The 72,089-nt window shown below is 36.2% G+C and overlaps 4 protein-coding genes across 8 annotated transcripts in view; 2 read left to right on the top strand and 2 right to left on the bottom strand.

Annotated features, from left to right (window-relative positions):
• LOC109055565 (costars family protein ABRACL-like) overlaps positions 1-2,823 on the top strand; it is a 2,978-nt gene extending 155 nt beyond the window's left edge. The window contains exons 2-3 of the mRNA XM_019072758.2: positions 775-843; positions 1,739-2,823. Of these exons, the coding sequence (XP_018928303.2) occupies positions 775-843; positions 1,739-1,923 (254 nt within the window). The 3' untranslated portion in view covers positions 1,924-2,823. The remainder of the gene's footprint in view (positions 1-774; positions 844-1,738) is intronic.
• A 439-nt stretch (positions 2,824-3,262) lies between these two features.
• On the top strand, positions 3,263-7,931 carry LOC109080245 (headcase protein homolog). Of its 3 annotated transcripts, none has more exons than XM_042747389.1 (5): positions 3,263-3,689; positions 5,108-5,137; positions 5,223-6,353; positions 7,227-7,381; positions 7,471-7,931. In XM_042747389.1, the coding sequence occupies exons 1-5, from the start codon at positions 3,533-3,535 to the stop codon at positions 7,633-7,635; spliced, it is 1,638 nt and encodes a 545-aa protein (XP_042603323.1). In that variant the 5' UTR covers positions 3,263-3,532; the 3' UTR covers positions 7,636-7,931. The 3 variants fall into 3 exon arrangements, with proteins under 3 accessions (XP_042603323.1, XP_042603324.1, XP_042603325.1); XM_042747391.1 differs by having other exon boundaries at positions 3,569-3,689; positions 5,103-5,137; XM_042747390.1 differs by lacking the exon at positions 5,108-5,137 and having other exon boundaries at positions 3,270-3,689.
• Positions 7,932-12,258: 4,327 nt separating this feature from the next.
• Positions 12,259-29,690, bottom strand: LOC109055561 (beta-taxilin-like). 3 transcript variants are annotated; one of them, XM_042747388.1, is made up of 10 exons: positions 29,494-29,690; positions 27,240-27,525; positions 25,320-25,411; positions 24,623-24,793; positions 19,307-19,501; positions 16,727-16,846; positions 15,981-16,055; positions 14,755-14,847; positions 14,347-14,442; positions 12,259-14,270 (listed from the first exon to the last, which is right to left on the bottom strand). In XM_042747388.1, exons 2-10 carry the CDS (start codon positions 27,520-27,522, stop codon positions 12,759-12,761), a joined length of 2,637 nt encoding a protein of 878 aa, XP_042603322.1. In that variant the 5' UTR covers positions 27,523-27,525; positions 29,494-29,690; the 3' UTR covers positions 12,259-12,758. The 3 variants fall into 3 exon arrangements, with proteins under 3 accessions (XP_042603322.1, XP_042603320.1, XP_042603321.1); XM_042747386.1 differs by lacking the exon at positions 15,981-16,055 and adding an exon at positions 16,115-16,189 and having other exon boundaries at positions 29,494-29,650; XM_042747387.1 differs by having other exon boundaries at positions 27,240-27,522; positions 29,494-29,644.
• An 8,606-nt stretch (positions 29,691-38,296) lies between these two features.
• Positions 38,297-40,619, bottom strand: LOC109055586 (cbp/p300-interacting transactivator 2-like). The gene is made up of 2 exons (XM_019072779.2): positions 40,424-40,619; positions 38,297-40,224 (listed from the first exon to the last, which is right to left on the bottom strand). Exon 2 carries the CDS (start codon positions 40,218-40,220, stop codon positions 39,552-39,554), a length of 669 nt encoding a protein of 222 aa, XP_018928324.1. The 5' UTR covers positions 40,221-40,224; positions 40,424-40,619; the 3' UTR covers positions 38,297-39,551.
• Positions 40,620-72,089: the final 31,470 nt, after the last annotated feature.

Below are 72,089 nucleotides of genomic sequence, written 5' to 3' on the forward strand. Positions count from 1 at the left end.
ATTTTACCGCTTTGGATTTATTTATTTTTTTATTTTTTGATTATGTTAATGAATTATTTATCCGAATACATGTTTTCCCAGTGTAGTTCTGGATTAATAATGAGTGCAAGCCTCTTTGATGCGGCGTGAATAGATTTACGCACAAAAAGTGTTTGTTATTTGTTTATATATGTGTGCTTTAGGGAATTAAATCTGTGTGCTGATAGAATTCAAATTATATGCGATTCACAATTCGCTTTAATACAATATTTCACACATTTCTTTCACTTTTAGTGTTCCGATTCCTACTTCCGCATTGCTTGATCAAATGATAATCCTCGTGCTCCGTGAAAGCCGTGCTGCCGTTTGTTAATTACTCCTCATAATGTTCAACCTACGGTATGGTTTTAACCATGCGAGCCACACGTATTATTTTCTTAATCAAAATTCAAGATGATTAGTGATTATAGTCTTTAAATGGTCAGCATCTGCAATAAACCGGTAGGGTGCGGCGTTGCAATTCTCAATTCGCCCAGAGAGGGCGCTAAATAAATCATACAAAGTGAAGAATGAGTGTCTAAATCAGTTAAGCGATTTATTCAGCATGTTTATTGTTGTAATCCACGTAAGAATGCTCAGTAAGCTTTAAACGAACTATTATTAGTTATTCCAGTTGCATACTCAAACTTGAATCAGCATTGCTTGACCCAAAGGTGGCTATAGTCTCAGTATATCTTTAAGTATTTCAAAGACAAAGTAAGCCTTTACCGTATTAACATACATGTATACTTTCAGTGACAAAAATGAATGTGGAACATGAAGTTACACTGCTCGTTGATGAGATTCGTCGACTGGGCAGTACAAGTAAGTTGTGCTATTTGTGATCAACATCATTGTTAGGGATAAAGTCTGCATGAGGCCACCGGTGAAAATGATTATTTTTTTGCCTATTTTCCCCATTACAAATGATAAATTAAAATTGTCACAAATTTGCTTATTGGTTTGGAGGCCTAGATATAATGCATAAACTTAATATTTATTCTACACCATAACAGTTCTCCAAAACATTTCTAAGAAATTAGATTTTGTATTTCAAACTTCCATATCTAAAAAACATACACTTGGTGGCTAAAAGTAATTACGATTTTTAATGTTTTTGAAATAATTATTTTATGCTCACCAAGGCTGCATTTAATTGATCAAACATGCAGTAAAACATTAATATTGTGAACTTTTACCATTTAAAATAACTGTTTTCCATTTTAATATATATAAAAAAAAGTCATTTACAGCCATTACTTCAGTCTTATATACTTTAATATATTGTATATTATATAACCTGTTGAAATCTACATTAATTTACATGCATGTACTAAGAAGGCTTTAAACATCATAATTTACTAACAATGCAGGTCTTCATGCTTCTTTAGATCAGGAGTTCTGGATAAATAAGAGCAGTACTGTTCATTCTGAAATTCCGAGTCCTTATATCAGATGTTTGTTTTTTCCGTGATGATTTTAGGTGCACGTTTAGTTTCTATTTGTTGACATACTGTACTATACTCTCAATACTCTACGGTGTTTACTCAAACCAGGCTAATGATTCCTCATACTACTCGCTTTTGAGATTTGCTAATTCTGATTCTATATTGTTTTGGTGCTTTATTAAGTACATAGCCTACTGTAAATGTTAATTGGATATTCAGGGTTGTTATTAAATGATTTAGAGCGAACCTTGACCATTCTCACTGTCTCACAGATGCAGATGGGAAGATCAGTGTCAAATTTGGAGTCTTGTTTAATGATGACCAATGCGCCAACCTCTTTGAAGCTCTGGTCGGAACGCTGAAAGCGGCCAAGCGAAAGAAGATCATCACATTCGAAGGGGAGCTCTTACTGCAAGGAGTTCACGACAACGTTGATGTCATATTACTGCAGGACTGAATCTAACAGTCTTTTCCTAACCCAAGTAAAAAATACAAATGTGTTTTTGACATGTCATTGCTACATTTTGATATGGAAATATACTTGAGAATGTAACATTTTATATACTGGATTGGAATATTTTTATACAGCAACTTTTTCTCTCTCAGGGGAGTGATCTGCACACAGTTTTTTTTTAAAGTAGCAATCTTCCCTGTTCAATCAGCTCAACAGCTAAGAGTTATAGTGTGCATGATCATGTTACTGGTATTCTGGGTTTTGATCAATTCATCATATAGTGTTTGAAATGAATATCCACACAGGTTAATATCAGTTTTACAGATTATACCTCTGATGTCCTACTCTGACTGTATACTGCATAATTGCTGTCTTTTACTGTAATCATGAGGTTGTTTGTTTGTAGTACCATTACTGTGAAATTGTTCATTTCAGGCATGGTCATTCAGGTTATATGTGCCATAACATCTCAAAGGCTGGTAAACATAAATAGTAAGTAACATTTATCTGCTGTATGATTTTCTAAATTAAAATGTTAAAAAAAAAACAACCAAGTTCAACAAATCATCTGAACCGTTCCAGTGTGATGTTGTTTTATAAAAGCAAAAACATCCCCATATTATACTTGTGCTATTCTCGTTATGTCTGTACAAATGTTATAAGGCTCCCAATGGTGCAGTTTGTGCCATTTCAAGCTCAGGAAGACCTTAGCATGATCAGCAATATGAAATAAAGACTTCAACAAATAAAATAGAGGGGGGTATGTTTATAACTTTGTACTGGGTCATTACATGGATTATTTTTAGTGTGTATTTGGGTTTCTATGTTGCTGTCTTTCTTGTGATGCTTCATCTGCTTCTCAAATGGCTGGAGACAGTGCAATAAACTGTTATATAAATAAAAGAACTCCAGTTAAGACACTTTTTTTATCTTTCAAATTTATGAATGTTTTTGTCTTTGAATGAGCCCAGTTAAAATGTACAGATTTTGACTTTTTGAAAGGCATTTGTACGTTAAATGGTTCTTAGTTTGGAGAACTGAAAAAACTTATTTAATATAATTTACAAAAATGTTCCAGATGGTACAGCTTCTCTAAAGCACATAAAAGGTTCTTTGAGGACCGTAAAATGGGTCTCCAATGAAATAAGGCTGAAAAAACATTTTAGGTTATCGATTTAAAAAAAAAAATCTCATTTCGAATAGTCTTATCTCGTTAACAGTATGATTATTTCTTGTAAAGCCTTATGTGGCAAAGGACGTATGACTTAAATAATTTTAGCAGTGGGTCGATTATTTGCTCGGGACTCCCTCTTAGGTCTGTGCTATTAATAACTCTGAGCTCCGGGTCTGGATCAGAGATGGAGGCGGGGCCAGAGGAACATTCTCTCTTCAGAGCAGGAATCAAAACAAGAGAGGGACACGCCTTCTTCATGGTGTACCTCTGCTGTCAAGACTGCCTGCACAAATCTGGAGGATGATGATCGAACTGTAACATCTGCATCCCCCGTGCATTCCGATTCGCAGTGGATTCGTCAAGCACCCTCGACATGATATCCGCACAAATGCTCGGTGGCGGTCGCTGACAGGCTGCATTCATACTGAGCGCACCATCATGCCCAACCAAAAAAGCAACAAGGGGAAGAGAAATAAACGCACGAACAGTAGCGGGGACGAGCAAGAAAATGGAGCCTCTGCGCCTGCGGTTACAGGAGGAACTGCCTCGGTGTTGACTGGAGCGACAGCGGGTCCGCCGAGCGACAATAGAAGCGGTAAGAAGAACGTCACTTCAGTGAATGTTCTACCGAACGCTACGTTTCTCTGAACGTGCGCGCGTGAGCGTTACCTTCCTTTTAATGTTCTCTCACTTGCGGCAACTTGTTTTGTGCGCGTCATCACCATCAGAATTGTTACGACATTGGCTGGAGATTTCCGTGTTTTCACTTATCGTCCTGCACAAGGTGGTTGCGTAGGCCTTGTTCAAGGGTAGATGCACTTGGCATGAATTGTATGTGATTTGGAGATCAGTGTTGTTTAATGACAGGTCGTATCACCCTAATGATGTGCAGTTAGAGTGTTTAATAATGCATAAAATGGCTTTGGCTCTATCTTTGAGTGGCAGCTATGAATAATGGAATATTTACAGCAAGAGGCTGTTGAATATTAGGGCACAGGTAATATTTAGTACTACAGAATGGTTATTACCATTTATTGACAGATAACCCCATTAAGTTTTAGACAAAAATAGTTCAGAAAACTTTACGCAGGTCAGAAGTAAAAAATCTGGACTGGAACTATTTGTATGAGTGGAGCGGATCGACAGGGCTGTTGCTAAACGCGTTAGAAAGTGCTTTAATCATCTGACTCCACTCCATGTTTTCACTTTAACGCGCTCAGTGAGAGAAACCCAGTCAGAGCGATTACTGAGCCAGATAAAAAAAAAGAACATTTTTTGTTGCTGCAACTGAAATTATACAACTTTGCTTAAGTGCACGAGAGAAAACACATTGACGCAGTTTTGTCACTCTATACAGTACTTACATAGTCTGGATGGAAAGGTAGTGAACAATAAGAATTCACAGAAAAGCAGCGCTGTCCTATCAAATTTGAGGAATGGGGCTCTCTGTTGTATAATTGTCTTTCCCTGTCTCTCATGAGACACACATTCAGACTTCATTCACAGGAGTGTTGCGTAATATTTGTTCCTTTTGTGTGGGATTCGCACCCACAGAGTTATCATAAATAGAAGTGATGTACTGACATTGAACATTCTGCCAGTGAAGCTGCTTGAAGTCTATAAATAGATGTTCCTTTATGAATTTGGTGAAGGTTTGCTTTATTCAAATTTTTCTCATGTTATTTTTCGGGTTTACGTTTTAATTCATTCATTCATTTTTACAGTAGAATACAAGACATTGAACCCCATGCAAAATAACATTAAATTATTTAATTACTCTTTTTTTGTGTGTGTGTCTAAGGCATTTACATTACATATATTTTACCTTAAAGAAACAGTTCACACAGAAATTTAAATCCTCACCCTCATGTTGTTCCAAGCTCTTTTTTTTTTCTTTCCTGAGATACAAATGAAGATGTTAGGCAAAATGACAGCCTTAGTCACCATTCACTTTCATTGCATCTTCTTTTCACCTATGTTCTAACATTTCTTTTTCTGTTCCACTGAGGAAAGAAAGTCAGTCAGGTTTGAAACGACATGAGGGTGAGTAAATGATGAAAGAAATGTCATGTGAGCTATTCCCTTGCATTAAGCCTAAATTAATATAACATGCCATTGTGTTTGGCAGAGGCTCCATGTGCCACCCCATTAGTGTGCAGTCTGGGCCGTCCCATTGACCTTGAGAAGGACGACTACCAGCGTGTGGTGTGCAACAGTGAACTCTGCCCCTACGGCAATTGGATGCACCTGCAGTGCTTCTATGAGTGGGAGAGCAGCATCCTGGTGCAGTTCAACTGCATCGGCCGGGCCCGCAGCTGGAACGAGAAGCAGTGCCGACAAAACATGTGGACCAAAAAGGGCTACGATCTGGCCTTCCGCTTCTGCTCCTGCCGCTGCGGCCAGGGACACCTGAAAAAAGACACAGACTGGTACCAGGTGAAACGCATGCAGGATGAGCGCAAGAAAAAGGTGCCGGAGAAAGGGAGCGGGAAGCCCAGCAGTTTTGCCTCTGGAGGGGGCGCTTGCGGCGGAGGTGGTGCTTGTGGCGGAGTTGGTCCGGAAGCTGCCGATGAGCCCAAGAAAGGGAAATCATCTGCAAGCCATAAGCTAGCACACCGCGGCTCCAGTCAGGAACTGTCTCGTAGACAATCGGCAGATTGGCAGAACTGTCAGGAGAGATGTCACGCTGGTCTTCTCAATGCTGCCAGTGGGATTTCCCACGGGCCCCGCTCCCCTTGCGAATCCCCCGCTCAGTCCCCTCCATCGGGCTTCTCCTCCTACTCCCCCCAGTCCCTTAGTGGCCCGCGGAGTTCGAGGCACCTGGGCGAGTTTCTTAAAAACGCGGTTCATATGGAAGCCCACAGGAAGCATTTGCTGTCCGGAGGTGGTGCGGCACGTGGTGGGGCTCAATATGAGCAGGGAGCCCCCAACATGTGCCTCCCTCGGCTTTCTCCCGGAGACAACCCTGTGCAGTTCTTGAGGAGGCTGGATCTTTCTGAGCTGCTCATGCACGTTCCACGCCACAAGCTCAACACCTATCATGTGCGAATGGAGGACGATGCCCAGGCCGGGCAGGGAGAGGATCTCAGGAAGTTCATCCTCTCTGCACTCAGTGCGAGTCACCGCAATGTGGTGAACTGTGCCCTCTGCCATCACACCATGCCCATCTTTGAGCAGTTCCCTTTAGTGGATGGAACGCTGTTCCTGAGCCCTTCACGCCATGATGAGATTGAGTATGATGTACCTTGCCATTTACAAGGTGAGCAAATCCACTATTCACACTCAAAAGGGGCTGATTTTCATTTACTTTTCATATTAAAAAAAATAAAATATTAGTGTGGAATGTGTTATTGTGCATCAGTGGTCCATATACTTCTAGAGTTTATTCTACATGTAACAAAAATGTTACAGAGTTAAAAATTTAATTCTAGTTAAACTTAATTACATTTTCATTAATTTCAACAAGTTTCAGTTAATGCAAACTTCCTAAATTATTTCAAGTATGAACATTATTGTGTTATTTTAAGCTTGCTCAGTTACTTTAATAACATCAATGCTTAAGACAAATCACTTACATTTATTCATTTGGCAGACTTGCATTTTTGTGCATATTCGTGCATTTTTGTGCATTTTGTCAAAATCAGTATCAGTTATTGCCAGTTTTTTCATAGAGTCTCTTTTGCCCTGGTTAGAAAATAGTTTTTTTTTGACTTTTTTGGAAGATTGCAGGCTCACTGTTAATGGTTGATATAGCAAGAACAGCAAAAACTTTTCCATTCCCAGCTTTCCATTTTTATTAAATAACACAAGCTGAGACAGTTCATAAACTGTGCATGATGATAATTTTTACCACAGCAAAAACAATTCAAGCACCATTAAGTAGCATTTGAGAATGAAATGTGACTGTCATTGAAGACTAAATCAAGGTTTTGAGCAAAGAACCAAAAACATCAATTACTTTGAGTTGATTGGGAATAGAGCGAATCCTTTTCTTCTTCTTATAAAGAAGCAAAACAGCTGTGACAGATAATAATGCTTTGATCATGGCGTATCATTAAAACCCTATTAGAATATATTTTCATTAATTAGAGTCTAATTGCAGTTGAAAAGGCTTTTCTGTTATGTTCTAAAGGGAGACTGATGCACCTTTATGCCATCTGTGTGGACTGCCTGGAAGGGGTGCACAAAATCGTGTGTATAAAGTGCAAGTCCAGGTGGGATGGAAGCTGGCACCAGCTGGGCACAATGTACACATACGACATACTGGCTGCATCACCATGCTGCCAGGTAATCAGTTTGTTTCTGCTCATAAATTATATACTTTATATACTTTATAAGTTCTGTTTTAAATGCACTACCACTCTCTGTCTGCCCAGGCCCGGCTGAACTGCAAGCATTGTGGGAAACCTGTCATAGACGTACGTGTGGGCATGCAGTATTTCTCTGAGTACAGCAATGTACAGCAGTGTCCTCACTGTGGCAATCTGGACTATCACTTTGTAAAGCCATTCTCCTCATTCAAAGTTCTCGAAGCTTATTGACAAAAGTTGCATTTGCATGCTAGTATTTTCCCCTGTTTTTTCTATTGATAGAATTACTTATTTTGGGCTCTTGTCGACACTTTGTGTGGAATCAAAGCATATGATGCTGATCGACGGAGAGCGTGTCTTTTATTAAGAGAAAGAGGGTGTGCTTTTGCATATATTCTAACGCCATCCTTGAAATGTTTGAGCTTGCATTTAAAAAACAAAGCAACAATACTGTGACAAGTGAATGTATCTCTGTATGCCAAATTTGCTCTTTTGTACAAGAAAACAATAAAATGCATAAAAGGATACTTCCTTTCTCAGAATAATTATTAATTATTCCACAGCTTGATCAGTTATCTTTTTGATCTCAATCTCATCCACTCAGGGCCTGACTACATAATTCCTGTTTTCCATATCAAATAGCAATGCTCAATGAACATCATTATTGCAGATGAAGCAGCTTCTTTGATAAAATAATGAGAAGGCGCTCTCATGTGGACAACCTTTGGTTTGTGAATCTTGGAAGACGAGGACATTTATTGAGTGAGAGAAATAAATCAATTTTTAAATCAAATTTAAATGTTCTAGAAGAATTTGTGGAAACTCTTGTGGAACAACAAACTCTTTTGGAAACAGTAACTAAGGCATGCTTGTTACTGTCTAATAATAAAGCATCACTAAAATTCATTCATACAACAAGCATCTATAATATGTCAGTTGACGTCTACCAGATCTGCTGGACAGTTTGCCATGTTTTTTTTTGCTAAAAATAGAAATTGTAAAGCCTTATAAATATATGTCAAAGATCTCTCTGCCATACAAAAGCCAAACACAGTAGCTATACAGCTATGTTCAGTAACTCAAGATTAAATTATCTAATGCGTATTCCGTTGTCAACACAAAGCTTTGTGAACACTATTTTCAATGTGTATTTTTTAATGTCTTTATATTTATGCTTCAGTCAAAAGGTCAAGTTAAATACAGACCCGCTGGCTTCCTCATTCCCACTCATGACCATAACTGCTGCTCCTAATATAAATTCACGTTCTGTTAGAAGCTAGGACTGCCTGCAGGTATAACTCAGTATTCTTTGACTTGCTCTGAATCTTAAATTTTTAACAAAGTGTAGTTTGTTCCTACAGAACAAATTTATTTGGGTGTGCTTGTGTATTTGTATGTGTTTAATAGGACAAAGGTGGCTTCTTTGTGTACTTTGGAGGGATGCTGTACAACCAAAATATATCCAAATGACATATCTATTCGAACCTGCAGTGCTTGGCAGAATGTGTAACCCAGAGTGGAAAATTACGTGAAGGCATTTATATATATAAATGGAGGTCAATACATATTCACTTGCAGGTATAGACACTGAATCATTTTGAACAGTGTAAGCATAAAAGCTGCTTGCCTTTTTAGGCTGTTGCCATGGAAACTGCTACTTGAGTAAAAATCATGGTGTGCAATAGGAATTATTGTATGCCAGTGACAGTTAACATAATTCATCATCAATCTAACTTATTTTGAAAATCCTTTTATTAGAAGACGCCCAAAATGTAATTTGAGGTTCTTGCTAAAGAAATAATCACTATTATTATTGATCATACTTTGTTTTAAACTTGAAGCACATCAACATGACTTTTAGGAGTGTGTGATATTTATCGAATAATTGTTGTTTTAACGATTTGCAAGCTAGATTTTATAGACCTTAAAGCCTCAGGGACACAAGCGCGCAGATATCTTTAGAATTCTGTCTCTGAACTTACGTTTTTATGGTAGCTAGCTCTATAGCATCATGGTCGCTGTTAAAGAGTAGCTAATTAGCTGGTGAAGTGGATTGTAGTATTCAAAGCAGATGTATGTCAGTAGACTGGGAAGATTTTAAAACGAGCGGTTCATTCAGAAATTCGTACGACCTTACGTTACCTTCACACAAAAACAATGCGGAAGACAGAAGAGAGTGCAGCGCTGAAAAGGTGCAAGGCTACATAAGATATACACAATAATTCAACAAACTTTTAGTTAATATTGAGTGAGTTACATTTTAGAAACAGAATTGTCCATATTGAAAGTCTTTTTTCTCTTTCACCAACGAAAATAGTTCCAAAAAAAGATGGAGCAGAACAAATTTGTGGCCTCAGAGCAACACTGATATTTCGTTCCTGAATGAATTTGTTTGTGAACGAATAGAGTGAGCTTATGGTTCAGTCATCCATTCATAAAGACACTCATATTCACTTGTACTGAGAATGAGGCAAAAGTGGGCATCTCTGACTTTTGCTTACTTTGACTTTGGCCGTTTTTCAAATGGAAGGCTGAATCCTCCGAAGGTCGCATTTGCAGGCTGCATATGTCATAAAGCCTGGTTTATTTCAGTTAACTGAGCATTACATTCGCGAGTCATAAGCATATTACAACAATTTACGCTTAACTAAGAATAATGGTCAAATTTATAACTGTTAATATTCTAAGATAAGATCTTTATGACATATGCAGCCTAGAAATGCGACCTCTGGAGAATGCAGCCTTCCGTTTGAGAAACGGCCCTAGTTCTAAATCGTGCAATGAAAATGATCCCCCTTACCTGACCCCACCCCTAAACATACCCATCACTAAGACATGAGCCAATCAGGTAACATGTTTGAAAACGCCCTTCTGTTTTGCCTGAGCGGCAACCTCCCGCTCTCTCTGGTGAGGCCAACAAGGAAGTGACTAAAACTGTAATTCATCGACTGGCCGCTTGAGGCTGGCTGCAAAAGGGAGTCAGTCCCATAGACTCCCCATGTTAAAATGCCCAAATTTACAGCAGAAAAAAATTTTTTTTACAGCATGGTTCAAAAAATTATTTTGGTCTGTATAGCTAATTTTGCCTTTCATGACAACTGTGAATTTTTTTATAACTTATCCGTCTAAATTATATTAAGCCTTAAAGTTCTGCATAATTAAGGGCGTGGCCACTTGAGTGACAGGAGGATTTCCGCTGTTGACACACTGCTGTTGAGCTAGGTGGGCATGGTTTCAGCAACCAACTCCCGCCTTTTTGCCCATTTTCGATTACCAGGGAGAGCCGCGTGGTGACGCGCTGCCAAGATGGCGACGGCCCACTCTGCACACTTTGAGCTTCAAAAACGCTCTTCAGGAGTCTACGGGTGACGTCACGGACACTACGTCCATGTTTTTATACAGTCTATGGTTTTGCCCTCACCCACCGATCTGGTAACTCCCATTACTTTCTGGCAGAGGAAAGTATATGTGGCCTATATCAGCGCTTCCCAAACCTGTCCTGGAGGCCCCCCTGCCCTGCACCTTTTGTATGTCTCTCTTATCTAACACACCTGATTCCACTCATCAGCTCGTTAGTAGAGACTGTGCAAACTAAACTGGGTGTGTCTGATTAGGGAGACATACAAAATGTGCAGGCCAGGGGGTCCTCCAGGAGAGGTTTGGGAAGCACTGGCCTATACAGGTGCTGGTCATATAATTAGAATATCATCCAAAAGTTGATTTATTTCACTAATTCCATTCAAAAAGTGAAACTTGTATATTATATTCATTCATTACACACAGACTGATATATTTCAAATGTTTATTTCTTTTAATTTTGATGATTATAACTGACAACTAAGGAAAATCCCAAATTCAGTATCTCAGAAAATTATAATATTGTGAAAAGGTTCAATATTGAAGACACCTGGTGCCAGTTGGATGTTCACAGAGCTCTGTGTCCAAGTACATTAATAGAGAAGCGAAGGGAAGGAAAAGATGTGGTAGAAAAAAGTGTACAAGCAATAGGGATAATCGCACCCTGGAGAGGATTGTGAAACCAAACCCATTCAAAAATGTGGGGGAGATTCACAAAGAGTGGTCTGCAGCTGGAGTCAGTGCTTCAAGAACCACTACGCACAGACGTATGCAAGACATGGGTTTCAGCTGTCGCATTCCTTGTGTCAAGCCACTCTTGAACAACAGACAGCGCCAGAAGCGTCTCGACTGGATTGCTGCTGAGTAGTCCAAAGTTATGCCACACCGCATTGCTGCAGTAATTCAGGCAAAAGGAGCCCCAACTAAGTACTGAGTGCTGTACATGCTCATACTTTTCATGTTCATACTTTTCAGTTGGCCAAGATTTCTAAAAATCCTTTCTTTGCATTGGTCTTAAGTAATATTCAGATTTTCTGAGATACTGAATTTGGGATTTTCCTTAGTTGTCAGTTATAATCATCAAAATTAAAAGAAATAAACATTTGAAATATATCAGTCTGTGTGTAATGAATGAATATAATATACAAGTTTCACTTTTTGAATAGAATTAGTGAAATAAATCAACTTTTTGATGATATTCTAATTATATGACCAGCACCTGTATATACCTTTGGTCAATATTGCACACCACTAGTGCATTTATCAACTGCAAATGGTCTAAAAACCACTGAGAGCAACCAATGTCCTGGCAGCTATTTTCAGAAAATATGAAAAACTACTATTTAGCTGTAATATGCTTTAATTTAATTTTAATTAAACATAATATTGTATGTCTACACTACACCAACATGTTCTCAACTTTAAAAATGGTTTACTGGAATAAAAGGTTTCGTATTAGTCATATAGTTAAATTTCTTTGTGAAAGAGAACATCTTATAGGATTGTCAAAAGCAGACGTTTATTTGGAGGTACTGAGAAAGTGTTACAAGTGGAAAAAAGTCCTTATTACAGTACATTCAGGAGGCTAGAAATTCATACTTATAGTAAACTTTCATAAAGGAACGTGTCCTACAACCAGTCTGTCATCGTCTGTATTAACTTATAAGGCCAATTCACACTGCACAGACAGACGCAGACCAACGCCGACTGAGAACAGTAAGCCTACGTCACTTCTCAGACATACCAAGACTCGATAAATGCTGATTCAACATTCAGTTGGCAAAAAACAAGCACAGACCAACACCAACAGATGCTGACAGGAGTAACACACTGATCAGACAAAACCTGACAAATGTATCTGTTGCTGTTTATTGGTAATCTGCCAGTGCAGTGTGAATAGGCCTTTTAACTCATCAACAACAAGACTTGTCTGAGGACACAAACAAACTGATCTAGAAATGGTAAAAAGAAAAACTCCTTTGGTAATGCATTTCGGCTTAGCTTTTATTCGGGCCCTTTGCAGAACCTTTCTTCTTGGCTGAAGCTTGTTTTTTAGGCTGGGCTTTGCCGGCCTTCGCTTTTGCCTCTTGGGATTTTGGGGCTTTAGATTTTGTCGCCGGTGCTTTGGCTTCCTCAGAGGCAGCTGTGGCTTTCTCAGCATGCTCTTCTTTGAGTGGTTCTTGTCTGGGCGGCTCTGGTTCAGGTAGCTCAGGTTTAACAGCTTTATCTTTGCTATCTTCTTTCATAACAGGCTTTGGCTGCTCTTCTTTGAGGGATTCTTGTCTGGGCGGCTCTGGTTCAGGTAGCTCAGGTTTAACAGCTTCATCTTTGCTATCTTCTTTCAAGACAGGGTTCAGCTGCTCTTCTTTGAGTGGTTCTTGTCTGGGCGGCTCTGGTTGAGGTAGCTCAGGTTTAACAGCTTCATCTTTGCTATCTTTTTTCAAGACAGGCTTCAGCTGCTCTTCTTTGAGTGGTTCTTGTCTGGGCGGCTCTGGTTCAGGTAGCTCAGGTTTAACAGCTTCATCTTTGCTATCTTCTTTCAAGACAGGCTTCAGCTGCTCTTCTTTGAGTGGTTCTTGTCTGGGCGGCTCTGGTTGAGGTAGCTCAGGTTTAACAGCTTCATCTTTGCTATCTTCTTTCAATACAGGCTTCAGCTGCTCTTCTTTGAGTGGTTCTTGTCTGGGCGGCTCTGGTTCAGGTAGCTCAGGTTTAACAGCTTCATCTTTGCTATCTTCTTTCGAGACAGAGTTCGGCAGCTCTTCTTTGAGGGGTTCTTGTCTGGGCGGCTCTGGTTCAGGTAGCTCAGGTTTAACAGCTTCATCTTTGCTGTCTTCTGTCATGACAGGCTTTGGCTGAGTGGATTTCAGTTCGATCGTCCCTTCTGCTTTTGTTGCCTCTTCCTGGCTTGGTTCCTCTTTGGCGGACTCTTGTTTTCCTGTCTGTTGTTCAGTGATCTCTGGTTGTAGAGGCTCTTGAGGAAGTTTGGATTCCGTCTCAGGTTTGGCGGGTTCGGGATTTGTGGGTACTGATGGCTTCTCTTCGTTTACTCTAGCAACCTCTGGTTTGTTTTCTTCTGTGGTAGAGGGTTCCTCTTGTGTTGATTCTGGTTTATCCGCTGGTTTGGTGGACTCAAGTTTGGGAGCTACAGGAATGGCTGGAATCTTTTCTGCCGTCTTCTCTTCCTCACTATCAGATTCTCCAGCATCATCTGTTATGGAACTTACCAAGGAAGCTGCAAACTCCTGCAGACGGATCTGCTCCTCTCGCAGTCTCTTCATCTCTGTGGTCAACATGGGGTTGGGAGCTGACGTAGGAAGTTGGACGAGCTCTTGAAGCTCATCTATTTGGGGCAAGTCCACTACAGGTACAAGAGTCTCCTTTTCTGAAGACCGTATTTCTTTAATTTTGTCATATAAACTTTTTCTTTCATCCTGCAGTGCTCGGCACAGAGTCTCCAGACGGTCGATTTTCAAAGTGAAGAGTTCAAACTCTTTGGCCTTCTCTGATCTCTGTTGGAGTGGAGTTAATCAGTTAGTAAGTGAAACGCTAAAGGTCCAATACTGACAAAATGTGTGTGTAAATTACCTCCTCAATCATTTCTACAAGAGCTTTATTGCAGCTTTCAAACCGTGTCTTCCATATACTTGACTCCTTTTCCAGCTTTTTCATCTTCTTTGTCATCTGTTCAAATAAAAACATGATCAGCATATGGCGTATATGCTTTAAAACAGACAAAAGCATTTTAAGTTGTTCACTGTAAACAAAAAAATTAAAAAAACATTTTGTCTAATTTTATTGTTGAAATATTAAAAAATCCTTGAAGCACGACACATTTACTGGAAACAACACTGTATAAGACATCAAGACGTATTTTCAGAGAAATTTATCTTGTAGATATTTTCACTGGAAAACAACTAAGAAGTTGTTTTTCACATTTATTTTTCCTATTAACTTTTGGATCTAGACTGTAAGAGTGTGCATAATACAACAAACCTTCTCCATCTCCTGTTTGAAAGTGATGTAGATTTCATTGCTTTTTGCTAGTGTGTTCTGGAACTCATCAAACTTCTGGGAGTACAACACAAGCTGTAAGAAGAGTATTAGAATTTGCATCATTCAGAAAATCATTATAAATGTCACCTTTTAAATATCGATAAACTGTGCTGCAAGAAAAACATGCATGATGATGATGATGATGATGATGACATTTGTCAGCTTAACCTTCCTTTTCAATTATTATATATTGATCTTATTTTGAAAAAAAAAATTTCTAAATGTTTTTTTCTTTCTTTCTTATTTATATTTATAAAGAATTAATTAATACATTAATGACTGAATGGATGAATAAATATTTAAATATTTATTTATTTTTATTTATTCATACATCCATTTGTTTACTCATTCATTCATTCTTCTGTTATGTAAACATGGACCTGATGTAAAAATGAAAGAGTTAATCACTGATTTTGCAGCTGCACTTTACTCAATCCATCTGCAGTTAGTCAAAGCAAATGTTCCATTCAAAAACACAGAGCTTTAAATAAGTGAACACTTTCTGCAATGACTCAGTATGTAATGTGCAAGGCATCACTTATAATTTATAATAGCAGCAGTGAAACTCATCCAGGTCGTATTTGCTGTTCAGCACTTGTGAACTATAATAAATCACTGAAATGATATATTTCTGTCTGTGGTGTCTCAACAGAGCCATGAGAGAGAGGAAGCCTTCATACAGCCATCAACATAATTAACTCAAAGAGCTTCATTATCTTTGTTGATTCAAAGACAGTGAGATGTTGTCACGTTCATTTCCTTAAAGAATTGATCAGTATCTAGATTATTTATCTGCTCTAAGACAGAAAGATTTTTGATGCTTTCATTTCCTTTTTTTGTAACTGGAAAACCTCAATCCTTATTTATTGTAATTTTTGATTTGATTTGAATGATTTGACAGGTTTGAAACAACATGAGGGTAAGTAAATGAAGACAGAATTTATGCAAAATTGCTTCTCATAAAAATCCATCTTTCATTTATCTATCCATCTCAGCTGAAATGTATTCAGACATTGCACCTAATGGATATGAATTATCACCATAAATTGCCTTTTAAAGATCAATTGGTTTATGTGGTTTGTCACACAACTCAGCGAGAGAAAACGCCACAACTAGAGAGGAGAGAGTGTTGGATTGTGGGTAATGCCACAGCGGTAGATATTCACCTGGGCCTGCATGACAGTGTGCTGCTCTTTCAGCTCTTTAGCCTGTAGTTTCCACTCTGCAGCCTGAGTGAGTAACTGGTTAAACACAAGACACACACACAAACAGGTGAGAGAGACCGAGAACTCGGCATTACCTGTTTCTTCATCTGTAACTCTTGCTCCCTCATTGCGTAGCAGTTCTTTGTTTTTTCAATAGCCTCTTTAAGCAACTAACAAATAAATAGTGAGATGTTAACGTGCCAATTCTTGAGATCCACTGAAACATTTTTATAAACAGGGTCCAACATGAACATTTTGCCACTCTTGAGAAAATTTAAGTTATTCATATAGTAATATAGGCTATATATTAAGGGGATCACTCCACTGTGGCGACCCCTGATAAAGGGAATAACCTAAGAGAGAGAGAGTGAGAGACTGATCCCAGATAAACTTTCATTGAAAAAAAAAATCCACTATGAAGACTTGCAAGTCACAACAGATGTTGTATTTAAATGACACATTCATCGCTTCACTTATCAGGAAATGTCAGATTACCATTAATATCAACTTCATAAATTATGTTGCAGTTCTTTATAAAATGACCTTTTACAAGCCAATTATTACTTGCATTTTGCACTTGATGATTGTTCATTTTAGACCCTGCTTGTAAATAAATTCATTGGATGCACATGCAAATGAATTTGCCTGCCCTTCATTTTACTTGAGGCAGATCTGAAGAGCCAGAATAGGAGATCTGTGTGTCTTACATATTCCTTCTCTCTTTTGTGCTTCTCTTCAGCTTGACTGAGGAGCATGTTGGCTTCTTCCAGCTTGGCATCAGACAGTTTCTGCTGTAGATCTCTGTGTTTGAATATCTTCTCTAAACTCTGCATAAAAATACAGGGAAGAATATTTATTCAGGCATGAATTTATTTTATTTTTACAAAGTCGTTTGGACCGTGCTCTTTTGTCATTTAGTATTTTATTTTGGTGCGTCAATCTATTATGTGACTACTTAGTATATAAAACCATAATCTGCACTCACAAAAATTTATTATTTTACATTGAACACCTGTAGGACAAAAAAATAAGACTTTTTTGTATTTTGTGAGTGCAGATCATGGTTTTATATTTTATTATATTTTTCCATTGTCCAAAACTTGTTCTATTTGGGGTTGCAGGGATGCTGTATTTTATTTTTGTAGTTTGTTTTTTTTCAGCTCTAGTCATTTCTAGTTACAACATTTAACACAGTACAACATTTTAACATTGAGATTTTGTGTTTGTCTCTCTTCTGATACAACACACAGTGTGATTATTCACAAGCAGAACATGTTCCAGGATCAACATCCTTTGTTGTTCTTGGAACAGCTTTTGTATCAATCATCCTTTTACACCTAAATTCAGAGGGCAGTGACTGGTCAATAGGGATGTTGTTCCAGGGACATGTTCTTCTTGTGTAAATCACATTAAGCATGATGCATCTGTCTCTTATGATGCGTGTCTCTACTGCAGCCAGCAGAGGGCAGTAGATACACACGACACAATTCAGTTTCGAGTCAGTTCATTTCTTGGGTTCTGTTTTAGTCCACCACACAGCTCTGTGTGAGCAGTCTCTGTGGTACCCATCAGCGTGACAGATTGATCTTAACTTCTCCTAACATCTGGCTTTTCATTCCACCGGTCATCCTCCTGTGATTAGATAGAGAATACTAGAGTGTTCTACAAGGTGTAATATTCACTGTCAAACCAGGCGTGAATCACTGAGTCAAAGTCAAAAAATGCAAGTATCTGCTGTGCATATAGCAGGTTTAGAAAGTGTGAGGGTGTAGTTTCCTCTGCCTCGTGTTGTGAAATTACAGCTCTGGCAGACTTCAGCTCAAAAACATGTTTTTATGCATAGTGACTGTAAAAAATGCTCATGTAAACTACCAGTCAGAAGTTTGGAATAATTATTTAATGTCTTTGAAATTCTCTTGTGCTCACCATGGATGCATTTATTTGATCAAAATACTACAAATATTGCAGTTCTACAGTAAAGTATGTAAAATCTAATTTATTTTTGATAGCAAAGCAAAAGTTCCAGCAACCATTACTCTAGTATTCAGTGTCAAATGATCCTCCAGAATTGATTCTATGCTGATAATAATTCTATCCTTATACCTTTAATAACTGATAATAATTGAGCAGCAAATCAGCATATTACAATGATATCTTTTGTTTGATTTCTTCACTCATGATGCTATTCTCAATCATAATCTTTACATTCTTGTTTATAACAGTCATTGTTGACTAAACATTAAACTATTACAAATATTATTAATATTAAAACATTAAAACTATAGAAATATTTCAATTAGTGTTTTCGTTAACTGAAAAAAGCTGAAATAAAGTCAAATATAAATATTCAATGAAAAACCTAAACAAAATATACAAAAATGATGGAAAAACAAAGCAAAAATAAAAATATATTAAATGTAGAGAGAAATATTTAAAATAATAATAATAATAATAAAAAATACAAAAGCACATAATAAAATTACTTGAACCAAATTAGTATCTCAGAATGATTTCTGAATGATCATGTGACACTGAAGACTGGGATAATGTGAATGGAGTAATCCTGAAAATTCAGCTTTGCCATCACAGGAATACATGACATTTGATTTTCTTTTTTTTTCTTTTTTTTTTTTTTTATATATATATTTAAATAGAAACCACTTGTTATAAATTGTGTAATAATATTTCACAAAATACTGTTTTTACTGTATTTTTAATCAAATAAATTCACCCTTTGTGAGCATAAGAGACTTACATGACATTTAAAAAGATTAATTATTCAGAACTTTTAACTGCTGTAGTTGCAGAGTTTAAAATAAGTTTGGAATCCCAAAAATGGCTCATTAAATTGTTCTGCTGGACCAGAACAAAAAATCCAATCAGATGCATTATCAATCATTTATGGTGCACACTTACTTGTACCAAAATCTAATCTCGACTGTGCCTTGGGGTGCAGCTTTAAACGGATTTATGACTGATTCGCTTTGACAGATGTGTTAGATATTGTGGTGCTTGAAATCCTCAATTAATTTTGCTGGCTTTCGCTGCACAGGTCTTCGGTCTGCTTCACACCACAAGCACATATTTATTTTAGGGCCCATATTAACAGGTTACAGTCTTCACACTGCCCACATAAACAGCACAAAATAGAGGTCTGTTGCAGCAGAAGCACTGTGAACGGTGGGCCTGCTGGAGCTCTGCTTATGTGTGGATTTAATGCATTTCAAATCTAGATGTTAGATACATCATGTGGATTTAATGTAATGTGTGTGGATTTCCCTCAGCACCTCTTCTCTCCGCTCATACTGCTCTACGATGGTCTTGAGTTTGCTGGCCAGCTCACTGTTCTCTTGGCACAGCTTGTTGTTGCGGTTACTGTGCTGCTCGATCTGATTCTGAATGTCCACTAGCGTGCTCTGGAAATGAGCGGAGATCTCCTTCCGCTTCATTTCATCCTCCCGCAGCCTCTGCAGACTCTCCTCCTGCAGGGGGAAAGAGAGTAGGAGACGTGTGGGAAATCTGGGAATATGCAGCCTTAAGTGATGAAAGCAATCTAGATCTAGCATTACGTGAGATGGAGCTGTGTTAAGATGGGAAAAGTCAAATAATGTATTGTGTTTGAAAGCATTTTGTGGTAGGAATGACAGTTAAGGAAATTATATTTTAAACATTTGTGGAATAAACTGGCCAACTCTTACTAAAGCTTATTTCATAGTTTGCATTTTATATAGCCTAAATGCAAACAATTAAACAATATTTTGTATTTGACATCTTGATTTTTCACAAATGATATTCACCTTGATAATTTTATTTTGTTTTTTGCTTAATTCATAACATATTTATTAATAATAATAGTGATAATATATTCATAATATTTCATATTTTATTTCAGTCATGCTCCTCACTTAAAGGGATACTCCACCCCAAAATGAACATTTTGTCATTAATCACTTACCCCCATGTTGTTCCAAACCTGTAAAATCTTCGTTTGTCTTCGTAACACAATTTAAGATATTTTGGATGAAAATCGGGAGGCCTGTGACTGTCCCATAGACTGCCAAGTAAAAGCGAAGTGAAGCGACGGGAACACTTTTTGTAAGTGAAGAAAACAAAAATATTGTGGCGTGGATGATACAGAAGAGCATACGCAGCATACGGTGATATGGAGAGACACAGAGTAGACTGCTGACAAAGGAATTGTTGAATAAAGTCTTTATTTTAGTTTTCTTCGCTTACAAAAAGAGTTCCCGTCACTTCATATAACCCAGATTGCACATCTGATGGCAGATGGAGTATTCTGACGACGACTTTCATACCTTTTATGGACATTGACACTGTTATTTATTTGGCAGTCTATGGGACAGTCTTAAGCCTCCAGGTTTTCATCCACAATATCATAAATTGTGTTCTGAAGATGAACGAAGCTTTTACGGGTTTGGAACGGCATGGGTACCCCATGTGATTAATGACAAAATTTTTATTTTGGGGTGGAGTATCCCTTTAAAGTGTTGTCTTGCTGATATCAGTGTTGTCATTGTTAACTAACACAAAAACTATTTTGAAAAATGTTAATTAAAATAAATCTGAAACAAAATAAAATATAAATATTAGATGAAACCCTAAACTTAAAAACACTCAAAAATGAGAAATGTTGCATTTTCAACTAACTTAACTAATCTGAGGTACTAAAATAAATAAATCTGATATAGAATGCATTGAAGATAAAAAGAGAATCAGTAAAAACCAATAAAACTGACAAAAGCACATTAATTACTAAATCTGAACTTAACTACTTAAACTAAAATTAAAACAAACAAATTCAAAATATTAATAAAACACTACAATAGCATAAAAATAATACTAAAATAACACTGGTTGACAAGTACACTTTTTTGGATTAAACTTTGTGGCAAAATTAAATAGTAAAACTAATAGACATGTTGCAAATTAATATAAATGTACATTTTCATTATTTATTGTGTAAAGTATTGATAAATTCATAAGGTGTACGGTTTAAATAGGTTTTAATTAATATAAAACATTAAAATGTTTTATTTTTAATAAAAGTAATATATATAAGTTATAATTAAGGGACAACCTTTTGGAATGAGCTTTTATTTTATAGATATAGTAGAGAGTGACAAGAAATATAAAGAATAGAAGGAATGGACATATTTTATAGGCCTGACTTGAACCTGAGTGGCCCACATGAGCACCATAGTGCAACATGTCCAAACCAGGTGCACTAACCCCTACGTTAACTGCATTATTTCTACCTTACAAGGTCTGAATAGTGAAGGCTAGTTTATGATCCTATTACTCAAATGTTGTTAATGACGTATTAAGCTCTATGAGATCTATATTTGTAGCACTAATAAACAATATTATCCTTTTTTAGTATCTGGGATCGGATGTGAGAATGCTAAACAGTCCTGCCATCCAATGTGTGCGCTTTGTAAACAGGAGCTCCTGTTTCACAGGCGCCAGATTCCTGACTCAGCTAATTGTAAGCAACCCAGGGCTGAGTCTGTTTGCTTGCCTGTGTTTACACATGGCATGAGTCTCAAGCTCCCACCCGGGAAAGGTGAAGCTGTATCACCACTACGCAAGCTCATCATGAAGGCGAATCACTCATATAAGCGCAAAGGAAATGGCCCCAGATTAAATCTAATTTACCGTCCTCATAGCTGAGCCTCACACCTACACACAGGGCTTAAATGTTCTGCTCTGACCTGCTCATTAATAGCTTCCATAATACTTGAATAAAATTAATTGGGGAGTGAACAAGGTCAAAGCCAGCCTCTAGGGAAGGATAGCATCAACTTCCAAAGACATGCAGAGTTCATATTAGAGCAAGAGTTTAATATCTTCAATGCCCAGAGGAGAAAAAACAACACAAACGTGATTAGAAAGCTCCTCGAAGACAGAAGAAAAAGTGTGTGTTTGCATGCTGGGACAGAAACCGCTACCTACAAAGTCCTCCAGCACCTGTTCAGCGAATAGTACAAATGAACCGAAATCAGTCGCTGCGAAAATGGCTCCAGGTGCTTTGCCCAAGATTCATAACATCTTTCATATTATGTACACATTCACCGAATGGAAGTGAAATTATCTCTTTGAAGGCAACATTATTGTTTGGCAGAGTGAAAGAAATGAGTGGACTGCTATATCCGACAACTGGAAACATTTCAAGTGCTGAATAACAGTTTTGTAAAATGACAAATATGGCAGCTCAGTCGAGAGAGGCATTCACAAATTAGCTTGCCGTTTACGTGCATCAAAAACATACAGCACGACCAGTGAAGTCAGATTCCCTGGTTAATGACTCTTAAGAGTCGGTTCTTTTTATTGAATCAATCACATGTGACTAGTGAAGGTAGTGATGGGAGAAATGAAGCTTTTTGAAACCCTGAATAATTTGTTTTTAGATGCTCTCAAAACACCACAGGCTGGCGGCCCCTGCTGGTTAAAACTATGTAAATGCAACGGAAATCATATATAATGACACCTTTTAGAAATCACTTGCAAATGTTTCAAGAATATCTATTCAATTTAACCTACAAATAATTAAACACTATTCAATATGATATTCCATCAAAAATTGTGTTATTTTATTTATTAATGTGCAATGCTTATGTGTTATTGGGCTGGGCTTGGCAAACTATTAAAAATTGTTCTCCCTTTTGTATTACACACACGTTAAAATTCATTACATTTATTAAAAATCAACCTACATTTTAAAACTGATCTTTGGTTCATGAGGAATTTCGAAATGTTTCGAAACCAAGCCTTGAAATCGGCATAGATTGTTTTTTAAAACATATCCTTCTTATTTGTAATGAGAGTTTATACACTCTTTAAAAATGACCTTTATGATGTAATATATAAAGATAATTATTTTTCAAATGCAAACTTAATCATTTTGGGTTCTTGTTTTTATGTTTGTGGTATATTTGGCATTAGAACACTAAATATTTATGGCACTATCTTGTGGTGTCTAGATAGGCTACACAATAAGATGAGTTGTTTTCTGTCGGTCACAAGATCTTAACCTGTGATCTCAACTGCTAAATGTAAAATAAAACAGCTAATATTCTCATCATGCAACTGTACTATGAATTTCTTTATATGTGTAAATCGTTTTAAGGAGTTGCATAGTTAAATCCATTATGCAGATTTCACCACTAAATTAGCACAGAAAATATGAAAACCTCTGCAGATTCTATCTGGGATGTAGATGTAGTCGCTGTAGCATCAACAGAATGGAAGTACAGGAGGCCATGGCCTCTGCAGTGATTTGAGCCAGTGAGACATTCTCTTTGACTTTTGATTTATAAAAGAAGGGCAAATGCCACTGAAGCTGGGTAACACTATCCCTCTTGTCATAGTGACCTGTCAGTCAGCAGCGCTTTGAGTCTGAGAAGGCAGAGACACAGAGTCACTGCAGTAACGTCCCACTGGGCTCAAAAACGCCGTCTCCTCTGAAGGAAGTTGGATCGACTCAATCTCAGCAATCAAAACACTGAGACGGGTAACAGGATAACAGGAAACACTCTCCCACATGTCAAACAAGAAGTTGCTATAAGGTCTGTTATTATGGTCCTACTGTATTTCAGATAAATGTACCCCTTAATGGCACATAAAAACAAAACAATGATCGCTGTTCATGTGAGTCAGTCTGCTTTTCTTTATAAGTGGTTCTTATTTCAGTTTTCGCAGTATTTCAAGCAAGTATTTGACCTGTTATACTTTTTTTTAGTTTAGTGATAGAAGAATGGCAACATCTCCCATAAATTCAGTATATGCAAGTATGAGACAATTGAATTAAGAGTATTATTTTTGCAAAAATGCAACAGTGTGCTTTTATGGTCAACTAATCAGTGTCTTTTTCTAAAATTAAAAATGTTCTAAAAATATAAAAAAAATTAAACATATAAATTTATATATATATATATATATATATATATATATATATATATATATATATATATATATATATATATATATATATATATATATACATTTTATTTAAAAACTACCACTTTTTAAAGAGTATTTAGTTATTCAGCTGCAAGTTTTTTAATGAAAATTTTGTTGTAGTTTAGCATTTTTATTTGCATTAACATAGACTACTGTTCAAAAGTGAGATTTTTAAATGTTTTTAAAGAAGTCTTTTATGCTTTCAAAGGCTACATTTGTTTGATTAAAAATACAGTACAAACAAAAAATTGTGAAATATTCCAATTTTAAAATGTAATTTACTGCAATTTTCAGTGTCAATGAAATATTCTGATTTGTCGCTCATCAAACATTTCTTATTATTTTCACTGTTGAAATTATAATACTTTTTGTGGAAGACATGATACTTCTTTTTTTTTTTCTCAAGATTTTTTGATTAATAGAAACTTAAAAAGAACAGCTGACCCCAAAAAATGTAAATGGCATAAGAAAATAGGCATGTTTATTTTAAAAAACAAACGAATTCAGATAAAATAAATAATGTATGTTTCTTATCATAAACTACATACCCAAAAAATAAACCTACCGAGTAATATCATAGCTTAACTTTTCTTTCTCAGGCTCTGAGTAAACAATGCTCTCACCTTCAGTGTCCTGTTATGTCTCTGAAGCTCCCTGCAGAGCATCTCCAGCTTGCTGCGGGCCAGAATGGCACGACTGTGCTCAAACTGAAGCTGATCTCTCTGCTTGACCAGAAGCCCCTGTCTCTGCTGAAGCTGCTCCAGCTGTTTCTTCTCAGTCCTGTGTTCCTCCACCTGCCCCATATGCACAAAACACACACAGGTGTGATCCATACATCATCTCATATGCAGCTTTAACACCTCTGGCTGGTCTAAAGCTGCTTTAGATAATGTCTGTCAGCGGATTTTGGAATGACAGTTTCCAGTTTTCCACATTAACACAGAGCCCTTAGATTGTATATTTCTGAGAACAAGATCTCTGATTTTTGTCTGCTTTTCATAGTCTTCTGTCATATGCTCTTCTCTACATGTGCCTGTCGTTATCTGTGTTTTGAAATTGAAGAGAGTGCTGTGGCTTTCTTGTGTGGCATATGGCCTTGTGTTCAAACTAGCTTATTCAGCCCAAGGCGGCGAATATTTAGGTCATCGCAGTATCAGTGAAACCACTCTTAACATCACACCAGGCGTTCTTTTATTTTCTCTCCATGTCAATCCGGTTTGTGTTCTATTTGTTTCCTTTTAACTGTCCTCCATGCATTGTTGTTGCCGGCGGGGAAAACTGTTCAGAGAGCGGCGTTCTCTCATGGGTCTGGATACTCACCAGCTCAGTGTATTTCTTCAACACCATTTCCACTTTCTCTTCTGGTGAGCCGAGCTTGTTCAGGCTTTGCAATAAGGATGCAGCCTCTTTACCTACGAGACAAGCATTTTCCGTTCAGATCAGAGAATGAAAAGATAAAGAAGATGAGCAGAAGCCCACAAGGGAGAGTTCTGCACGCAAGCTTCAAAATAAATCAACGGGAGAAGTGGGGGAATCACAGCGTGATAGCGTGATAGCGTTTACTATGATAAAATAGTTGAGAGGAGCAAACAAGGCACAAGACATATACTCAGCCTTAAGGGGATAGTTCATCCAGAAATGAATCTCTGTCATTATTTATTCACCCTCTTGTCATTCAAAACCTCTATTTTCTATATAAATCTCCCAAAAAAGAAAAAAGAAAAGAAAGAAAATCTTAAAAAGCACTGTCGAAGTGGTTCGTAACATTTTTGTGCTGTCTTCAGAAGACAGCTTTGTGTCAGGATCAAACTGAAAAGTTTTATTCACTGATTCTTAAATGAGTTCACAAAATCAGAATGATTTCTTCACAAATCAGACTGGTCCAGTTTTTCAGTTCAGCTCATAGACTCATTGAGTAATTCGGTTGCAGTGGCTCACAGCCCAATTTATCCGTGACTTTTCTCAGACAAAGCTATTTATATGACCTCAGAAGACTTGAACTATTGTGCACGAGTCATATGGACCGCTTTATGATATTTTATGATTCATTTATGGAACTTTTTTACATGTATGTGTGCTTTTTGAATCTTAAAAGCTCCAACAGCTGTTCATTGGAATTACATTAAAATGCGTGACCAGTACATTATTCATATTTTTTCTTTCTGTGTTCCACAGAGAAAAGTCATACAGGTTTGCAAAAACAATAGCAAGTAAATGATGACAGAATTTTCACTCCTGTGTAAAATTTTCCTTTAGGCCAGAGTGTGTCAGAAAACTTAAGTCAAGCACTATAGCTGTCTGCATTTGGTGATGATAAAGTGGGCTTTAGTATTGAAATGAGCATTCTTTCATTGAGAATGGAAATTTTCCAAACAGTTGATTACTACACTCATAGCACTCGACCATCCTGCTGATAGAAAAACCCAATCACTGTTTATGACTCTCCATCTGTGCCATTGAGAGGTGCTACATACGGCATTATTTTTCAAACATAAAACAGCAATCAGTTTTCTCACTGAAATCTCTGCTCTGTGGGTCATTTAACAAAATGGATGTCATTTGTGTCACTCAATCATACATTACTGTTTAAATGTTTGAGTTAAGTAAGACTTTTTGTTCAAAATAAATTAATGCTGTTGTTTATTTATGGGATGCATTAAACTGATCAATTATGACAGTGAAGACAATGTTACAACAAAAACTATTTCAAATTATTAATGCTTTTCTTTTAAACTTTCTATTTATTAAAGAATTCTAAAAATGATTTACTGTATATATATAGTTATATATCATGGTAATATTTCCACAAAAATACTAAGCAGCACAGTTGTTTTAAACATTGATAATAAATCAGCATATTATAAAGATTTCTGAAATATCATGTGACAATGAAGACTGGAGTAATGGCTGCTGAAAATTCAGCGTTGCATCACAGTAATGTATTTTTAAATATATTAAAATAGAAAACAGTTATTTTAAATTACAGTTTTACTGTATTAACTTGACACGGCACATTGTCATTTTTTTTATTATTTATGTGGTTATCAAACTTAAAATGGCACCTATTTCATAGAATGACCCATTTCATTTCTTGACTGATTTGGCTATTCTCAGGACCGTTTTATGATGCTCAGCAAAATAAAAATTCTCTTTGTGAGGTTTAGTCTTTTAGTTCGTCTTTTTAATCTCAAGACATTTACACTGTTTATCAAACGATCAGAAGAAAGGCCAATTGCTCACCCAGGGCCTTGAGGATTTTCTTATCAGCTATCTGCTCCTTCTCTGGAGTGGCACCAGCTTCTTGTGGGTTGGCCTCTTTATCAGCCTTTGCTTCCTCTTCCTTTCTCTCCTCAGCCTCCAGGATGGAGATCTGCTCCTGCATCAGGTTGGATGCTGCTCCATACGTGTTGATTATATCCTCTAGCTGCCTGCTGAAGTCCTCCATGGGGTCCACTGGCTGCTCCTCTGGGCAACTGACTTGTTCATTGGGGTTTTCAGAGGTCTGGTCACAGCCCTCCATCATCTGCTGCAAAAATCAAGTTAAATATATCATAAAAGTGCTTCAGAAGAAAGCAGATTGATTAGCAGAGGTAGAACAGCCAATTCCTTGATTACACTCTTGGCTTGACGCTGAAATGAGACTGTTGAAATTAATGAGAAGTGATTATGCATTACTTGTAGAGAGGTTTGATACGACGCTCTGAAATCACCAGCCACTAAACTGAAGATGAATGGCTTTTGGCCAGTTTGCGGTATGTTTGCATAAATAGATGGAATTTATGTTTGAAATGCATGAGGTTGTTTGAAATGTAAATTCAAATTTGGGGAAATGATTAATGGATTTGCCTCAGGCAGAAACAATATGGATAATAAGTGACCTTGAAAAAGAAATATTTGCAAAAACGTAAAACTGGAAATTGGAATGTGAAGTGATTTGTCTACATATACAATAACAATAGCAAAATTTAATTAGTTCTATCTATTTGTTTGTCCTGTTTCCATTTTCAAATTATTTATTTTGTGTACTATGTACTGATACTGTTGTTTACTGATATTTTATTAATAATTATATATATATATATATATATATATATATATATATATATATATATATATATATATATATATATATATATATATATATATATATATATGTATGTGTGTGTTTATATTTAGGTCATATATTTTTTGAAAGTGTCTTATGCTCACCAAAGTTGCATTTATTTGTTCAAAAATATAGTAAAATCAGTAATATTTTGAAATATTGTTACAATTTACAATATAGAATTTTTTTTCTATATATTTTAATATATTTTTACAAATGTAATTTATTCCTGTGATGGCAAGCTGAATTTTTAAAAGCCATTACTCCAGTCTTCAGTGTCACATGAACCTTCAAAAATCATTCTTATATGCTGATTTTGTGCTCATGAAACATTTCTTATTTAATTTAATTTTAATTTAATTTTTAATTTTTAATTTTTTAATTTTTAATTTTTAATTTTTAATTTTTAATTTTTAATTTTTAATTTAATTTAATTTAATTTAATTTAATTTAATTTAATTTAATTTAATTTAATTTAATTTAATTTTATTTTATTTTATTTTATTTTATCGATATAGATTCACACCTGGATACAGAAAATGTAACACTTAAATTTAAATACTTAATGAACTTTAATACTTAATGATCTGGTTAATGGCAGTTAGATAAATTTTTAAACATTTTCAATGCAAGCCATAGAAAAAGAGTAACATCTGATCTCTAAGCTGCCTCCACGTCTGGTGGACATCTGAAGAGAGGCAACGAGTCACTTGTGACACACGAGGCTAGGGGAGGGGGTGCAGAGAAAATAGCACAAATCACAGTGGCAGAGTATCGCTGAGCCTCTAAATCTGATGTGTCACAGATAGCGCCAGGCCTGAAGCCCTTCAGCTCTACACAGCTGATTTCATGTGGAATGAACTCTGAGATTCCAGAGGTTGTTTATGTCCCAGCTCTGTTGCTTATCAGGTTAAAATTATAGCCCCAATTCCAACCCCATGTGCATGTATCCACCCCTCCTCCTCTCCCATCACCCCTCCTCCTTCACCAACATGGCACCTGTTGTGAAGCCACACGCTATTTTTGGACTCTCTAAATATGGACAAGCTATTTCTTAGTCTAACCACGTACACTCTGATGTCAGTGGTGCCAGTTTTACGCAAAGTGGGAAAAACAATGACTATTCTAAACATCGGTTTACATCTAAAAAAACAGGCAAAGGGTGAAGCACAAACTTTAGGACAAATGATGAAATTTGCTACAAATTTAAATTCAAAACAACAGAATTATTGCATTGAATTAGCTTTGTCTTCATATGACTTGATCAGAATAATGAAACCACACTATAATGTCTCCCAACCAACTCAAATGCTTCTCAATGACACACTGGCGACATTCAGCTCAACATCAACTAAAAAGTTAAATGAAATAGTATAGCTCAAGACTTACCCACACGTGTCTGTTCGGGTTCGAATAGAAAAGGAGGACAATGAACCAGTCAGTCCACAGTTTTATCAGAGTGAAAGAGAGAAGTGAGGAGGGTCCAAAAGGACTCAAGACAACAGCTGACAGTCCGAGCCCCTCAAAATAACCTCCAGTGGAAAACCAATGGAAGCGTTGTGCAAACACTTTGAATGAATCGTCCTGTCAAGATCTTTCTACTCAGGCTTTTCAGGAAGACAGCTGAGGAGCTAATTTTGTAGTATCCCTTGAAAGGCTTCAGACTTGTTATCACAGATAGTTATCATAGATCTACTAATCCAAAATTCATTCTGGGTTAGCACTGGTAGTTGGTTAGAAGTAAAAACAAAATGTTGATAGGATTTTACCCCTATACAGCCTCAGATAATTAATTATAGATTTTTTTTGTGGAACAGTTTGTTGAACCTTTAGACAAAATATAAAAGAAAATCTAAATAAGGTTTACGTATGTGTTTTTTGTTAAGTATGATATAGTGAGAATATGAAGCTCATACTTGAGGTGGGAAAAAAATCCAAATCCGAGGCCCAAATTGAGCAAAATATGCAATTTGGTGTAGTTGATGATATAAACATAGCCAAAAATAAATGAAAATTACTATTTTGATAGCTTTTAATATAATCAATGAAGATATTTACAGCAGTATAGCAGACTACTTATAAATGCATGTAAATATCAGTTGTAGCTGTATATCTCCAATATAGCAATATGTCTTAGTATATATTTAAATACTTAGTTTTATGATCAAAGGTCTGCAAAATATGTAATGAAGTGCAAAACTATGATTTAGAGACATACAAATAAACGGTCCTCAAAAGTGTAATTTACATTTAATTAATGAAATTTTAACATGATTTTTTACTAAAAAGTTATGTATGGATAATTAAGTTGCTTAAATCCAGTAAATGTTCATCTTAAAATATTGCTAACAGTATAGAAGTTATTCTTGTTTACTTTATAAAAGACAGTAAAGATTTCACAGCAAAATCACACATGTACCGCAACCTGAAGGTAACAGAAGGTATATAGTAGATTGTGTACAACCGTTTTTTTTTTTCTTTTACATTTAGAACTTTTAGAAATTTGCATACTAAATATGATATACTTGGCTTTATAGGGTTAACATGCAAATCTGGGTGGCTCTTGGAATTATTGACTTGTGTACTGAATGCCTGAGGACCAATTTCTTGTAACAATCTGCTTAGTATTGGGTTTTCACAGCTCCTATTAGCATTTATTATCACATTTGTCCACCATAATTCCAGTCAATTGCACTCTAATCACTTCAAATCATGCAAATGGAGAATTGTGAAGTGATTAGCATCTCCAGTGCAACTCACTCCACAACAGCTTTTTTATCTGCACATTTCTAAATATTTAGAAATATTTGGCATGCAACTGTGAAACATGGCCACCCACCCATTCATCAAACAATATCATGGGGTCTTAAATGTGTGACCTATAGTGCGGTTTTACACACTGATATTAGCAAATTAGGGCATCATTACTTTGCTATTTGAAATAGCTCTTACTCAAAGCACAGATGAGTCTAAAGTGTTTCAGGGTCATGCTGAGGATTTGTAAAGAGTGGTGGGCGATAGTCTTTACCGCGGGTCGTCTCTCTGATAATCCTCACCCTCTTTGGCTTTTATTAGGGAATCTTTTTAATCACCAGATAGAAATGATTCTGACATTGGCTCCAGGCTTAATTATTTCTCTAAGCCCATGCATCTCAATTAATGATTGTAACGTCCTTGTTCTTTGAGAGTCTCTTGCTTGGGTGTTTTGATAAATGTCTCTTTAACCTTGAGTCATGTTTCGCAGCACCTGTCAGCATGTTACAGTGCTGGCGAGGCAAGGACTTGACCAACACTTCTGGCCCTTGTAAGTTTTGAGGTTATAGGCACAGATGAACTGGTAAGAATGAGCAATACTTCTCCAAACTGCTCATTTCTTGTTTTCCATGGCATAGGACTCTTTTGACGTCAAAACAGAATCTCGCCCTGTTTTTTATTTATTTATTTCTTTTTGGCTTGAGAGCTCTTCTAAATGAGCTGCTGACTCATGCAGTCAAATTAAGTCAGATCTGTCCACGTCTCTTCCTGCCTCGCTCTCCTTTCTCTCCAGGTGCTGTCAAAAGCACTCTGATCCTTGGACTGTGTTGCAGAGACAGGGACATCCATACATCCTGCATATAATATGCTCTGTCACACATTGTATTTAATGGTTGATAATGAGGCTTGCTATATTCAAAAATTTCTGCCATTTGTCATTTTTAAATTGCAAACTTGTTGTGAAAGTTGATAGCAGATGGTGAAAAATTAAAATGAGTTGGTTATTTGAATCATATTAAACTTTCTTAACTGTCATAAAATATAATTTATTTATTTTTTCTCCCACTAAAAATATCAAAATATATTTTAAAGAGGAATTTAATTGAGAAAATATATCTATAGGTTTTTTTTTAAGATATATAACTAAATAGGTTACCCCGTTGAGAAAAACAGATCAAGATCAGTTTTTCAGAACAACCTAATTTAAGTTTTAGTGTTTAATGCAATATGCTTTTATCTGTGTTAATAATAAAGATAAACCCTTTGACAATTTTACTTTCTTAAATTTCTTTAAAAATATATATTACATCAAAAAAGTTTATATGTATTAATTTTGTTTATGTAATAAACAGTAAATGTTTCCTGTAAAAATACTTTTATAAAAAAACAAGACAAGAATACTCACTGATACACATAATAATAATACTATTGATTTAAGTTCATTTTAACCTGTATTAATTTTTAACATATGTAAACAAATAAAATCACATAATTACATCACACTATTAGTTAAACATCAAATATATCTAAAAATGCTAATGAATCATGTCAGTGAATACAGATCTCTCTGAGGAATGTGCATATTGTATTTTTTAGCTTGTATTTTATTCACAGGCCAGAGATGGAGCAGCATTTGATGGGACGATGTGTCACACATGCATGTAACATAAGCTAACAGAGAGGATTTCTCCTCACGCTCTCAAGAAGACACAATCCAGCAGCTCTCCTGACATTATATGTCACTGACTTGTTTGTAGGCTACAGTATCTCCTTGCAATGCAAGGAGGAGGAGGAGGTGTCTGGATTCACAGTAAGAGAGGCTGGAAAGCAGGGGGCTCAGAGCTGACTGTTAAGGATGAACACAACCAACATTCCCACAGTGAAGGCAATTACAACAGTCAACATCCCTCTGTGCTGACTTTAATGCAATTTACACCCAGTCCTCTATGAGGAATTAGGTAATGTACAAACAACAGATTTTGACTTTTTTTTTTTTACTTATGAACTGAAGTTTATTAACTCATGGGTACTTGAAGTTTCAGTTATGTTTCATAAAAGTTTTATAGCAGTTAGTTTCTATGCTTGAATTAGCATTTCAAGAGTGTTTAGCTACAGCCAGGGGCAGACTGGGGCTAAAAAGTGGCCCTGGACTTTTTGGCACAGAGCGGCCCACCGCACCATAAACCCACCAGCTCATTAGAGCTATTTTTAACACCACTCACTAACATATAAATATAACACAATACAGAATCTCAGAATATTTTTTATTATTATTTTAATTCTTTTTTTTTTTTATGACTGTAATGATTCTTTAAATTATAATTTGTCTTTCTTGGTGTATGGCAAATTGTAATTAATATTTTTACACATCTCTTTTACATATACAGTTTAATGTCACTAAAGTTTACCATAATATCAGATATCATAATATAAGACTTGGAATATAGTGCAGAATGTGGACTGTTTTTACTGTGCCTTTCAATTGCTTGACAAGAGTTTTTTTTTTTTTTTTATGATGATGATGAAAAATACTGTAAACAGTAATAGCCTCTGTGAAATATATAAAGTTACAATTTAGAATAGCTGTTTTCTATGCAAATATATAGTAAAAAAAATAATTTATTTCTGTGATCAATTATAATTACTCCATTCTTAAGTGTCACATGATTCTTCAGAAATGAATCTAATATGCTGATTTGCTGCTTAAGAAACATTTCTGATTATTATCAATGTTAAAAAAGTTGTGCTGCTTCATATTTTTGTGGAAAAAGTGATACATCACCATTCAGTCAGGAGTAAAGTAATAATAATAATAATAATACTTTTATTCAACAAGGTTGCATGAAATTGATTTAAGGGACTGTAAAGATATACTTATTACAAAATATAGATTTTTTTTAAAGCTGTTCTTTGTTTTCAACAAATAATCCCGGAAAAGTAGATCAAGTATCACAGTTTTAACAAAAATATTAAGAAAATAGTTTTCAGTATTGATAATAATAAGAACCTTTATTAATAATTTATCACAAATAATAGGCTAATTGAAAAGAATTAAGCAGCAAATCAGCAAATCATGTGACACTGAAGACTAGAGTAATGATGCTGAAAATTCAGCTTTGATCACAGAAATAAATTACATTTAAACATTAAAGCATTGACATTAATTTAGGCTATCTTTAATAGAAAAATATAACTTTCCTAATCATGGCACTTGAAAGCGAAAGTCTTTATATTTACAGTGTTCTAGGTCGAGAATGGTAATGATGAGAATTATATTTTTACAGTTTTTAAAAAAAAAAAATTATTTTACATTTTTAAACATTTTCTTGTACACGTGAAATTACGGAAGAAATATAACGATATACAAACATTCACTGTTGTCTTATGTAGCTATGCTGAAACGGCTACGTTTCTGTAGCCTACATTGTGGCAAATAATGTTGGTCTAAATGGTATGAAAATCTGCGAAATTCGAAAAGGCCAGTAGTAGGCTAGTTGCATCCATGAAAATGAATGTCTGTCGCTACAGTTTAACAGCACTAGGACTTTTCACTCTTTGTATCGTTCCGCGATCCAGATCGCGTGTCAAGTCTGTAGTGTTTCCTTTTATAGTTACTCCAGTAGGTGGCGATAAAAGACCGTTTTATGAGTGAGTCATTTTAAAGCCTCCATTCACTGTTTTGTTCAAAGAAGCAGATTCATTCTTCATATTTTCTTGGGCATCTTGGGCGAATTTTAATAACAATGTTTGAGTTCTTATTAAATACTCTTAACGTTGGTTTGATCGCAGACTTTAAGCACAATGTGTGACAACACTAGATGTAGACAGATGAGAGATGAATGGGGTTAAGCCAGTCTCAATTCGATCTCCATTTAATATGCTCAGGGAAAATAAATAGATAAATAAAAAGTGACCTCATTTGTTATTTTTCTTTCATGTGATGTCAACTGGGTCTTCTATTGCGCTTCCCTTTTTACTTCTTTTCACTATAAAATCTATTCCCATTCATTTTCTGGCTCACAAGTAGCCTACTATTTCCTTTAGCAAAAGCAAATGGGAAAAAGAATTACTCTCCAACATGAGTGCTTATCTAAGCAAGAAGAAAGGAACATTTACACCTCAGAGGAAGACATCAACAGCAGCAATGGCTATGAAGCCTTATTAAAAAAAAAAAAACTCTTTAGCCCCTAAAGTGGCATGATCACAGACTGGCTCATAGCTGTGTCATGTTAATGGATATGTTGATAGTGCCCATGTAAGTGTCCAATGCTCTCTCTCGCATTGCAGTAACGGCAGTGCATTAAGTTGTAAAAACACATGCTTTGAAACTCACCTCTGAGCAGCAGAGCAGAACCTCCAATGACAGACTGTTATAATGAATCTCACTTAGTATATTAAACAATGTCACAATCCAGATCAGTGTCATAGTGTTTGCCTTTTGACAGAATGTTCTACACAGTGATTCAGTGTCATGACTGTGTTAGCAGGATGATTGATATACCAAAAGAAAGACATAAGTGATAATTTCACACTGGAAATAATATTTAGGAACATGATCAAGAACAAAAGGTCCAAGTTTTGACAGGATACTAACATGGTCCAGTTAGCCCCTGCGGGTAGATGTTTTATACCATTTGGTTCTAAAAAGCATCTGGTTATATTAATGGCCATTTAAAAACAAGTACATCTCAATGAAACTGATTTTTTTTTTTTTTTTTTTTTTTTTTTTAATGACAAAATTTTTATACTGTGGTTCAAAAGATTGGGGTCAGTAAGAACTATTTTAAATGTTTTTGAAAGAATTCTCTCATTATGTTACCAAGTCTGCCGTTATTTGATCAGAAAATACAGCAAAACTGTAATATTGCTAAATATTATTATGATTTAAAATAACTGTTTTAATATAATTTAAAAAATATTATATTCATGTGATGGCAAGGCTGCATTTTCAGTCTTCAGTGTCACATGATCCTTCAGAAATCATTCTAAAACATTAATTTGGTGCTCAAGAATCATATCAAACAGTTAAAACCTTTTTTTTAAAGATAATATAATTCAATATACATTTTCCTGCAGCCTTTCACAGTTCAAGATAGTCATTAGTGATGGATTTGAGACTATGTGTGCTGTCACATGACATTTACAGCTTAGGTGATTGGCTCAGAAAGTTCTGTGCTCCCATGTGCAAAGATCTCCTTGAGCAAGGCAGCTGTAGTACTATGTAGTTTTACTCTCTTTAAAGCTTAAGTGTCTCTATCGGTGTGAAAGATGTATGTAATAGTTTAAATTCATATGCTACAGATCATTGATTAAATGCAATCATTCATTAAATTTGTGAGCAGGGTATATCTGACACAGTCAAATTATTTCCCCAAAATGAATTTCTTATTGAAGACAGATATTCGCTGGAGCATTTGGCATTCCACTTCCATTCCTCCTTTTTCAATAGCGATGCCTATGTGTTTCCATAATTACCATTCTTACTTATCTCTGCCCTGCTCTGTAAATGTAATTTCCCTCGTCGCAAATAAGATGATTTTAATTCTCCTCCACTTCCATGAGTCTGTCTCTCTCTTTTTTTTTTTTTAGCTTAATTCTGAATAAAGAGGCAGAATTTGAACCTCTGCCAAAAATCTGAAGGACAGCAGACCTTGAGGAAGAGCGTGTGCCTGCATAGTCTCTGCAAAATTCTTCGGGGAGTCTTTTGACATTTCCTTGTTATTAGTCTCAATTATTGATATAAGCTGTGTTTAAAATTCTTTTCAAATTAACTTGCTGTAATGGATACATAATGGTGCTCTGAATAATTGCATTTGCAAGAACTAATGAATGAAGGAACTTGAGAACTTAGCCATCAAGCACACACAGTTTGACTCCACAGGCTCTTTACCTGAAGGTCTGCTTCACATTTAGCAGGGGAGCAAGAGGTTGTTTATATCCTGTTGGCTTCTGCTATTAAAAATGGCATTACGGAAACATCCATTATAAGTCAATATCACCATAGGGAAGCACTGAAATTAGATTAGAGTAGCATCATTTGAGCAAAATGCTTATTCAATAAGGGACTTAAGATAATGTAATAGTATATCAAAAGTGGTTCATTTTTCTAGTATTTAAAACTGTGAAGGGTTTTAATTTTAAGGTTTTAAATTTTACTTTCAATTTTGAGTAAATTTGTACTTTTAAATGCTGATGTACTGTTAATTAAAGGTACATACTTGATCTTAAAGGGATAGCCCCCCCCCCCCAAAAAATAAATAAATAAAATAAAATAAAAAATAAAATAATATTTCTTTCATCGTTTACTCATCCTCATCATTCCAAACCCATAAAATTTTGGTTACATTTGTTTTCAAACTATTCCAAATCTAAATCATCACATAAAGCGATTATATCTCCATACAAGACTTGGATGAAATCAATCAGTTCAAATGGATTACAATTTGATGCCTTTATGACCCTTTTGAAGTTTTGGTTACCTGGATTTTCTAGGGACAGAAACCTCTCGGGTTTCATTCAAAATATCTTAAATATCTAAATGAACCGAAGTCTTTTGGCTTTGGAATGACATCAAGGTTGAGTAAAACTAAAAGGTGATGAATTTTGCCATTTTTGGGTGAGCTATCCCCTTTAATACAAAGATGTAGACCTTTTAGACATGACTAAAATACTAAGACACTTATTACATCAGCACTTACTGTTCCTGATGCACACTGAAATTTATCATAATTTGCATAATCATATTGCATTACATATAACTCTGGAAGAATGTTTGAGATCATTGTTAAATACAGTTCTGGATGAGGATGAGCTCTTATTTCCCACTTCGGTATATCATGAATTCCAAATTATGCTAATGCTCAGTCTATCAGCCCTTGATGGTTTTTAGACTGTGTTTGGCACTAGTAAGCTGACAACTCCGAGAAGCTTCAGTTTCACTGCAGGACAAACTCTGCTGAATGCTACCTATTTGCATGATAATTATTCATGCAGTGAAACTGGACGCTTTAGCCAGCACTTGGTCTTGCATTTTAATACTGTACACATCTACAGTGAGCTTTTTCTAATGTGCATATTTTCTACCAGAACAAGACATGGACAAGTTGCCCAAAAGTGACTTAATTTAAAGAGAGGACTATAAAAGGACATTCTTTGCTAAATAAATGCTTGATATTTGTTCACTTTCAATTTAATGTTAAGAATAAAATTAAAAACAAATCAAATAAAAAAATGCTAAAAACCAATTAGCTTGACAAAGTGTAGGATAAAAAGAAACTCACCGCATATACAGATTTATGATGTTACAACAAAAACATTGCATTATGTTGATTAGAACAGAACTTTAATTGTAAAACTGACATGAATAGAACATCATAATTCAAATTTGGAATTATAAATGATGCTGACACCCAAAAGAACAGGGCATTGACTTCAGTAATGAGCCTCTGCTGCTTTATTCATGTTTGCAAATTAAAATATAATAAATTAACATTTTTTTCTAAAAATATACAAAAATACTGTAAAACTTTCCTAGAAAGCCTCAACACAGTAGTATTGCCATGTACCGCATACTATAATAAGCACAGTGGTCTATCTATTTTTGAAAACCAATGAAGATGAAACTCTTCTGTGTTGGGATATTTCCACATTCCCTTCCTTTACAACATTCCAGACTATGACATTCAGGATCGGAATGTCTTTTCCTGGACTTTCCGAAACACTGTACTCAATTAAGCATATAGAGTAGCTGGCAAATGCACACTCTCGCTCACATTCATATCACTTCCGTATATGTTTTAGGCTCTGATATACTACACACAAGCATCATGGAGGCAACATGGGCCTGAGTAAATGTAGAAAGTGTGGAGAGAAGAACAACTTGAAGCATCTGCTCACAGTTCAGTGAATCTCTGAGCAGCACAGGAATCTGGTAAATATGGCCACTAAAGTTTATAGTACATTGCTGATTGAGACAATTACACACTATTATCTACAATCATGTCACATAACCACCAACATTACTTAGAATATGCATTCACTGACATCTGATATCACTGGAGGTCTCATGTTAAAAGTGTCAGAAGGAACAAAACATGATTTTATTTTTTTTGTCTATTTTGTCTGCTACATTAATACTGAACAGATATGAACAGAGTTTTGGGGGATTTCTTTGCATTTCTCACTCTCCAGCCCCTGCGTATGTAATGCATAGCATGACTCCTAGGTGTCCAAACCATCCTCATGCAAAACAAATCCATTTCTGTACCATAACGGCATAACCAGTTGATGATAGTTTACCCTTCCATGGCTGTTTTGTGGGTTCATCATTCGGATTTCAGGGTTCCCACACTTTCTAACTAATGAATTTAAATGATTTCCCCCTTCTCCAGTCATCGTTGATCTGAAGGATTTTTAAAAATATAGAGATTGCATTCATTTTTTTTTTTTTACGTCAATGTAATCTAAAAATAAATATTGATACTGACTACACAAATTTCCATGAACTTTTACATATTTAATTAATCCCCATGATGTTTTCAGCCTGGAAATCAAACTTTTGAAACTCCCTGATGTATCCAGGACTGTGGGAACCCTATGGTTTATGGATCAAGGAAAACACACCAGTAATATCAGTCTCATAAAAAAAGGACAAAGCCAAAAAAAAAAAAGGAACAAAAACGGAAAAGGTGAGATTAACAGCTCACTCGGCTGGGTTGTTGCTTACAAACGAAGTCTGTCATGAAATCAAACTCATTCTGTCCCAGCCAGAGTTCTGGCAGCTCCTTTATTCGGTCCAAGCCCATTTCTATCACCAGTGACATCAAGACCTCCTCGTCAATAAAATCCGTGTCGATAACGTTGGGGGGCAGCATTGCTGCAGGCATGTGGTGGCCAGGCAGAGGAACCCCAGACGTGTTCTGCTTAGCGTTACTGTCTCGGAACTGCTGTCCTGTCCCGTTTAACTGGTGGCTGGCGGGGTGCAGTTCGTGCATGTAATAGTGATGATGGGAAGGATGCGTGTGGTGACCGTAGTAAGGCGTGTTGAGCTTCTGTAACTGCATGCTGGCAGCAAGCTGCTGCCCTTGTCCGACAAACTGGGAGTTAAAGCGGGCAGGCAAGTTGCCATTGGGGATCCCTCCGTTTATATTATTCCCAGAGGCCATGGAATGCCGGATCCCATGGTTTGCGTTTACATTCCCCCCCGCGTAATGCATGTGATCTCCCATGATAACGTTATAATGCTGCTGCTGGGGAAGCGCGTTGGAAAACTGTCCCATTCCCATCCTGCGCGCAGAGTGCTGATGCCCATTCACAGCATCTGGGAAACGTCCATGGTTCATTGCCATCATGCGGTCTACCATTCCACTAGAAAACAGTTTGCAAAAGTTAATATGGCAATTTGCGTAAACATATAGTGTCAATAGATCGTTAGAGGGCACTAGGATTTGGTTTAGAAACAATTCAACATTAAAGCGAAGCTTGTTTGCAATATGCACGATTAAACACACACGGGTCTAACTGTGTCATGAGCATTTATAAGCAGGCTAAACTTTGTAACCTTTACCTCTTTGCTTGAATCTGCTGATTGCGTCGCACAGCAGTCGGCAACAGCAAAAAGTAACTGACAATCCCTGAGATGAAAGAGTTTACAATCCCTCCTAATCCAAGTCAATAAAAAGCGTATGCTCTCCAAATACAGACCGCATTCAGCGCCAGCCTCCGCATCAAAAACATTACGCAAAAAAACTGCTGCATGCTTCTCGGTCAGCACTCATATACAATCAAGCCAGGGGCGGAGCAAAGCCAACCTTCAATCTGACTACATTCACGCCTGTGGCAAGCCGATTTATCATGTAGGCTGTTTCTCTTAAGTTAAATAGTTAAATAGTAACTACTTTCAGCAAAGCAGGTTTATAGTTGTTCCTTGGGGGTTAAATTTTCCGGTTTTCCTGAAACAGTTTCATAATAGATAGATATTGATAGGTATCCTGTTTCTTTTTAATTGTTTGTGACCGCGTTTTCTACACTGTTTTTTTCAGTGTATTAGCAATTAAATGCTGTATTATGCATGCCAGGCCAGTAGTTGCTGATGTCACTTAGCATATACAATATTAGCAATACCTATTGAATATCACAAATTCACGTTTTATAGTTTACATTGAGATGATAATGGTATAGGTTTTGAAAACTTGCACTTTCATACAGCCAAATTGCTGTTGTTGTATAAATGAATTAGTTTAGTTGAAAATGGTGTTGTGTAAACACCCCCAAATTTGACAAGAAAAAAGCAACTGTAAGCAGTGAGATAAAAATTATAGGCCTAATGAAAAGTATCAAGCTTTCTAATTATTTATCTAATCAACAAGTAATAGAAGTATTAAAACTAGAATAAAATTTAAATTAAATTCAATAGATACTAATCAGTACTGAAATAAGCAGTAGTATCTATTAAATAAGTAGCTTACTAGTAGACCTTTCTAGTAAAAAAAAGTGCTACATATTATTACACTGAGCTAAATTTGGAAAGTAAAAAAAAAAATTGCTAGTAAACAGAAGCAAGTAAACAGTAAAAAGAAAGAAGTATGCCTAACAGTAAAAGAAATGTAAGTAACACACTGAATAAACATGAAATTTAGAAGAAAATCTTAAGGAATATTTAATTGTAAAACATACTCCAACACTCCTTGTTTTATTTACAACATTTTACAGTGTACTAGTAATTAAAATATGAAATAGTAAATAGACATTACGTGTAATGGAAAGATGTTGAAACGGCTTGCCGCAAAAGTCTGGATCTGGGCTCGTGTAAAACGTGGAGCTGAAGCGCGCGACCAATCGCCTTCCGCGCGCATGGAGCAACACCGCTGCACACATTACCTCATTGCGGCTATTTCTGTTCACGGCAAGAGTGAGCATAACATGGAATCACGTTTCACAGGTTTTTAAAGGCAGTGTGCGTGCTCGAACATCCATTAACACCATGCACTGATTGAAATAAACAGGGTTGGTGATACTTTACACTGCATTGCCAGTGTCACACATTTTTCATGCACATTTAATTTATAACACTTAGTAATAATATGAGCTGTTTTGAGTTGTGACACAATAAATTTAATCAATTACAAAGTTTAATAGTTAAAGATTTACATGAGATCATCCTAATGAGGTGACCGTAGAAGTTGAACGTCTCTAAAATAAAAATGATTTACAGGGGAAAAAAAATAAAAAATTCATATGCAATCGTTAGTATTTGTTAAATGTTCACATTGTAACTTAAATACCAATGAATGTGTCAGTTTTGTCCACAGTCAAATTTAAGTGCATAAAACAGAACAAGAAAAAAATGAGCAGCAATTAAATCCCAGGAGTGCTGATGAGTCCGAGTGCACTGCTGCCAAATAGTCTTCACGTTCTGCACGTCCAAACCAATACGTCTGCTGAGAGACAGTTGACAGTGAGTTTGATCTCAAAAAAATTGTGTAAATAATTCAGAACTTAGAGATATGTAAAATGTTATCATGTATAATCATCTGTCAGATGCATAGAATGCTCTTAATAAAACCTACTTTACTTACCCGAAAGGGGAGGCATATTTTCTTATCACTATGAGTTTGTAAATTATTACTTGAGAAAATTACCTCTAAGAATTATCTCATTGTGAGTCTCAATAGATAGATGCTGCCCTGATAGATGGAGGGGATAAGAGAGTCAAAACATGTTCTGGAAGATAAACATGAAAAGAACACCTGCTTTAAATTCAACAGCCTGGTAATAATGTCAAAATTAATTGCAATCTTGATCAGAGCGTCATGCATTTTAAACATCCCAACTCTAAATATAAGCCATTCCAGTTCAGTTATAATGTATGTGTTCACAAGAAAGCAGCACCATTGGTTGATATGATCATTTGTTTAATGGGCCCATTAACATGGTCATTAATTAATCCTTCTGTGGCCATCATTACTTGCATGCATGTTTGAGATGTTTTGTCTCAGCAAAGCATCCAGTGTGTGATGTGAGAACATGACCATTGTGCTCTTTAGAAAGGCACATAACCTCATATTCCTCTACAGAAGATGTGCCCAAAGTTTTTAATATGAAGAACAAAAAGTAAATGTTATTATATATCCAACTATATTATACATCCAACTATGTTATATCCAATTACAATTGTTGACATTTATAAATAATTCAACATATTATAATATATTTAACATATAATATGTTTAATTATAATGTATTTGTTTTAAAATGTTTACATTATTTAAAATATTTTTTAAGTTGTTTTTTATATTTCAGTGCAAAATTAAAATCTCTGCTCTACAGTCTTATTTCCAATAGGATCTAAATGATACATTGTTTGAAGAGAGAAAGTCAGAAGTTTGATGCCCATGTTTAATGAAATATCTATATATAGACAAGCATAATCAAGAACAGATTAAAGGACTACAGTTCATTAATTTCGAGACACTCTCCTAATTCTGTCCAACTAGAACAAGTTATCCGTATCTTTAGAGTTTGTATGCATAGAAAGACCTGGTCCCATCCAAGTGTTCCTTCAATTTCAGAGGCTGCTTAGACAATAGCATTCCAAAAGCCGTTTAATCCCAAAGTCATGCCTGAATCCGCCTCAGTAGGGAAACTAACTAATGAGCTTTACACTCTCTAAGCCTTATGTTCAAAACCTATTGCACATTTGTGTAACAAGAAGATACTCATTGATTTGGGAGCTTTTGTTTTGAAAGCAAATGCAACATGCTCTGTTAGTATTTCAATAGACTTTTTTCTGTTTGGTTTATGGATCTAATTTAGTGCCTTAACCTTTGAAAAAAAAGGGATGAAAAAAAGAAAGAAACACTGTCTTATATTAGACGTGGTGTAAAAATGATATTCCTTAATCTCCCTTTTGTGCATTGTAACCCACCAATAAAACTGTCATGGGCCATATGATTTTATTTTAGAGAACTGGGTTTATTATGGACAATAACTTACAGATAAATTGTTGCCTGTGCTATTCTCCATAATGTTAAGGTTTAATTTGAGGATCCTTATTCCATGTTAATAAAAATAAAATATCTAATGTCTAAAGTCTTTTCCACCCTTCAGTGGAGAACATCACATGAGACCATGTAATCTAAGGAGAGTTTTACTGCACAAATGAGTTGGTATAGAGCCTCAAATACTTTCTCACCCCAGAGCACCTAGCTGAACTGTTTGCACTTGGGTCATGTGGTTCATTGGACTGTTACATGATACCAATTTACTCTAAGATCTGGAACTGTCAATAAAAATCTAGCCATGCTTGTGTGTGAATGATAATGGCAAGTTAAATAACAACTGAAAACTGAAAGCATAACAGCAGCACATGTAACACCCATGTGTTCCTTGTCTCAGGATCTCTCTGAATCACGTCTCTGTTGTTTTCACTTCACTGCACACGTGAACAGTCATGCATATCCAGTACAAGCATTTAGCATGTTGATTAGGTAAACTTAATGATGTTAAAGGAGTAGTCCACTTTCAGAATTAAAATTCTGTCATCATTTACTCAACCCCCACCCTCCCCACTTGTTCCAAACCTGTATGAGTTTCGTCTGTTGAACACAAAAGAAAATATTTTGAAAAATATTGGGATCTAAACAGTTGATGAGCACCATTGACTTATTTGGTTTTTAATTTTTTTTGTGCTATGGTAGTCAATGGTGCTCATTAACAGTTCAGATCCCAACATTTTTCAAAATATCTTCTTTTGTGTTCAACAGAAGAAAGAAACTCATACCGATTTGGAACAAGTCGGGGGTGAGTAAATGATGACAGAATTTTCATTCTGAAAGTGAACTTCTCCTTTAAAGGAATAGTTCACTTTCAAATTAAAATTTCCTGATAATTTATTCACCCCCCGAGTCATCCAAGATGTTTATGTCTTTCTTTCTTCAGTCGAAAAGAAACGAAGGTTTCTGATAAAAACATTCCATGATTATTTTCCTTATAGTGGACTTCAATGGCTACCAAACGGTTGAAGGTCAAAATTACAGTTTCAGTGCAGCTTCTAAGGGCTCTACACGATACCAGACGAGGAATAAGGGTCTTATCTAGTGAAACGATCAGCCATTTTCTACAAAAAAAAAAAAAAAAAAAAAAAATGCATATTGGCGTTTTCCTCTGATGTAGATCTTAAACACCTGCTAGTGAATCCTGTAAACGACTCTGAAGGTAAACATCCAACACAAGTGGCGACAGTAATAGTAACACACAAAAGTACTATAGCTTTATCATAGCTTTTACTTGTACCATTGTAGAACAAAGTACATTAAAGCAACTGTATGTAGTTTTGTGTATTTTTGCGACTTAGGAAGTGGAATTTACTGTTGTAATTGCAGAAGTTAGCTGCTGTATGCGTGCATTTGTTGCTGCACATTTTAAGGAGAGCAACTTGCATTTACTTTAATAAGTGGTAGGGGAAATATCGCATATGGAAACGATATGGTATATCTCCATCTGCTATAAATGTTACTTTGTGGGCAAAGTAATTAATTTATTAATTCAAATGTAATTAATTTGTTTTATTTGATTAATAACATTTATAATATTGCCAGCTGTAAAATGGTTTGATTTCTCTCTATTATACCCCCCTCCCCATTTATTTATTAAGCTTTTTGTCTGGATTTGATCTGGTTTTGATGTGTTGAGCCCTTCATGTTAGATTCTAGATGTTAATTGACTATTTATGCCAATGGCAAATAAGTCTGTTGTGGCATTGATGAATATAATTGTATAGACAGACAGGCTGATCTCTACAGCTATTTGTTTTTGCTTGTTATTCAGTAAATATTATACAAATGAAAATATCAGTATTTAGCATAGCATGATTAGCGGGGCAAATGAAGGTGAAAAAAGCACGATTTTTTTGGGTCAATCGGTTCTAGTGCATTAAGAATGTATCAGCCTGCTTTCTACATGTAATGTCTGGTATGAAGCCTGTCTGTCTGTGGAATAGACATTGACCCATTTCTTCACTCTCCACTCTCCCATTTTGACTCGGTGTATTTCTTTCTTTCTTTCTTTCTTTCTTTCTTCCTTTTCTTTCTTTTTTTTTCTTTCTTTCTTTTCTTTTCTTTTTCTTTCTTTTTCTTCTTTTCTTTCTTTCTTTCTTTCTTTCTTTCGGATGTAGTGCATGTATATCAAAGCCAGCCAACTGTGTAAGTGCCAATTATGAGTCAAATATTTGCTTGTATGTAAAGAAAAAAAACTACTACATGAACTCTGTATATTTGCATGACTTTGATTCTAATGCATACCTTCACAAACTCTTTTTCAAACACGACAAAACATTTTTGCTAAGTTGTCAGCTTTAAAATTGTTCCTCTTCACTTTTTGTCAGTTTACCTAAAAATAAGCCAACATTACAGTGAATATTAATTTCAAAGTAAAGCGTTTTGTGTGTGTGTGTGTGTGTGTGTGTGTTTGTGTGCGGTAAAAAAGCTAGTTAATTCCCATTAATTTGATTAATTCCTATTTATACCTTTGAGTAGATTTCAGATGTTAAGGATTAATTTTTCAAACGCATATGTAGGTAAACGTAATTTGACCACTGGTTGTTGTTAATGAATTGTTAATCTATAAGTCATGTTTGCATGCATTGAAGGTAGGACTGTTCATTTAAGATCCCCTATGAGATTCTGGCATCACATTAGAGAGGGGACGCCATGCATTGCCTTCGCCATTGCTTGACAAGTCTGCCAATATTCTCAAATGATTCATCTACAGTGTCATCCAAGTGTATTGATTTATACTGATGTGCGAAGCAATTTACCATCACAGTTTTTCTCGAACAGAATACATTTGACAATGACACATTTCATTTGTTCATGCCTTTGTTTTGAAGTCATTCCCATATATTTAACGGCAGTTTTCATGATCTGATTTTTGTGTTATGTATGACTGGGTGTCACAGAGAATTTTTCTAAACTGCTAGTTAATTCCTCTGTGTGCAATTTCCTTTTATGTCAGTCTGGTTTTCACGGTGCATGTTGCACATCCAGAAGGTGTTTTTTTTTTTGTGTGAGTCTTTTCCACTGAGCAAGCTGCTCCAAGGCGGTCTGGAAGATGTTTCCGATGGACTGCATCAGGAATGTGTGTATGTGATCGCCATATTCCGGCCATCCCTTAGTGGGAAGGCAGACCGGGTTCTCAACCCTTCATTTGTTCATTCTGCAAAGACAGGATGTTTACAGACTTTGGAGCCAATTTTCGACAAAGTCGCCATAAATCAATTCATTTAGCCTTTTAAGTGGTGTGTGTATGCATGGCAGATGTGGGGATAAGTTCAGTCAATTAGAAAGTGCTGAGGCATGAGGCAACTTTTGCAACAATTACACCTCCACAGTTCATCAAGGTTTCCATTGATTTATGGAGTTGCAAGTGTTGTTGTTGTTTCCAGCTTGTCTGTGAGGTCAGGGCAAGCCTGCTTTAGCAGTTTAGATACCCATGTATGATGTTGAATATAGATTTAATCTGACTTTATTTGCATGAACTGCTTATTTGAGTCACTAGTTACATTCTCCCCACCACACTTTCCTCAGGCGAAGTGGTAAAACTGATTTCTGCTGTCTCAATTAACTGGCATATATTTTCGAGACTTGAATACCGAAACATGAGCAGCCTCATGTTGTACATCTGTATTGCTTCTTTTGCTGCAATAAAATTAGTCTGTAAAACAAACTGTTTACACTTGGTACATCTTTGTACACAGTGCTAAATAGTAGGGGTGTGTGATACTGACAAAAAAAATTATATCTTCATTTATTTTCTGGGTAATTTTTTTGATAAAAAAGTGTGTGTGGGGTGGGGTGGGGGGATAAAATCGTATACTAAAAACACTTAAACTGGCAGTAAGTGGCTGGCAAATCCGTGTCTTTATGATTGAACATTCAAGTGATTTGTTCAAAATTATTAATTTTATTATTGATTAATTTAGAAATGAAGCAAGTGTTTTTATGAATGGATCATTGAATCATTGACTCAGTGTTCAAAAACAGGTTTATTCTGGAACGACATACTGCAGTGTTGCTCTGAGATGCACACAATTTCTACTCCAGCTTTGTTTGGAATTTTTTCATTGGCTGAACAGAAAAAAAGACTTTTGTGTCTAAAATGTAGCTCACTTAATATTAACTACTTTTTCAGAATCTTTTTAATTGCACTGCAATTCTGAAAATAACGCTCCACTTGAAATATCATGTTTGTGCTGAGATTAAAACTGATGTATGCAGTTTTTGGAAGCAACACAGTATTGGCTTTTGTGTATAGATTTTTTTTTATTTTATCACTTATATAAAAATAAACAGTAATACGCTGACATTGTTATTGATGTATGCAGTCCAAAAAATAAGAAAACTCTTGTAATTGTTTTACAGGAGATAAATGTTGAAGGGGCCATGAACTGAGAAAACAAAATTCCCTTGATATTTTGACATATAAGAGGTCATTGTACAATAAAAACCTCCTTTAAGTTTCAGAACTCAAAACTTTCTTGTTAGTTTAAAAATGATGTAATAGTGTGGCTAAACACCACCTCTGCAGAAGAAGATCAGCACCTGCTTCTACATCACTACCTGTTTAGCCCCGCCCACCTATTCACGCCTGTAGTGTAAATAAAGAGAGAAGTGAACGCAGATCTACACAGAAACCAAGAAAACAAGATGCTGTGCAGTCAGTGCCAGATTGTGGAAAAACAGTGTTTGTGTTGTCCTCCTGATCCCAACATTAGGGAAGAGTGGATGAACTTTATTTTTAATGAAGTTCCAAACTGCGTCAGTAAGAAAATTGAATCTTTGGCACAATTTGATGTGGGATTTTCAAAAAGATTGAGATGATGCTGTGCTGACTATATTGGATCCGACAGTAATGTCGCAACACACCAGTGTGAGTGACTGTTTTATTATGTGTTCACTATGCTTTGTCTGTTATTACCGATCGTTTAATATGTACTAATATTTGTGCATGTTTGGCCTAAATCACAGCAGTGTCCATCTATGAGGAATGTTGCTGTCAAACATACATAAGTGTTAGCCAATCATTGCAGTGGGCATCTACTTTCGAGTCTACAATTCGCCACGCCTATTTAAACAGAACTTTCTGATGAGGGGGTCAAAAACAGGACAGAAAATAGCCTATTACTCCTAAATTGTGATTTTTTTTTTTACTGTAAAAATCTTGTTGAACAGGCAGTTCATGACCCCTTTAATACCTGGTGTAAATAGGACCTAAGAATTTTTCATGCTAACACCATACACTTGTAACTTACATAGAGCTGAATTCATGCATTAATTTGTCAGGGGCTTAAATGGTTATTTTAAAGATATCAGAAGTATGAAAAATGTGCAGCAGTTGCCTATAATAATAGACCAGAGACAGCAGTTTCCTGCAGGTCTTCCTAGCACAGCGAGTCCCTTATTTTCAGGTTTGATTATGATAACAACAAACCTTCGTTGTGAAGAAGCTGGCGAAGCAAATGCCACGCTAACGCAGTATTAGCCACTGACTCTTGAAAACTTGTTCTATACGATGACATTGTCTTGCTCTCTGCTATGTAGTTGCCATTCTGTCTGCTGAGCTTCTGCTCAGCGTGGCAAAATGATTGTGGAATTCCGCCGTCCTGGCGCATGCACTCTTCTGCTTCATTTCACACTCCCGTAACAGAAATGCAGGGTCAACACCAGGATTCCACAGAGCCTAACAAATGAGATTGCAGGGCTGGAAACTAGGTGTAATGTGTTAATATAAATGATCACTGAACCTCTACTGTTCTTTCAACTAAATTTTATGTGGGGGCAGGTGTGGTCACTACTATTAACTTGACAGAATTTGCTGTTAATATAAACTTTTTCAGTCACAGAATCAGACATCTTTTCTTGCAGAACGCAGCACATTCACATTATTAGTTCATTCCAGTAATGAATTACATTTGTTTTTATCGTACAGAAGACCATAGATCAAAATAGGAACGGCTATGTTGATTTGTACTTTTTTGACTTCTTTTTTTGCATTCAAGTCATCTTAGCAGTAATCTGGAAATGCCACAGTACAGACTGTGAGTTCACTGCACTGAACCAAGGACATTATTCCCATCTTAAGTATGTCTAACATTATTCCCCTCCACTGGCTGAAAGCACTCTGATAAATAAACATTGAAGCAATCCAACTTTATGCCGGTCTCCAAGCAACAAGAGTCATTGGAAATTAATACTCAACCCAACAGGATGAAATTGACAGTGTACTGTTTGCTCCCCTGAATGTAATTGGCAGCCTGAAGCTATTAAATTAAGCAGTCTGATGCTTGAACTGAGCTGTTTGAAGAAAAGCTTAATTTTTTTGTTATTTCCATTTTTCTGTGCTGGATGATAGTTAGTGGCCTTCTTTCCAGCAAACATGACTAAAGTAAGATTGACAGATCTTACCGGAGTGATGCTGACATATGATAGACACCACTCATTTTGCTTCTTTCTTTGTCTTGTACACACATTTGTTTTTCTGTCTAAAATTGATTTTATACTGCACTAATAATTTTTTCTGTCTCCTAACCATCACAGAGTCCTTTGTGCAGTTTTACTTTTTCATTAAGACATCTTTTTTTTTTTGGTAACTGTTTTCCTTCTACAAGACAGTTGGCTTTCCCCCAAAATGTTGGTGATTTCTGGTTTTCTGTCCATGTGGTGACATTTGGTCCCTATTATGTAGGCAAAACCTACCCCTACACACACAATTACACACTTTCATGATTAGTGTTTCCAAACACTCATTGAGCTGCGTATGAGCTATATGGATTTTTAAAATCCTTTACAAGCAAACCATTTGCTTTGCTTTCAATATTTTGTGGATGCAGTGATGGTTGATACAGAATTATTATCTATATGGTGTTGCTAAAATCTGCTAATCTGTTCATAGATACTTCCGAATTTTGTGAAAATATGTAAATTTGTTCAGGCTCATACTGAACTCGCTTTCATTTAGGTTGCAAATGAACACCTTTCACGTTGTTAAAGCTTAAACAGCCAAATGTTTTTCCCATAATATATCACCATACCTGGAAATATCACCCAGAAATGGGATTTCCGTTGGCTTGCTGGAAAGAAGATTAGGACTTTTTCTTTGTCCTTAAATTTCACCAGAGCAATAATTAGCTTCATCTCAGCAACTTGATTAGAGCAGTGTGGGCTGCCCTGCCATACTTATCTCTCTCATCTCGCAAAGGTTGCCAGGCAACTGCAGCAGAACATCATGACAAATGTTTACTGCAACAAAACTTACCAGATGAGTCATTTATCACCCTCATCAAATAGTAGGTGAAAGACAGTACTTTCAGACAATTTAGCTTTAAGCCGCAGCTTGCGAAAGCGATCTCTTTGTGGAAAATTGTCAGCGTTAGGTATGACAAACTTAATTTTAGAGAAATGGATGCTAACCACCAACAATAACCATTTGACTTTCAAATTCTATATTGCTCCATGTAATTAGGCTTTTATGGCTTCTGTATAAAACCCAGGGGCTTGGTGTATAAAATTGCATGCCGTTTACAAATGGCAGATTTTTTTTTAGATTTATAAAAAGGTACATATGGCAGGCTAGTAGGAGTGTGTACATGCATGAGATTTTTTTTATTATGCGTGACCTAATCTGCATATATTTGACACATGCATGCTTTCCATCTACACACATTTAGCCTTCTAGAAACTAGGAAAATAGATTGTAAATGTTACCTGTGTCTGTAAGATATTACACTGCATGTTTATAATCCGTACAAATATTTAAGCACCTTTGAAAAAATATAGGTTTACCTGAGAATAAGAATTGTTTGAGATTTGATTGAGTTTTCATTGAATGTATCTTTAAAAATTAATATTATAATACTATATTATTTTCACCACAGTGGCCAATTTTAGGGATAAACTTCATGAGTTTTACTTTTCAGGTAAAATTATATTTTTGGATTTTTTTTAAAGGGGTCATATGACGTTGCTAAATTAACATTATTTTGTGTATACGGTGTAATGAAATGTGTTTATGCGGTAAAAAAGGTTAAAAGAACACATTATTTTCCACATACTGTACATTATTGTTTCTCCTCTATGCCCCGCCTTTCTGAAACGTGTCATTTTGTGCAAAGCTCACCGTTCTGAAAAGTGAGGTGTGCTCTGATTGGCCTGCTATCAGTGCTTTGTGATTGGCTAAATGCCTCAAGCATGTGACGGAAATGTTACGCCCCTTAACATACTGTGACGCGTGTCCCGGTCAGAACACCTGTGCTACAAGACAATAACAATAAAACCCATTACAAACGAGGCATTTGTTACATCCAGTGGGGACATAATTACGGATTATAATGATTTATGCTGTTTTTTTTTGTGTTGCGTTGCATCGCACTGCATAAACATAAAACCATGTCTGCATTTTTGCTTCGGAGAAATGACACACAACAAGCGCTACTCTACCCCAGTGGTTCTCAGTTCCAGTCCTCGCACCCCCCAGCTCTGCATATTTTGCATGTCTCTCTTTGTTAACACACCGGATTCAGATAATCAGCTCGTTAGAAGTGAGCTCCGTGCATGAACTGTGTACCCATTGACATGGTCCCTACACAGTGTTCATTGCTCCCTACTCCCTGAGCAGGGGAAATCTGTTGAAGTTTACCTCACTTCAGAACATTCATTCAGGGATTTGCGCTGTGCAGCGTCTTCACACACGGACATCATATACCTCTGTAAACAAATACAAATACACAAATACACTTCAATGCACTTTGAATCGAACATATATACTCACTTCGAACTGGAATCATGGCAGAATAACCTGTTATGATTACTTCGCAGGGCACTTATGTTAGAGTAGAACAAACGGCTGAAGCCATAAGAGAATCATACAAAATGTGCAGAGCAGGGGGGCATGAGGACTCGAATTGAGAACCGCTGCTCTACACTGCTCAAAACTCGAGTTTAAATCATCATTGGCAAATCCTTTACATATGTTAACATACTTCAGAACAACTGACATTGTAGTCTTCTCTCCCAGGATCAGGAAACAGTACTCCATAAAATGTGCTGCACACATCTGAATATTTGGGTTAAACTGTTCTGGAACAGTGTTGTCAATACAACTTAACCACTGATTTCTAGTTGTGTACTCTTTTGGAAGGCCAAACCAAAGTATTTTTTTTTTCTTTACAAAATAAGCGTCTTCTCGACGTGGTGGCAGCGGTGGCGGCAGCGAGAATCAAAGTTATGCCTTCTTTCTTTGCATGAACATTTTGGCGGTGTTATGCAAATTTTTTCTTTTCTTTTTGTAGGTGTGTGGGGGCGTGTTTAAACGAGGCATTTTAGGATGGCGTGGACGAGTCTTAACTATTATAAAGAATGTCTCTTTGGGTTTGAGACTTTAGTCTTTGCAACTTTACAGATCTTCTTCATGCACCAAGAGCTTGTAACACTCCAAAGAGAAAGGAAAACTTGAAATCGCATCATATGACCCCTTTAAGATTTCACTCTTTTTTTTTCCCAGTGTGACAAATTGTAGGTTTGGAATAGGTCTTTACTATTTACTAATTACACATCTAATCTGTTCTTGCAACATACTGTGAAAAATACTGTAATGCTCAACAGTTTTCTACAACATTATTCTTGCTTGCCCATAAGATAAAAGTGCATGCTTTTGCATCTCTGCAGGAAAGAGAAACAACCAAACGAGGCTTTTATGAACTCCTCCAGGCCACTGCCGGACTCAGCAGGGGGATCGAGACCTTGTAAGCACCAAGGTCACAAAAGCAAAACAAGCCCTAATCAGCCACCCTTTTTTGTAAGTCTGCAATGCTCGGTGTATGAAGAATGGGCTTTATTCATTTCAACGCCCCCCTTTCTGGCTCCAGAATTCCTGGCTGACATTCCCTCAATCTTCCAGCTCCAACAGGCCTCAAAAGGAACTATTTTTCCTCCCTCGTGGAGTCTGCCCCAAGGGCATTGCCGTCCCGTATGGCATGGAGTTCCTGCACCATTTTGGCCTAAAGATGCTGTGTCTTTAAAAGAAGGACTAACAGCTGTCTATATCCGGAGTGGGGAATGAGGGTGAAAAGGAGAGAGGGAGGGGGGTACTGCTGATGCTGCTGACTTAGTTTTTTCCCCTTCCCTTGCCTTTCCAGCCTGGAATGCCCTTGTGACAACTGTGTGTCAGTATCCAAAGCGCTGCAGCACCGCAGTGTTTTCACAGCCGTATAAAACTCATTCTGACTGTGAACCTAGTTCTTGTTATAAAATCCGCATTCCTGCGTTCCTGTGCTGGCTTGGAATTAGGATGAAAAGCATGGTGTAAACAAACACAGGCTGGCAGGCCATGTGATGTTGACCACCTTTGGACCCAATGGAGACTGGCTGTCTTATGATGAGGGGCCAAAGGTCTCTCCTACGCCACATAACCACACACACACATACGTTCTAGTTGGTCTCCAGACTTTCTAGTCATTTTTCTATGATACAATACCACTGGCCTCAGTCTAGCGGGTATTGATCTGTGTTTCTGCAAATGGTAATCAATGTTTAGAGCTGGAATCGGTACCCAGTGTGAGTGCATATAATATGCATTTCCCTCGAAAAAAGTTCCTACCACTCAGCACGGTTGCAAGGACGACTGACAGTTAAAGCAATAGTTCACCCAGAAATTAAAATTCTTTTTCATTTAATCAACTGTATGTTATTCCAAACCTGTACAACTTTATTTAGTATTTATATATTTTAAAATATGTCTGTGTTACTTGGTCCATCCAGTCAAGATCAATTGGGACGGAATTTGAATTTTTGCGTGAACTATGCCTTTAAAAAGTATCAAAAACCTTGTAATTTTACACATCCTAGAGCCTTGTAATTTTACAGTCACTAAATAGATATGAGTGGATTAGCCAAAACATGATATGCTAATATGTAGGGAGATAATGTGCAAGTCTGAATAACCGAATAGAATGAAGATGTCCCAGTTTAAATTGTACAGCTGTTTAATAAAACATAGGCTGCTGATAGACTGCTGGCACTTCTTTAAAGATTCATTTGGGGACTTAAGATATGCAAAATATGTCCTACTGTTACATCCTGTCTGTTCAGAATAGGGAAGTAGGAGAGGTGTTAACATCTCTATATAGCAATTTAATGCTGAGTCTCCAAGCTGGCAGAGTATGGAGAGAGATTGCCAGCTGTACTATTGTGTTGCTTAAGCATTTTATTTGCTCTTCATTGCAGGATTAGATTTAACTACCAATTTAAGTACTGAAATGGAGGATTTAACAAGTCAGAATGCATTTGGTTATCCATATGACCCGTTTTCACTGACAAAGCTGAAAGACCTTACATAGTTGGTCACTGCTGTCTTATATACGTATACGAATATGTATAATAATGCGTGTATATGCATGCATATGTAGATTCTATTATTATATTATACTACAGAAGTTCTCTGATCTTTTATAATGTGATATAAAATGTCTCTCATTAAAAAAGCTTTAAACTATTTAATCACTAGCAAGTCAAACATCATATTAACCATGAAGACATCTTGGTCCCTCTAGTTGGCTGGCATTCAAATTGCCTTTATGTTCTATAGTGTCTAGAATGATAAAGTTGTAGTATCGTCCCTCAGTGTCAGACTCTGCTTTAGAAGTGGTCTGTTGGTGATAGACATAGAGCTGTTTCAGCTTCAGTAAATCTCTGATTAAAGTACAAATGGATTCATTCATCCATGCTGCAGCAGTTGTATGCTGTACTTTTGTTGCTTCCGGACCAAGAAAAAAAGAACAGAAGAAAATTAAATTGAGATCTCAAAAAAAAAAAAAATGTTATGTGGAGGTCATTAGAAAATCAAGTTGTGAGTTTAAGAAAACAGCTGTTGTTATTTTTAAAAGATAGTTCACTCATTAATAAAAATTCTGATAAGATATACGCACCCGTAAGTGTTGTTTCCTCATACAATCCAATACTATGGACGAAAGTAAATAGTAACTGAAAAAGGAAGAAGTCATATACAGATTTGGAATGACATGGGGGTGAATATTAAGTGAAATTAAGACCAGATCATGATAAAGCAAGAAAAAATGCATGATATCTTAGGGGCTTTTCACATAGATCATGTTTTTTATTCCACTGCACTACTTTTCCATAGTTTTTCAATTTAAACACGCTAGACAAACGCTCTTGGGTCTTATGCAGGATCTTGTTGTGTTCTAAAGATGCAGTGCTGAAATTAAAACAAGTTTAGTTTTTGAAAAAATGTTTCTGGAGACATTGAGTTTTCCCCACATTCTACTGCCTGTCTCACGTTTTTCAAAGAAAAAAAAAAATTCTGTGTGGATGGCCCTTTAGGGCTTCCATATGGCAGTGATTGGAAACCACATTTCTTCAAATCACCTCTTTTGAAAATTTATTTCAAAGGAACAGGTTAATTAAATGAGTCAATTGTTCTTCTACATCATCATGTAACTGAGTCTGTTTAAATTTATATTTAAAGGGATACTCCACCCAAAATGAAAATTTTGTCATTAATCACTTACCCCCATGTTGTTCCAAACCCGTAAAAGCTCTGTTCGTCTTCGGAACACTATTTAAGATATTTTGGATTAAAACCAGGAGGCCTGTGACTGTCCCATGGACTGCCAAGTAAATAACAGTATCAATGTCCATAAAAGGTATGAAAGTCATCATCAGAATACTCCATCTGTCATCAGACGTGAAATCTGGGTTATATGAAGTGACGAGAACACTTTTTGTAAGCGAAGAAAACAAAAATAATGACTTTATTCAACAATTCTTTTGTCAACAGTCTCCTCTGTGTCTCTACATATCACCGTATGCTGCATATGCTCTTCTGTATCAGCCGCGCCACAAGAATGCGCTGTTTCTACGTGTAATTTTCTTTGATTTGAAAGAAAAAAGCGCATCCTTGTGGCGCAGATGACACAGAAATGCATACACTGCATACGGTGATATGGAGAGACACAGAGGATACTGTTGACAAAGGAATTGTTGAATAAAGTCGTTATTTTTGTGCATTTTAAACTGCCCAACCTGTAAAGGAATTTAAAATGTACCTAACAAGCTTGCAAACTATATATATTTACATATATTTGTATTTTTTTGTTACGACCCACAAGCTGCTTTTATAATATATGCTTATACAAGATCTCTTAATCTCTTTCAATCACTCTTCCACATATTCTCTCTCTCTGTATCTCAGTAGGTAAGTAATATATTCCAAATAATCTAGGCTAAGTAAGAATAAGCTTTATTATCTTTCATTAAGCCTCCTTGCCCACTGAAGAGCCCTATAAATATTTATTTCCTTTCCCTCATAACATTGACTTATTATGACTCGAATTGAAGCAAGGACACACTGCAGGCTCTCTGTGACATGAGACTTCTCATAATGGCTCACAAATTGGACGAAAAGAAATTAGAATGCATATGAATATCAAGGGCACATTTGGTGAGGAAAGGGGTCAATTAGTTTTAATGTGTGATGGTTAAAAGCAGTGGTTCACAACTGGTGGGTTGCAGACGAAAAAAAATAAAAAAATAAAAAACTGTGCATAGTTAGGATAGCAAAAAAATCGATTTTCAGCTTGTAAAACGGAGGACAAAAAGTTTATGATATCTTTTTTTATGTTAAAGTTTCTGCATTAAATTAATCTCAATGGTATGTTCAACCTCGTCTTATGAGATGTTATTATAATTTATATGAGACGACAAAGCCAAGTTGGGTTGTACAAAAACTACAACCCAAACCCTAACCCAAACATGGCTGTATGAAAGTTCTCATTACAGTCAAGTTGTATTAAGTTATGTGATTTTACCATCTTGTACAAAATATTACAAGCTCCATTGTCGCTTGGTAAAACCTAACCAAATGTGGTTGATGCCAGAATGGACAGGTTGTGCATACATACAGGTTCCCATGATTCCTAATGGTTTGTGCTGACCACAAAGTGTTTTGTTTTCTGGTGAGAACATGAAACCAATAAATTAAAAAGACCATCCTATTCAGTGTAAGTTCACAAGTTTTGCATGTGGCAGTTGCATTCCATTGTAATATTAATAATTGCAATATTAATTTAGCATTTTTGTAGCTGTGTTAGGTAGCCACAGAGGAGCATTTATGAATGGTAAACAGAATGCAGAGGAAAGCAGTATGACTGACAATATATTATAACACAAGAGCTTGCCAACCTTTTTCTGACCTCTCTGTGCCTGGCAGATGGTATTCATTCTTAAAAATGGATTTGCAGTACAACCTCCCCCTCCTCCCTAAGGGTACATGACTGGACAAAAAAAATCTTTATTGGGAATTCAGCTCAAAAGTTGCTCCATGGAGCTCATCACAGTGTGAAAGTATGTTGTTTGTGTGATTTGTTTTCTGAATGATACACAGACAGCCTGTTCTACTGCACTATGTTCAGAGAATAGATGGTTATGTAAAGGGGTCACTTTCACAGCATTGATTCTGCTTGTAATGCTGTAAACACTGCATGTGAAACACAGGACCAGAGTACAAAAATCTGAAGCTTCATAGTCTTAATATTTATGATATGTTGGCTAAAATGTTAAGTCCCTTCTGAGTTCTAGGGCTACAAAATGAGCAGCTCAGTTGATGAATACTAACTAACCTTATTTACTGAAGTACTGTTAATTGTTGAGAGACTTGAAAAAGAAAGTGTGATTGAGCTCAGAATTATAGTGGTAACTCAAGGTTTCTCAAGATCTCTCTTTTTTATTTCACACCTGCTGTGCATGCCTTTAACTGTAGATTTGATAGCATAAGCCTGAACGTTTTAATTAATCATGTTTGTATAAGCAGCTAAGCAACTCATGACTCAATGCATCTTTCCCCATAAACCAATTAACTAAAAGCTCAACTAATTAAGATTCACAATATTGAAATGAGACATGAATACATGATGCGTAGTAAGTGGCTTTGTTAATTGGACATTGTTCTGTTTTCTTTGTTTGGATAATTTCTTGGCTCTTTTGCTGCTAAACGAATTTATTTGCCTCACAGGACCGTGCAGTTCCTTTTGATTTTATTGTTAGATTGTAAGACTTGTTTCATGCCATGGACAAATAATTAAGGACATCTTTTCTGCTTCCAATTAATATCTGTCTGTTGTTTCTTTCATGGAATAATACTATAAAAACTATGGCTTTGGAGAACTGCCCCATTTGAAGCAATAACATGTTTACATTGAGTAATAAGTAGTATGACATATTAAAAGAATAGGCTAATATTAATTGTTTGAGTATTCATATCAGTCTGTCATTGCAACAGTGGCTACTGTATGACAGTGTGTTTGGGGAGGGAATATTCGTTTGACCAGTTATCACTGGTCCAGGAAACCTGTTTGGAAATCATCATTGTTTGTGCAGTTCCGGGATGCTAGTGGTGCAGAAATCACACTTCTTTATTAAATAGTACAAGAAGAATCTAAAGGCTACATGGACTATTAGTGTTACCCTCAGATTTTGTTTTAAGATGCAAGGCTAAATGTGCGTTTTCATGAATGGCAGGAATTTTTGCATTAAGATGTATAACAAAATTTTGATAGCTAGGGAGGGACGATATACCAGTGCTGTTGCCAGTATTAGTGATTTTGTTTTTGTATTTATTTATCAGTATCAGCAACTTTCCAAGGAATATGGGTTAAAATAACTAACAGGCATCTACTTCCCAAGTTGATTGCAAACATTTATTGTATTATGGTTTTACTGAAATGTTATGTTTAAACATGCAAATTAGGAATAATCTAATTAATTAGATAAAATGTCTTTTAAAAACATGTATTTCTATTGAAATCTACAGACACAAATATATAAAGTGCTATAAAATAAACCCTTAAAACTGTATTTTGGATATTTTCTTCCCATTATTCTCAAAGAACATTTAATGAAAAGGCAAATTACCCAAAATCTCAATTTTGTTTTAAACATATTTTCCCATGTATTTTACTGCTGGCATCTTCTAAGTTAATTTTTACACGTATTAGTAATTTAATAACATTTTAAAGTAAACTTTAGCTGATCTCATACTTTTAATTATGATGTTAATTGTTAATTAACATAATTATTACTATATTGTGCAGCATATATTTAACGTGAAGCAATTTTCTCCTGCGTTTATTTATTTATTTTTTATATTAAAGACTTGTTTTTAAAAAATGTCCCCCCTCTCGGCTGCCTTTTACACCACAGCTTAAAATTAGGGATGGTCATTTTAACCGGTTAACCCTTAACCTGACGTTAAGATTTTTGACCGATTAATACAATCAGTTAAACGGTTTAAAAAGTCATTTATTTATTTATTTTCAGTAATTTATCAAAATATTTAAAAAAGGTTTGCTGTATGGTTAAAATACACTACGTGAATAAAAAATAGTAATATAAAAAATGAAGTCCCATTTTATCATTTCATTTAGAAATAGGCCTAATGCTGACGCAAAATGTTTACAAACATTATAATAAATACTGTAAACGTAGCTAACAATATAAACGTCAAGCCAAAACAAATTAATATAAGCTAAAACGTAACTGAAACCAACGCTGTGTCTCTCATTTGACACAAAATCAAAAGTTTACGTATTCGCGATGTATCTGAATGTTACTTCACTCGCATTCCAATATCCACGTAAAAAATTTTTTTGCATAACATCACGGTGGTACAATGATAACACTTAACGGCACAGATTTTACTACATATTTAATCTGAGCAGTGTGTTTTTTTTCCATATGTTTGGCTGACTGTGTTTTATTATGATACTGAACAAACTGCATTGTCAAGGAAGCATTGCTTAACTGTGTGCGCACATGCGGCGCCGGCAGTATTACTTGAATTTTTTTCCTTCTAACAGTGGAAGCAAACCCTTTTAGTCATAAAGATAATCGGAATTGTAAAAGGTTTGGCTTTATTTGTGTACATTCACAATAAAAACAAATCTTTGTGCTTTTGTAAAATAAGCCTAAAGAAAAATAGTATGCCACTTTCTGCCATCTGGTTTCTCCGCTCTCAGAAGTGCTGCAGGTTCGTGATATGATATGATGACCATGTGAATCTGTGAATGTTCTGTTGTTTGCTGCTTTTTGCACATGTAAAATTAATCCCCGGGAAACAAATGTTAGTATTTTTAACGGCTCACAGACACTTATCCTTGCTAATTTAATTCAGTTCTAATTTTGAAATAATCTTGTCGGTTAACAGTTAATAATCGGTTAAAGAGCGCCAGTTGTCGGTTAGGAAAAATAACCGAAATGAACATCTGTACTTCGAATAGTTGCTAGTAAAGGGTTCGGGACTTTGAGTATCCTCATGGTTCCATCAGACAATCACTGCTGTCTTCAAGACATTTTCCTGTGGCTTTAAAGGGATTAGTCATATGGCATTTACAGCTCAGGAAAGCAAAGTTGGCATAATTCAAATTGCATACATTTTAGGGAGTCCTGCGCCAGTTGATGTTGATGCGCAGTTGATGCGCCAACTGCATCTGAGATAAATGGCAATGCTAACAATTAGGTATTTTAGACCTCCTTGTGCATGACAACAACCAGAACCTACCTTCAATTGCCAAGTATTGCTAGCGGGGTATTTTTAACCTTTATTTAAAAATACACACTTTTTAGGCTTCATACCTTTAGTAGTTGCCTGCAGTAAGAACATGCAAAAGGTGCATAAAATTGGCACAATCAGATACCGAAGTCAGCTCTGCTCTTTTGAAAGATCTTTGAAAAAAGAATCTTCACAAACTTCTTCTGTAAGAGGCTAAAGGGATATTCAATCTCAAGGGTTATCCTTATCCCTAGGAGAATCGTGTTTTGCGAGGAAGATAGCGCCTGTCTTATCCGCTGCACCTTATAACCTCTCCTCCATCTAACATATTCATCTGCTACCGCTGTCTCTCCACAGTCACACATCTACATCTCATTGTTTATGAGCTTATTTTGTTGTCTGTTTTCCTTTGTCTCGCGTTGTTGTTTTTGGATCCCTCCCATAGAAAGAATGCTTTGGAAAATAGCCCCTCTAACTTTTTTTTTTTATGAGGCCAGAGAAAAAGTGAGAGGAAAAACACAAGTGCCTAGAGCATCTTTTTGCTTTTGAAAGGGGGGACGTAGAGGAATGGGGGTAGGGAGAGAAAACGGCACTTTTGCAGCTTTACCTATCTGGAAGGAAAGGAACAGGCTTGTGTAAAGTGTGAAAGACAGTTGAAATAGACTTAGAGGAGCAATGTGCTACTCTACCGCAACATATGGCTGTAAAAAAGTGCAAACTCATAAAGGATAAACCACATGGCTAGAATAAAGAATAATTTTATTTATGTAAATAAAAATCCACAGTAAGCCATTTTCTATTCCCGTACACACAGAAGTATGCAGTTCATCTGTATTATCAGTTTCAGAGGGAGTTATTGTCAAAATATACTTGAAAATTACAATGCTAAGCACATTTTTGGATTAAAGTAAACTTATGGATATAAAACCATAGGGTTGTAATTAGGGCTGTGCGATATGGACAAAAAAACCTATCATGATTTATTTGATCAATTTTGCAATCTTAATCACGATTTTGACACACACAGACATGCTTTACAGTCATAAATGCATTCAGTGTCAATTGGAAACATATTTCCAAAAGAAAACCAATTAGAGCTTTATCAAAAAGCTGTAACATGTCTCTAGAACAGACATAAGGCCAAATAATCACTAAGTAAAGTTGGAACAAAATGTCTCTAGAATAGACATGGCAGAAAAAACAAAAAATCCCATGTCCAGGGTTTTTTATTTTTTTGCCATGCATTGGTCATAGAGATCTTTGTGGCGTTGCCTCAGATGTTGAACTAGATTTGTTGGGCCAAGTTCACACTTACGCTACTCTGTCTGCAGTGTGTATACAGTATGTGTATGCGGTGCAGAAGCAGCACGGACTCTGCAGTCCGCTCTTGATCCACGGCTGTTTACCACAAACACAACATTTATCCATTATTTTGATTTTAAATCCAAACGTTTCTGGAAATGCTTTTTCAGCATTGTGATTCTCTCTTTCTTAGACATATTCACGTTTAAACTCAATAAATATAACTTTGTTTTCCTACCACCACGAGTTCCATCTATTATTGCCTTGTTTATCTAAAAGTGCACTTTTCTTTTTTAAAATCTAGCCAAAAAGCCCTGTGTTGACTGTGAAATAGTAGACATTAGTTATATGCATTTATGGTGTAATTACTACATTTCCGTGTCAATCCATGTTAATTTTTACCGTGAATAATGCACTGTCACTTTAATTCAGTGCGTGCAGCACAGCAGAAATACGCTTGTTTCACACATCTAGTCAGTGCGTTCCAGGTGCGGTGCATCTGCAGCAGTGCAGTGATCGTTTACGAGTCTATTTTTGCTGTGCTTCACGCGCAGAATTAAAGTGACATCGCTTTGTTCGTGGTAAAAATGAACTTGGATTGAGACGGAAATGTAGTAATTTCACAATAAATAGATGTAATTCAAGTCTACTGTGTTAGAAAAGTGCACTTTTAGATAAACAAGTCAACATATGCACTTGTGTCTTTTGGAGGTAGAAACTGTACTGTGATAAAAGAGGATCACAATGCTGAAAAAGCACTTTCAGTATAGGCTAACTACATTTAGATTTAAAATCAAAATAATGGATAAATGTTGTGTTTGTGGTAAACAGCCACGGATCAGTAGCGGACTCCAAACGTGTCTTGTGTGAAAGCACAATGAGTCCATGCTGCTTCTGCACCACATACGTAATGCACACGGTCTGTACACACTGCAGATGGAGTATGTGTGAAACCGGCGATAGACTCCGTGTGGAAACAATTGCAGCATGACTACTGCAGACGCACCGCTCCTGGAGCGCACTGCTGGACGGCAATCGTATGCAGTGTGCATGCTCTGATCCGTTAACATGGGTGTGGAAAAAATACACGTCACAGACTGAATGTGTGAATCTGGCATTACGTTTGGATGCCCGCCCGGTCTTTTCTGTTTTCGTGCTTCATTATGCGTGCTGCATTCTGATTGGTTCGGATAGCATACTGCGAGAGGTCTTATATCTTATATTTTACAAAAAACTATTATTTCAGTCTTTCCACTTCAAAATATCATGTTTAATTGAATATATTACTTTAATTTAAATTTACTAGCAGTTTCTGAGTTGTTACATAATTTTTTCAGTGTAGTGGAAGGGGAAAAGCATGGGAAATTATTGCATTCATGTTTGCAGTTCTTTGGAAAGACTGTCACATAAAGCTTTGGAAAGACTGAAAAAGTCGGATTAGTCATCCATAAATGCTCCAGATCTCTTATCTTTGCTATAAGCCTACTCCCCCTATTTTTGCAGGCGTCCACTTCAAAACTTCTGTTAAATGTGTGTAGTTGAAGTAGCATATGCACTGCGCTCTTGTTCACAACCAAATCTAGTTGGATTGTGAAACTTGGCAGGGAATCTAGAAGGTGGCTCGTCACAATATGTGTTGCAAATTTTCGAACCTTGCATTTAGCTCTGTCAGCAGGAAGATGCTGGATCAGGTTACAACCTTTGAAAAGCAAGAAGGGGGAAAAAAAAAACTGCTCCCCTCCCCCCATTCTGCAGACAGGGCTATTTGTAGCAGGAGCTTCCAAACAATGTCAGCGCAATCACACCATGCAGCAAAAGACACTGACGAATTTCATGCCTGGTTAGACTCCCCTTGTTTGTAACTATACCCCTCATCCTCCCCTTCTTTGTTGTAGGTGTTTTTTCCATTGCTGATGTCATTCCTTAAGATGGCATCTAAGATGCTTGTTCTATGGAATCAGTGGTGTAGGTTTTACTCGAATGCTGTCATTTTGGGCAAATATCCAAATAAGAGACAAATGTTGTGGGTGTGTTTTAGATCTTAAACACCAATTTGATTTATATTCCCAAAGAACAGCAGAGTCATCATTTACTCACCTTTTTCTGATTCAGACTTGTATGATTTCTGTCTTTCTTTTGTATACCATAAAAGGCAGGATGTTCTTGTTGCTTTTTTCTGTACAGTGAAATTAAATGATATAGGGGATGTCAAGCTTCAAAAACATTATAAATCTTCTAAATCCATACAGTAGTTTTGTGTTCCCATAGGCATGTGGGGGGTAGCTCTAGTTTAGTAATGTCAGTAGGTTTAGTAAGTTCAGCATCTTCTGTATGTCTCTAAAGGTCTAAAGGTAGTGAACAGTGATTCATTTATGTGCATCTCATACTTAAAAACTTTTCAGCATTGATTTGGAAAAGCAGCTAATTTTTGGGGATTATTTTCAGTGTTATTAATGGCTTAGTCAGTCCCCAAGCAGCACTCTGATTCCAAACAAAATCTGTTTTCCATGGTGACAAGACAGTAGTCTAGTCCTCATTTAACTGCAAGCAATGACCGAAGCATTTGAGAGAAACCCAGGAGCAACATGACGGTCAGCCATCTGTCTTTGAAATTTTAGAGGAAGCCGTCACCTCAGTCCAGAGTAGATCAAGAAGCTGGAGTCTGCAGTCTGAGCAATGGCGATGGCAGCGAAGGCTGCAGCCCTGGGCAATTAGAGTCTGGGTGAAATATTTGCTCACTGTCAGGGAAGAGAAAGAGAGAGACTCCTTGGGAGGTGGAGAAGGAGGGGAGCTGATGCACCCGGGGGATTTGCACTCAGGAGCACAGGAGCTGCTCGTGAGCTTCATTTGATATGGAAGGTTGTGGAAGGCGCTTTATCTCAGCTCTTTTTTTTCTGTAAGCACAGAGGATGGCAGGGGGCACTGCTTTAGAGAGTTTGCTCTTTACACTGCTGATGAATTAACCTTCAAAACACCACTGTTATATCCTGGAGAAGTTAGCATTCTGCCGTCAAAGTGCCACTGTAAATGAGCAAAAATATTTGCACCCCAGAGATGGGGTTTTGAAATAACCTTTAAGAAGTTCTGCCTTGGCTTTTGAAGTCTCTAATCTTGCACTTTGGTTTTGGTGAAGTTATTTCATCTCAAGATGTAATTTGTACAGTTGGCCTGTTGTTCTTTTTGTTGTTGCTGTGCTTTTTACATTATAATTTGTGTCTTCTACTGCCCTATGGACTTTTTCTGGTTATATTTTTCATCTCATGTTGGGCTTGTGTGGAGGAGTGTTAGAAACAGCAATAGAGTCTGAAGTTTCTGTCATGAAGTTGACAGCTTGGTTAGACAGGCTTCTGCTGACACACCAAACTTTATGACAAGCACAGCATCTGCACTTCTATTGATATTTAGTGTTTTATAGGAAAATAGTTGTTACATTGTTTGTGAATAATCTGTATACACTGGACGCATGGATTCTCCCAGCTGTGGCTCTGTGATGGAGTGTGTGTGTATGTTTAAAAGTGAGTTATGTTCAAATTAAAGAATAAAAATGTTAAAATTTTAAAACCTGTAAAACTGAAGCTTTTGCATAGGGATTAACCCTTTTATTGTGATTTCTCTTCTTCATTTTCCTCATAATTTTGTATGAGCGATTAGGTTTATAAAGTTAGTGGTGCACAATATATTGATTTTTTTTCTCTCTTAAAATGTATTGGTATCAGTTGTCACTGGTTATTGTTTGTGCTCACCTTAATGTTCACATTAAAAAAACAAACAATTTAATAAAAATGTTAAGTGTAATCTTTTAATGCTGTACATTATAATGTTGTGATGCCTAAGCAATAAGTTGAACTACTAAAATTATTAAAACTTTATTTGTAATAAAAATGACAAAAACCTAAATTCTATGTAAAAAACTGCTAGTAATGTTAAAAATATTAACAAATACTATGACTGTATAAAAACAATAATTAAAATAACACTGAGACAGATAAATACAACTGTCCAAGTACAGTGGTCCGAGGACTGATAACTTGCAGCAAGGGAGGTGGTCTAGTTATTTGCAGCTTAATCCTAAACAGGGCCATAACAATGCACTTCAACAACACAAAACATAAATTGGTCTTTTTTTCCAGAATTATTTTTCTCCCATGGTGTAACAAAATGACAAACACCTTGATTAGGGGAGGGAGTATTTCAAGTGCATTACTAATTACGGATGAATCGCTTAACTGCAAAGTCATAGACTGAAGGACAAACCTGATTGTTTCAGTACAACATTTGCAGCCGCACCCCAGGAGCATAAACAGCATGTCAATTTGAATTAATATAATTTTCAGTTATCTGCTGTATAAGCATAATGACAGCGCTAATGAATTGTATAACGGCCTTAAAATAAAGCCTTTGAATGTAATCATCTTTAATGACTCAAAATCTTCTTATGTTGTTAAGATTACTTTTTAATGGCTCTTTTTGGTGATTCACTGTGTAATGGACCAATGCTCAATCCATGTAGTCAAAAGGCAACATATAAAGTAATGGCCAAACAAAGAACTAATAATGATCTCCTAAGCTGATATGGAAGACAAAACCTTGATTCTTCTTAACAAACACAACTGGCCACAAATGTAGGTCAATCCACATCTCAACAGAGGCTGCTCACGCTGTATTACTAGGAAAAGCAAACACTAAAAGAGAATGTGATCATCTGAAGTCAGGGTTGAACAAACACTGAAAACTAATCCAGTATATATTGTCTGTTGAAATGAGTGATGCAGTAGAAAAGGAAATGCATTTAAGGTTGTCTTTGCATCACATGGGCAAGATGTATGTTGTATGGATATCAACCTATGGCAGAATCATATCTGTGTTAATATTCAGTACAACAGCGTGATTGTATAGTGTATGTATATACACAAACTAAATAAATCTAAATATATATATTTCAAGCCATTTCCAAAACTGTCCATAGCTTGACAAAAATAGCATGCCATGCCTTGTTACAGCACGCCTTGAGTACCTCATTGCTTTTATAAAACGTTATTTCCTCCTCACTTCGGAAACTGGGCTTCCACACAGACATGCGCACACGTCAACATATCTCCCATATGAGAAGAGTTTCATTGACAGCAGGAAGGGCATGGTCTCAAAATTAAAGATGAATGATGCAACACAATGCCAGCAAAGGTCACGCATACTTCATTAAAGGATAAGTCCACTTCCAGAAAAAAAAAATGTCACCCAAGATGTTCATGTTTTTCTTTCTAACTGCATTAAAACTGCATTTTTGACCTTGAAATCACTGGCCACCATTGAAGTACAATATATATGGAAAAAATCTTGGTGTGTTTTCCTCAAAAAATTAATTTCTTTGCAACTGAAGAAAGAAAGACATGAACATCTTGGATGACATGGGTGTGAGTAAATTATCAGGAAAGTTTTATTCTGGAAGTGGACTTATCCTTTAAATTAATAACAAACAGTTAATTTAACTGAAATACATAATACATGGAACAGTTTAAATGCTATATTATTGATTATGTTGCTAATGGTGGTTGATAAGGGTGTTGCGCTGTGATACACAGTACCGTTGTGTGATGCGGTTATAGCTGTGCTTTATCATGCTAACCGTTTAATATAATATAATATAATATAATATAATATAATATAATATTTGTTGCTTACTGTCCTTACTGTCCCATTTAGTTTCTTCACTTGGTCTGTAAGCTCATTTGTTTGCATTTTCTTGCATATAATGTGTGAATATGAGTTTTCTTGCTGCTATCCAGGTCAGTAGCAGGCACAGGGAGGCTGGGAGATGGCTTTAACACCATGCTTCACTGGGCCCAACCAAAATAGTCTGGACTAAAGTTAGCTCAGCATAGTATGGCGCAGTGCTAGATGGTCCTCCACTTTGAATTCACTTACACTTGAATCTCACACTTCACTCTTGTAGTAGCTTGAATGAGGACAGTTTTGCTCACTCTCTCTCTGTGGATGAATTATTCATGAAACATACTTCCATGTAGAACATTATCACCCTGAAACAGTTTGGCTATAATACTTGTGTAACAAAACACAACTTTTCTAAGTTCTGGGGCTAATTTCTAATTTACATTGAAATATGGTGTGTGGTTGGCCTTTTTGTAGACATGGTGGAAGATCTCCAGGGACTTTTTTTTTCCCAGGAAGGTCATAAAACCTTGAGTCTAAGCTCTGTTTATGCATGTTTACATGTTAGCCATTCTGCTGTCCTAATTCCAGCACATTTATAACCCAGAGTATCTTCTAGAAGTAAGCCTGAATTTAGTGCAGATGGGCAGCTGTGATTATTCCCATGTTATCTGCCTCAGCTCTTGTGAACTTGTTCGTGGAGCCAGTGTTCAAACTGATTAATATCTAATGGGGGTCTCCTTATGGGAGGTGAATTTGTGCATGATGCCCAGAAATGAAAAGGAATATCCTGTTGGTGGAGTGGCATAACTCCCACTGTCACAGTAAGATGTCCTGTTCAATTATCAGTTTCTTTTTTGAATTGATGTATATTTTTATTCACAAGTAAAGCAGTGTTGTAATGTACTGTGTATTAAACATTATATTGGCTAGTATCTGTTTGAAACAGAATTATTATTATAGTGATTTAGCTTTCCAAATAAAATTATTGTATTTTTTTGTGTAAAACATGTTCTTTTACACACAATTATTGTATTTTGTGTATAAAACAGTTTTTTTTTTAAATAAAACAAACAAAAAAGGTTATTTTACAAGTAAGGCATCAATAGATATTATTTATAATAATAATAATAGTATGCTCAGCAGTAGAAGGCTTCTTGGATGCTTTCCTCTGCTATCAGTTTCAGGAGGTTTTTTTTAATGTTTTTGAAAGAAGTCACTTATGCTGACTAAGGCTGCATTTATTTGATTGAAAATATAGTGAAAACCATAATATTGCAATCTTTTTAACAATATTACAATTGTACATTAATTTTTAATATATTTTTAATGTAATTGATTGTGAAGACAAAGCTGAATTTTCAATAGTCACTACTGAACTTTCAGTGTCACGTGATCCTTCAGAAATCATTTCCTTACAGAAATCTAGTAAATTTGTTGTACTGCTTGATATTTTTATGGAAACCATGATTAATTTTTCAGGACTCTTTGAAGAATAGGAAGAAAACAGCATGCAAAGAACAGCATTTATTTGAAATATAAATGTATTTTGTAACCGTATAAAAGTCTTTACTGTCGCACTTTTGATCAATTTAATGTGTCCTTGCCGAATAAAAGTAAAAGTTCTTTAAAGAGAATTGTACTAATCCCAAACTTTTGAACAGTAGTGTATTTTGACCAATAATTTGTCAGTATTTATCTTTTTAACGTACAATTTATCTATATCCAGTTTTGATTTTAACTAAAAAAGATTAAATAAATAAAATTAAAAAGAATCTGAAACTGTTTTGCACTTCATTTATTATAGAAATATCAAGCTAATATTTTTAATTAATTTCTTGGGATTTTGCACAGCAAGGAAATTAGATGTTAAGGCTGATATGGCACAAATGTGTAATAAAACTGTGAAACTATGAATAGCTGATGTCAGTTCATATGTGCGTGCATGTAAATTCTAGCTGCTCAGAATAAAAGATGCCTGCTGTTCTCAAGATCATAGTTTGTCAAAGCTCAGTGTGTTAAAAGAAGCATCAAGGGAGGGGAGACAATGAAACAAGAAAGGGTTGAATGCAACAATACAGCATAACAGAAACTGTCAACTGCCTCAAAGCTGCAGAGGGAATTAAGACGCCTGTTTTATGAACACAAACTGCCTAATCACTGTGTGAACTTGCATTGAAATAAGTCGACTTGAAGTATTTCCTGGTGTGGTGTGAAACCACGGTTTGTATTAGCATCGTATAAAAACACACAAATGATTAATCCCAACAGGGATGATATTTAAGAGATTGATGACAGTATTTAAGCAAATTTAGCACATGCCCTGCTATGATCTTGAGGACTAGCACTGTCACAGCTGAAGGATAAACAGGAGGCAAAGGAGCCTGATTCTGCCAAATTGTGTCTGCTGTAATCAGCGCAATAACACTGAGCAATAAGGTTGGTATGAGAGAAAGAAACTTGACCGGGAGGATTCCTGTCAATCACATTGCATACTGTTAACTGTAATGATCATTGCACCAAGTCATCTTCATCAATCTAGGGCAAATCATCTCTCTGAGAGAGAATTCAGAGTAAGCGATGAGTGACATCTCGGCATGGAAAAATATGAGCTGATCACTTTCTTTCATGCACTGGCGCTGGCGTGGTAATTAACAAGGGCAGAAATGGGATCAGCTGATGACTAATGGCTAATTATCACTTATGCCTGTTACTGCAGATGGCTGCACAAATATAAAATAAAGACAGCAGCAAAGAATCCTCCTCGTTCCTTTGCTGCCAGCAGGCACATCGGATTTCTGAACCTCTTGTTAATATATGTGACACTGGGAGGAGGAACTGAAATACTGGAAAAGCCCCAGATGAGGTTCTTTTTAGGAGCTCCAAATCTGCCTGTCTGAGCCAGACTCGAAATTATGATTAAAATGCAATGAAGAAACATACTTCATGCTATTCTTAGTCCGGTTCCTATAACTGATTTCAGCCCTCGCATCAAGTATCGCTTTCACGTTGAAATCAAAATTGCCATTATGCGAAGCCAGTCACTTTTGTTGATTTTTGTCACAGTGTATAATTTTGTGCCACGTTCAAATTTGCAGAGGTCTGGACAGAACAGCTGGATGTGGCAAAAGCAGTGTTTGTAAATATGGTACCAGCTGTAAGCCAGTGTTTGCTGGGATGGCAAGTATGTAAGTATAGGGAAGCAAATATACTTACTGTTCCACAGTAGTCTCCCTGTATTCAAGAACACTAATGCTGGCTGCATCCAAGGTATGTCTTTTTTGGGGAGGAAATTACCCATTTTAATGATTTTTATGTAAAAAATGTTTTAGGATGTAACCTTTTGATTTCTGGTTATCAAGGATACAGCTTTACTGGAAATAACTTTAATAAGAGCCATTAGCCCTCTACATTACGAGTAAATCACTTGCATATGCGACTTAATTTTACTCTGGGCGACTAAATTATGTCTATCGTTAGCCATTGGCTAATAAATTCTTAGATTTTACTTGCCAGTGTGTGTGTTTGAGGCTATTATATGTTTAGCACAGATATATTTTCACTCGCTGAACACTGATTGAGCGCTTCAGAGTTTCGCTCTCCATCAAGCGATCTGTACTTTTTCAATTCATCTCAATGGATGCACA

Source organism: Cyprinus carpio, chromosome B20 (assembly GCF_018340385.1).
Source record: "Cyprinus carpio isolate SPL01 chromosome B20, ASM1834038v1, whole genome shotgun sequence".
Lineage (NCBI taxonomy): Eukaryota > Metazoa > Chordata > Actinopteri > Cypriniformes > Cyprinidae > Cyprinus > Cyprinus carpio.

Bases quoted from the DNA above. Each gene is read 5' to 3' on its own strand.
- LOC109080245 (XM_042747389.1), top strand. From the start codon at position 3,533: ATGCCCAACCAAAAAAGCAACAAGGGGAAGAGAAATAAACGCACGAAC. The intron at 3,690-5,107 runs GTAAGAAGAACG...CACTGAGGAAAG, and splicing joins GCCGAGCGACAATAGAAGCG to AAAGTCAGTCAGGTTTGAAA. The intron at 6,354-7,226 runs GTGAGCAAATCC...TATGTTCTAAAG, and splicing joins TGTACCTTGCCATTTACAAG to GGAGACTGATGCACCTTTAT.
- LOC109055561 (XM_042747388.1), bottom strand. From the start codon at position 27,522: ATGATGGAGGGCTGTGACCAGACCTCTGAAAACCCCAATGAACAAGTC. The intron at 16,847-19,306 runs GTGCTGAGGGAA...ATTTTTATGCAG, and splicing joins AGTATGAGCGGAGAGAAGAG to AGTTTAGAGAAGATATTCAA. The intron at 14,443-14,754 runs GTTTGTTGTATT...TTATTTGAACAG, and splicing joins TCAAACAGGAGATGGAGAAG to ATGACAAAGAAGATGAAAAA.
- LOC109055586 (XM_019072779.2), bottom strand. From the start codon at position 40,220: ATGGTAGACCGCATGATGGCAATGAACCATGGACGTTTCCCAGATGCT.